The following is a 59,891-nucleotide window of genomic DNA, read 5'->3' on the forward strand; positions in this document are numbered from 1 at the left end:
TTGCCAGTTCCATTCGAGCTACTGTCCTTATTCAAGTTTTGGATTCCAGCCATACATGAAGTTGTGAGAACTGGAGGTGACTGAAGGATGGGAGGGTCTATGCTAGAGGGCTCCATGGGAGCTCATCCAAGGTGAGGAACCAAAAAAGGTGGGAGCAGAACCTTCAAAGAATGTTTGACCAGTGTCTGAGCAGCAGAGCCTCTTGTCTTTGTCTTAGCTCAAAGAAGAGCTATAGAAAACGAAGTTGCTTGTTCACCAGAGCCATAAAGCTGCTGGTACCTCCTGGGTAGCAGAGATCTCTTCTATCCCTTTGTACACCAATGGCTGGGCCATGCTCTGTGAGAAGATCTGAGTAACCAACAAGCTTGGCATGCTGCTCCTTTCCCCAAGCAAACCTTCCCAAACTTAAATACCATTGCACAACTCCCTTGTGATTCACTTTTCCCCTCCCCTTGGTGAGATCTGGAGGGCATGCATCTGTGGTGTGGTGTTGCAACCGTCATTGCTCAGCTGTTCCTGACAGCTAAAGGAGACAGCTGGCTCTCTCTATCCACCAAACTTGGTGATTACTCCTTGTGACATCAGACCAGTGTCCTCTGTTTGTCAGCAAAGAAGGCTGCTGGGAGGACAGGCTGGATTGATGGGCCAAGGTCAGTTGTATGACGTTCAACAAGGCCAAGTCACAACAACCCCATGCAATGCTCCAGTCTAGGGGTAGAGTGACTGGAAAGCTGCCTGGCAGAAAAGGACCTGGGAGTGCTGGTTGACAGCCAGCTGAAGAGAAGCCAGTGTATGGCCAGGAGGATAAGAAGGCCAACAGCATCCTGGCTTGGATCAGTACAGTATGGCTGCTAGGACCAGGGCAGTGATCATCCCTCTGTATTTGACACTGGTGAAGCTGCACCTTGAATACCAGGGTCAGTTTTGAGCCCCTCACTCCAAGAAGGACATTGAGGTGCTGGAGTGTGTCCAAAGAAGAGCAACAAAACTAACTGAAGGGTCTAGAGCACAAGTCTTGTGAGGAGTGGCTGAGGGACTGGGGTTCTTTAACCTGGAGAAAAGGAGGCTGAGGGGAGACCTTACTCTCTACAACTCCCTGTGGATGTTGGAGTGAGGTGGTTTTTGGTCTGTTCTCACTAGTGTTAAGTGATAGAACAAGAGAAAATAGCCTCAAGTTGTGCCAGGGCAAGTTTAGATTTGATATCAGGAGCAAGTTCTTCCCCAAAAGGGTGGTCAGGCATTGGAACAGTCTGCCCAGGGAAGTGGTGGAGTCACTGTTCCTGGAGGTGTTAAAAAAAATATAGAAACCTCAGGACATGGTTCAATAACCATGATGGTGTTAAGTCACAGAATCAGAAAATCAACCAGGTTGGAAGAGACCTCCAAGATCATCCAGTCCAACCTGCTACCCATCCCTATCCAACCAGCTAGACCATGGCACTAAGTGCCTCATGCAGTCTCTTCTTGAACACCTCCAGGATGGTGACTCCACCAACTCCCTGGGCAGCCCATCCCAATGGCAAATCACTCTCTCTGTGTAGAACATGGTCCCACTTCTCCAGCTTGTTCTAGCCCCTCTCAGAGGATGGCCCTCCTCAGGTGTGTCACCTGCACCACTCACTCCATGTCATCTGCAAACTTGCTGAGGGTGCACTAGATCCCTCTGTCTGTGCCTTCGTCTTGTTTAGGGTGGCATATATGAGACTCTGTATTGCTTCCTCTCCTAAAAGAGAAACTTCTTTGAAACTCACTAATAGACTGTCTGGGACAAAGGATTGTTGTAAACACTGGTGCAATCCTGGTTTACGTGCTGATAAACCTTCAGGGTGTGTCTGGAAGCCACAAGTCCTCAGTCCACATCTATGTCAGTGCCTCCACCATGGTGTCCCGCATGAACACTTGTCTTTTTCCTCCTTCCCTGCTCAGTTGTAGACAGGAAGCATTTCAGATGGTGCCCTTAAACTGATTTAGTACTACTAAAAATAATCCTTCATGGAATCAGTCAGGGTTGGAAGGGACCACAAGGATCAGCCAGTTCCAACCCCCCTGCCATGCCCAGGGACACCCTACCCTAGAGCAGGCTGCACACAGCCTCACACAGCCTGGCCTCAAACACCTCCAGCCATGGGGCCTCAACCACCTCCCTGGGCAACCCAGTCCAGCCTCTCACCACTCTCCTGCTCAACAACTTCCTCCTCACGTCCAGGCTGAATCTCCTCACCTCCAGCTTTGCTCCATTCCCCCTAGCCCTGTCACTCCCTGATAGCCTTAAAAGTCCCTCCCCAGCTTTTTTGTATGCCCCCTTCAGATGCTGGAAGGCCACAAGAAGGTCACCTGGGAGCTTCCCTGTGAAGCTGCAAGCTCCTGCCCTGCAGTCTGCTGCATCAGCTGCTGGAGGGAATCTGCTGCCAGAGGTGGAGGTTTCTGGAGAGTGAGGCTTGAATCCCACTGGCTCCGTGCAAGCAGCAGCTGGGGCAACGAAACACAAAGGCAAAACCCTTGCCTGTGTTAAGCGCTAAGCTGTACTTTGGGAGGGACACACCATTAAAGCCTTTGAGGCAACTCACTCTGCAAACAGTGGGAAGCCACTGATTGCAGAGCACTTAATTACGTGAGTAAATTGCAGTTGGCGCTGCGGGGTGGGTTGAGTTCGAACGTGTGTGAACGCTCTCTGGTTTGGAAAGAGCTGCTCCTCCCCACCTTGAAGCAATGGGTTTCTAGACGCCCCCTGTGATGGGGCGTTTCAAGGGGCTTCAGTGGCCACTCTCCACTTGGGCTTTAACAGGAGGGCTTGCTCTCCAGTCTGGTGCAAGCAGCAGCTAGGACTGAGCTCCCTGAGCAACCATGGAGTCGCTGGGAATGATCTGATACTGTTTTGACTCAGCGCCTGCCGAGCAGCTGCCTAGGTCCATTGCATACGCGCCAAGGGCAGCCGGTACCCGGGGGTCTTCCTTCCAGCCCATCAGCTTGAACGGGTTTTGCTTCCCGTCGCAGGCAGACGGCAGAAGGCTGCCGAGGATGCTCCCCTGCCCAGCGCCCGGGTCCCGCTGGTCGCAGGAGCTGCTGAGCTTGGGGCTCTGCTTCACCCTCGGTCTCCCAACAGCGGTGCCACGGCACTGCCTGCTCCGGGACCGGCTGTCAGCAGGCAGCCAGTCGCTGCGGCGTTCTGCTTGCTGCTCCTCGGCTTCCCCAGGGTGGGGTCCAGAACCCAGGCCCTACGTTAACGGCCTCGTGGCCGCAGCCTGGGCCATGAGCAGCGCGGTGAGGCTGCTGCGTCCCGGGCCAGGAGAGGCCGTCGGCTGCAGCAGAGTCTCCGTGGGGACTGGGACGCACAGCAGGGCTGAGGAGGCCCGGGAAGTGGGGCGAGCACCAGCCACGATCGCGGCGCGGGCGAGAACACACTGGGGTCACCCCGCAGGCGCTCCCGAACCCCGCCCGCCGCCAGGGGGCAGCCTCCTCACCACCGTGATGTCACGGCAGCGGGCGGTGGGATTGGCAGGCGGGCGCACCCAATGGGAGCCGAGGGAGGCGGGACTTCCGGCCGGCTGGCGCACGGACGGGCGGGCCACCGCCCACCCAGGCCTCGCCCCCTCGGCACTCGGGCGCGGGTGACGTCACCGCGCCGGCGCTCTGCGGTGGGTGCGCGCGCGGTGACGTCAGGGCGCGCGCGCCCCCGCCCCGAGGCCTGCGCGGTTCAGCGAGCGGCGCGCGCAGCCTGCTCGGCAGCTCCTGTGAGGCGCCGCCGCTGTCCCGGGCAGCCGAGCCGAGCCGGGCCGAGCCGAGCCGGGCCGAGGGGTTATGAGGCCGGGCGCCGCCGCCTGTCCCTGAGGAGCAGCGGGCCCGTGGCGGCGCGGGGAGCGTGCAAAGCACCGGGGCCGCCCCACCACAGGAAGCCATTTTGTGGGCCCCCTCCTCCTCCTCTTCCTTCTCTCCTCCTTCTCGTCCTCCTTCGCCGTCGCCCTCCCGAGCGGCGCTGCCAGTGTTAACGGCCGGGGTGGGCGGGCGGACCCGCGGCGGGGGCGCCCGGTGAACGAGGGCGGAGGGGGGGAGGCGAGCAGAGGGGGCCGGAGCGGGCGGCGGCGGCCGCCGCGCCTCCCTATGGCGAAGAAAACCTACGACCTGCTCTTCAAGCTGCTCCTCATCGGGGACTCGGGGGTCGGCAAGACCTGCGTGCTCTTCCGCTTCTCCGACGATGCCTTCAACACCACCTTCATCTCCACCATCGGTCAGTGCCTCCCCCGGTGTGTGTGTGTGTCCCCTTCCCCGCTCCCCCGGGGATCTGGGCCGGCGGGCACACCCTGGTCTGGGCCAGCTCAAGGGGGAACACCCATATTTGATGGGGTCCTGCAGGTTCCTCATGCCCTCGTGAGTTGCACCCCTGCTCTCTGCCTCGCAGCTTTCGGTCATGTTTTCTGGTGTCACCCCCCACGGTCGAGTGTCCCCAGGGCTCCCCTGTCCCCACCCTTTGGCCTCCTTGCTTTCGCTGTGGCCGTGAAACCCTGGCGAAGCCGGCCGCTCTGGTCACACCCCGCACCTCTGCTGCAGGAAGGAATGGTTTGCTTTCTCCCTGCAGTTGAGCGCAGCAGCTCTCTCGGTGACCCTGAGCGACCCTCTCATTTCCTACCTCGGGGCTTGCGTTGGCAGCTTCTCCACCCCCGCCCCAGCTAACAGCGAGAGCCCACCTGGCCCCTTCCATCAGTCGTTCAGCTCCCTTGCGCCTCTAAGGGAGGTGGGGTTGCCATCTCTGCACAGTGTCTTCCCCGCTATTGATGTATCTTAGCAGTAATGATTACGGTCGTGGGTGGGGTCTCTCGCCCAACAAAGCTGTCCTCCTCCCGCTTCTGAGTGAGCCGCCGGGCTTCTGGCAAAGCTGACTTTAGCCTATTGCTGGTGTGGAGCTCCTGGCTACGGTAGTTTCTTTGACGTCGTGAAGGAGAGATGTGTGTTTTCCTAGGCTTTTTTCTTTCCATTTAATCTGTGCCATAAGACAGGCTTCGTACCTAACCTCCTTTCTCCCTAGGTCTGTCAGAGTTTCAATTTTCTTCTCAAAACCATCTTGGTTTGCAGGTGAAGAGTCAGCAAGCTTCTAACCGTGGTAACTGGCCATTGAAGAGCATTCGTGCCTGTACTCTTTCTTACAGCACACACTGGTGTAATGTGCAGATAGATACCACACCTCTGGAAAAAATAAACCACCTTTCTTTCTTTTCTTTTCTTTTTTTGAGGGGTTTGAATAGCTCCTGGCTGTTTGTCCTTGACATAAATCCCTTAAATGATCAGCTGTTTGGTGAGGTTGGCAGAAAATTGAGTATTGGTGTGAACCTTAATTCTGGATGTAAGCACACCCCTGTGTACTGTCTCACCAGTGTCTAAACATCACCCTAGAACCTGCAGGGTTTAAAAATGTATGAAAAATTGGTTATTTAAAATATATGTATGTAAAAATAGCCTTCTAAGCAAGCCTTGGGTGATTGAAAGCCTGTTTGGGGGACATCAGGGTGTCAACATGCCATGCTTTTTGTTGCCTAAAAGCTGTTTGGGCTTCAACTCAGGATTTCCCTTGGCTGTTTTGGGGATATGTGTGTATGTGTGACAGTCACTTTATCTTGTCCCTCAGCGTTGCATACCTTGACTATTGAAGGCTGTATTTGTTTTGCTGCTCTGGCTGTAGTGTAATTCTGCGCTGCTTGGCACATCCTTGGATCACATGGTGGTTAGTGCTTTTTGACTTTGCTGGGAAGGTTTATTTCAATTCTCAGAGTTAAAAATAGTCTTAGTTAAGATGTCACTGGGTATATGGTGGCTCTTGCACCAGAGAGCTTATGCTTTTAGTCATCAGTGATTTTTAGTGATTAGTAATTAGTGTTAACTGCTGGTCTAATGTCAGGTTTTGAGTGCCCAAGCAGATAGCAGGTTTAGGATCAAGAGTGCATGTGTAGAGCTGGGAAGCATTTCTGAGCAGTGGGTATTTTGTTCTGGTGCATATAAACTCTTTGTAGTGGGTGTACACCAGAAAGCAGTATGGTAGCAATGAGCACCTCTTGGTGACTGGTTAGAGTCATAGAATTGTTTTGGTTGGGAGAGATCTTTGCATCAAGTCCAGCTGTTAACCCATCACTGCTAGGTTGCCTGGCATGTCCCTCAGCACCACATCTACATGGGTTTTCACTCCCTCAAGATAGGAGGACTCTACTTATTTTCTGGGCAGCCTAATACAGGGCTTGACAACCCTTTTGGGGAAGAAATTGTTCCTCGCATCCAACCTAAACCTCCTCCTGTGCAGCTTGAGGCTGTTTCCTCTCATCTTATCACTTGTTCTGCGTGGGAGAAGAGACTGACCCCCACTTTGTGCTGAACTCCTTTCAGACAGTTGCAGAGAGTGAGAAAGTCTCCTCTGAGCCTTCTTTTCTCCAAGCTCAACAACCTCAGTTCCCTCAGCAGCTCCTTACAAGACTTCTCTACTCTAGGCTCTTCACCAGCTTTGTTTCCCTTCTCTGGAAGTGCTCCAGACCCTCAATGTCTTTCTTGGAGTGAGTGGATTGGTTGCTGTACCAGACTATGCTGGACTTGCATCTCCATTGTGGAATGTAGCAGGTTTTGAGGTACAAACAGGTTTTTCATGTGGTGCTGAATCCTAGGGGCTTAACTGCCAAAAGATGGCTTAAATATTTTGCTTCCCTAGTTCTTCTGTAGCTGGTTGATGAGGAAGCATGGTGGAGAAAGTGTCCTGTGCAACTAGTGTCAGTTGAAAGGATACTCTGTGTTATCCCCTTCTAAAAAGCATTCCTTCCATGAAGAAAAGATCCCAAAGTGGGTTAAAATACCTGTTCACATAGAACTTCTTGGGTTCTGGGTGGTGGTTTATTGTAAGAATGCAGAGAATAACTATCTGAACACAACAGAAAACTTCTTTCCTATGAGGCTGCTCAGAGAGGCTGTGGAGTCTCCTTTGGAGAGCTTCCAAACTTGCCTGTGTGTAATTCTGGGCAGCCTGCTATGGGTGACCCTGCTTTAGCAAAGGGCTTGGACTGAATGATCCCAGAAAGTCTCTTCCAGCCCTTCCATTCTGTGATTCTTGGATTCCATGAAAGTGATTGAGTGATTTCTCAGAAGATTTGTTATCTCAAATTACCAAGAGCAGTTTAGGCTTTTTCAGATTTTCCCTCTCTGCAGCAGTGGTGACAGCAATGACAACCAAGAATGTAAGTGGGATCCTGAAAAGGTGCTTTCCCTGCTGCTACCTGCTGTGAGAAATCCTCCTAGCAGCAGCTGCACAACTTCAGTTTGTTCTGAAACTGAAAGAGGAGAGTTTTCAGGAAAGCCTCGGCAGGAGTCCTTGACCTGTAGCAACAAGGAAATACTATCTCCAAAGCTCTTGTGTACACAGTAGATGACATGGAAGGTGACTGGCTCCCTGGATGGCTCTCTCCTTGTATTTGTGCTTGGCAGCTTGTTAGCTCTGATTCATGTATTTGTGCTTACAGTGAGCTCCACCAAGGCCTTGAGATAGTCAAATACGTAGAATATGCAGTGGTACCGGTAGCTATGGGCAAAAACTGTCTCAGTCTTTATAGAAATAAGATGGATCCCACAGAATTATGGAATCGTGCATGGGAAGTGACCTTTAAAGGTCATCTGGTCAACCACCCTGCAGTTAGCAGTGACATCTTTAACTAGATCAGGTTGCTTAGAGCCCTGTCCAACCTCACCTGGAATGGTTCCAGGGATGGACATTTACCATCACTATGGGCAACCTGGGCAAGGGTCTCAGCACTCTGAATGTAAAGAGTTTCTTCTGTCTAGTCAGAATCTCTCCTCTTTTAGTCTTAAATCATCACCCCCCAACAGGCCCTGCTAAAAAGTTTGTCTGTCTTTCTTATTGGCCTCTTTTGGTACTGAAAGGCCACAACAAGGTCTCCCCAGACCTTCTCCAGGCTGGAAACCCCCAGTGCTCTCAGTCTGTCCTCGCAGCAGAGGGCTTCTAGCCCCTTGAATGTTTTTGTGGCTACAGAGATGTTGAGGGGAAAGTAGCATCTCAATGAGGAGAAGCTGAGAACTTAAGGGCTCTAGCCTGGAGAAAAGCAGACTGAGAGGGGATCTTCCCAGTGCTGATCAAGAGGATGGGGCCAGACTCTTTGTAGTGTTGATGAGTGACCCAGCAAAGGACAGTGGGCACAAACTGGAACCTAGGAGATTCCATCTAAAACTTCTTTCCTGTGAGGGTGCCAGAGTCTTGGACAAGGCTGCCTGGGCAGGTTGTGGAGTTTCCTCTGAAGTGATTCCAAACGGGCCTAGACATTGCAATTGTGAGCAGCCTGCTGTGGGTGACCCTGTTTTGTCAGGAGGGTTGGACTAGATGATGTCCAGAAGTCACTTTCAACCCCCACCATGATAGGATTCTGTATTTATTTAGTTCAGACTATCAAGTTGACAGCTTCAAGCATTGAAGAATGCTCTCTGCAAGCTATATGGATCTGTTTTGAGACAGCTTATTGACATCAGCAGTCAAAGCAAGCATTGGCCTTTGCTGCCTGAACTTCAGTGGCTAGGGAGGGCTCTCTTCTGGATGTCTGTCTGAAAATTTGAATTGAACTCAAGAGTCTAACAGCTGCTCTTTGACTAAGTACCATGCAAATTAAGCCGAGTAACAAAAATGTTTTCCCATGAAATCTGACCACTTCTAGTTAACTTCAGAGAGCAAAGCCTGTGTAAGTGCTGTGAGATTCCCTCTGAGTGCTCCTGGTGTGAGTGGAGCTCTGGTGGACTGTAATCCACTTGGTTGTGTTCTGTTTTCTGATCATTGCTCTCACTGTGACTCTACAAGTCCAAAGGGAGAGAGAATGATTGTTTGGGTGTGATAACCCCCTATTTTATTCTGAGCAGAGCATTGCTAAAGCTGTGCTAGGAGAGTGTAAAACTTGTGTTTTAAACGCAAAAGTTTGTGAAATTTGATGTCTGGCTAAGTTTTTTCCTCAGATTTGTTTGTTTTACTACTTTGGTCTTTATTAGAAGAGATTTTGAGTTGTTAAACACTTGCTTTATCTGAGGTTTCTTTAATGTGTTGGTCAGTGAGCTGGACATAAGGATTGAGGGCAGCCTTACTAAGTTTTCAGACAAGTAGACAAGTTGGGTGAAAATGTTGATCTGCTGGCATGTCAGGAGGTTCCACAGAGGGATCTGGACAGGCTAGATTGAGCTGGGGCCAATGGGTTAAGGTTCAATAAAATCAAGAGCCAAGTCCTGTCCTTGTATCACAACAATCTCCTGCAATACCCTATACTTGGGGAAGAGTGACTGGAAAGTGCCTGGTGGAAATGGACTTGGGAATGTTGGTCAAGAGCCTGCTGAAGATGAGGTGTTGTGTGCCCAGGTGGTCAAGAAGGCCAACAGTGTCCTGGCGTGGATCATAAGTAGTGCAGCTGTCAGGAGCAGGGTAGGGATCTCCTCTCTGTACTTGGCACTGGTGAGGCCACACCTGGAATCCTGGGCAATGAAGCTGTTGAGAGACCGAGTGCACAGGCCTTGTGAGGAGCAGCAGGAGGCTCAGGAGAGACCACCTTGCTCTCTGCAGCTCCCTGAAAGGAAATGGCAGTGAGTTTGGTGTTGGCTGGTCTCTTTGCCCAAGGAGCAAGGTACAGGGTAAGAGGATAGGATAAGAGGAAATAACTCAAGTTGTGCCAGGAAAAGTTTATGCTGGACACGAGGAACAATTTCTTCCCCAAAAGGATTGTCAATCCCTGTGACAGGTTGCCCAGGACAATGGAATCCTCATTCCTAGAGGTACTTAAAAGCTATGTAGGTGTGCTGCTGAGGAAGGGGGTTTAGTGGCAGACATGGCAGTGCTGCATTAATGGTTGGACTCGATCGTCTTAAATGTCATGGCCTAAACATTTCCATGCTTCTATTCTATGACTCTTTTGGAATAGATGCATTACAGTTATGTAGTGAATTTTATTTTTAAGTAAGTCCTCAGCAAAAATACTAAATGGAAGAAGCTCCTTGCATGTCAGTAAGATAGAGTTGTTCAGCTTAGGGAAGGGAAAGCTTCAGGGAGATCCTGTTGCAGCCTTTCAGTACTTAAATGGACCTATCAGAAAGCTGGGTACAAACTTTTTAGCAGTCTGTTGTGACAGGACCAAGGGTGGTGGTTTTAAACTAAATGAGTGGAAATTCAGACTAGGTAGAGAAAAGACATTGTTTCTGCTGAAGGTGCTGAGACCCTGGCCCAGGTTGTCCAGGGAGGTGGTAGATGGCCCATCTCTTGCAACATTCCAGGTCAGGTTGGACCAGTCCTGAGCAGCCTCTTCTAGTTGAAGATGTTCCTGGGCACTGCAGAGGGTTAGTCTATATGACCTCTAAATGTCCCTTTCCACACAAACCATTCTATAACAGCTGAGGTGTAAAACTTGCCATCATAGGAGGCTTTGGAGCAGAAAATATCAACAGGTTTAGAATGACAGGAGCAAATCAAGGCAGTTCTATTGGTGGCTGTTGGACACGAATATCTGGATGCAGTCTGGAGCTTGGGAATCACTCAGCTATTGGTTGCTGGGGGTTGAACCAGTATTTTCACTTGGACAGAGTGGTTCTCACCTCTGCTTGGACCCCCAGGTGAGGTTGGCAGTGTGATGCAGATTTAGTGTGATAGGGTATGATTGAGGGTGTTTGACTTTTGTTTATTAGGACCATAGATAATGAGCAGCAGTTTTGTTTGTGATGATGAGTGCGGATGAAGAGCTGAAGAACCAAGCTGGCTAGGAAGTTTTTCAACTAGCTATTTTTTTGGTTTAGCTGGCTCAGTTGCCTGATCTGGCTTCTCATGTTACCATATAAATCTGTACTGGCAGAGTGCACAGGGCATCTGAGGACACAGAAACACCAGACTAGGTGGCACCCATACCCAAAATGCACTTTTAGGGTTGCAGTTCCTTGCTAACAACACCCACCAGTGCCTAGTGTTCTCTCCTCCCTGCCCCCAATATGAAACACACTATAAACTTGGCTTGCTTCTTTTCCTGCTCTGCTGCTGTCACTGCCCTGGGGCAAAACCAGTTGGTGAAGGATGAGAATACTTCTGAACTCCTTACTCAGGCACATACCTGTGGGGTGGCAGCGCAGGGCATGTAGGCTTGCTGCTCCTTTTTCTGTCTGCCCTTGCAATGATGTTGCTATTTATGTTCAGCTGAAACTAATAGGCAGCTGTTACCTAAATGTGCTAGGTATGATGAGAAGATCTGGACGCGAAAGGTAAGGAGTGTGTGGAGCTTGGCTGCTCCAATTAAGCCAGTTCTGCCAGCAGTAGGTGGCAGATAAAGGGTGGATGAAGTCACTAGTATTTTGTAGGGTAAAATGTGTCAGATTCAGAGTACAAGCTTGTAGCTTCTTGTGAAAAGCTGCCCATATAATCTGTGGTTTGCTCTTGGATTTACAAGACCAGAGGAAATGCTTGTTGAGGTGGATAGAAAACTTGCTCAGTAACTATTAAGCTGGGATATAATTTTCATTTTAAGAAACCAAGGACTGTTTTTTTTAGTACCTTCTTGAATGATAAATGTGACTGAGGGGTGCAGAGGAGTAATTTCCTCATTACTTACTGATATGACAAGTGGTGTCCCTCAGGGGCCCATACTGGGACCAGTGCTGCTTAATATCTTCATTAGTGACATAAACAGTGGAATTGAGTGCACCCTCAGCAAGTTTGCAGGTGATAACCATGCTGAGTGTTGCAAATTGCATGCCTGAGGGGCAGGATCCATGAAGAGGGACCTGGACAAGCTTGGAGAAGTGGGACTGTGTGAACCTCCTGAGGTTCAACAAGGCCAAGTTCCAAGTCCTGCATCTTGGTCAGGGGAACCTCCAGCACCAATCCAGGTTGGGGGATGAAGGGATGGAGAGCAGCCCTGCAGAGGAGGACTTTGGAGTGTTGATGAGTGAAAAGCTGGACAGAAGACGGTGATATGGGCTCACAGCCCAGCAGCCAACTGTCTCCTGGGCTGCATCCAAACCAGTATGGCCAGCAGGTTGAGGAAGGGGATTCTGCCCCTCTGCTCTGTTCTGGTGAGCCCCCACCTGTGTCCAGCTCTTTTTTTTTGCTGTGCTCAGCAGGTGTTGCTGCCTGTAGTCTAGCGATTCTGTGGTGTGGGGTTTTGTCCTGGCAGGCCATGCTTGCTGTACCTGCTCTTGGTAGCCGATGGGAGCAGGATGTGGGCTGCTTCCACCAGCTGGTGGGAACAGTTTGCTCTTCTGCTCCTCCTTCCTGGAACTGTGGAAAGGCATCATGTTCTGGCTTGTCAGCCAGCAGTGGAAGAGCTTCTGCAAGGAGCCTTCCTCTTAGAGTTGAGAAATGTTCGAGAACCTCCCAGGTTGCCCAGGGAGGTTGTGGATGCTCCCTCCCTGGAGGTGTGCAAGGCCAAGTTGGATGAGGCCTTGAGCAACCTGTTCTAGTGGGAGGTGTCCTTGCCTATGGAGGAACTGAATGATATTTGAAGTCCCTTCCAATCTAAACCATTCTATAATTCTATGAAAGACATTGGATGGGAGCAGGGAATCTCCTGGAAGCAGCAAGTAGGTACCTGTTTTTCTATGTGACCACCTGATGACACAAGAAGGGATTCAGCCCACGTTGATTTTGTGCAACCCTTGTGGAAGGGTTACAAGGTTGTCAAATTCCCTGTGCTGTGGGAATTCCCTGTCTGGCCCTGGACACACAGGAGAGGGACCAGAGCTGCTGTTGCAAGTTCTCTTGTATTTCAGTATGACTTCAGTGCGTGTAGGTTTTTCTTCTCTGCGTGGGTTTAGCTGAAAGCCCTGTGTGGGTTTAATTCGAAGTCTCCACATGGTTTTATTCCTTCCTGTAGCTGAAACAACTTTGAGGCTTTTTCTCCTGCAGGGATTGTGGCTGTTTCATACTGTTTAACCTGGAGAGATACTTGTTTGTCTCACATCTCCAAAATCTGACCTAATGCTGTCTGAGAGGCCTACTTGCTTGATTGCTGTTGAGTATGGAATGCCTTCTCTGACATCTATACCTGTACAGCTTTTTCCTCAAGGATGCTTTCCAAACTGATGTTCTTTCATATTTGGAGTAGTTGTACAGATCCTAGACACACTGAACCAACTGATAGTTTGGGGAGAGTGGTGTAAATTGTCTCTTCCTGATAACATGCTTTATTTACTGGGAGTTCTTTGGTACCACGATCTCACGAGGCTGTGATCGACATCATCCTTGGAGGAAGACTATCTTGGCCCAAGGTCTGAGCTGCAGAACCCTTAAAAGATGTGTTTACAAAGATAGGTAGTACTGTCCTTTGATTTACAAGGCCATCAGAAGGGTCATCAAAGCTGCTCTTGTCGAGCTGTCTCATCTGTAGCTTGTGAGATCAACCTTTTGGGTCTCTTTCGTGGTAACATGCACATGGTCCTGAATGAAAAGTTATCTGTCTGAGGTGGTTGTGTCTTAATTCTGTCTCACTGGAATTTTAGTCTTCCAAAGGTGATTTTTGTGTTTCACTTCAGATGTTCAGTTATTAACTTCAGGCACAAAGGAATTAACCGATTGAAGTCTGATGTGCCAGTTGTCATCTCCTCAGCCCTGTTAACTGCAGGCGTGCTACCTGTACTTCCTCACCCCCTACACTTAGTGGAACGTGACTTCATGTGATTCCAGCACAGTGTGGGTTGGAAGGAACATTCAGGGTCACCCAGAGCAGGTTACCCAGGATCATGACCAGATGGATTTGGAATCTCTAGAGAAGGAGACTGCACAGCTTCATTGCAATCTCTTCTGGGTCTTCAGCACCCTTACAGGAAAGAAGTTTCTCCTCATGTTCAGATGGAACCTCCTGGGTTCCAATTTATACCCTCTGCTTCTTCTCCTGTCACTGGGTACCACTGAAAAGAGTCTGGCCCACTTATTTTGCCCCCTGGCCTTTAGCTATTGATCAGCATTGAAAAGATCTCCTCTCAGTCCTCTCCAGACTAAACAGCCTTCCCTCATCAGAGAGATGCCCCAATCCCCATAGTATCTGTTGAGCTCTCTCCAGTAGTTCCCTGTCACCTGCTGTAGGTGGCTTTGCTTTATCGGGGGGGTTGGGCTAGATGTTCTCCAGAGGTCCCTTCCAGCCCCCCCTCTGCTGGGATTCTGTGAAGAATAATTGTTCCTTGTGACACCATCTCTAAAATCACACACTGGTGAATTTGTCTGCCAGGGCTCTGCTACCTAGACTAGGAGCTTATTGAACATATTAGAATGTGAAAGATGTGATGGCAAATGATTAAATCAGCCCTCAAACTTGGAATTCACTGACAGCAGAGATTATTGCTGCATGGGATCAATACTGAAGTGCTGCTTCTTGCTAGAGCTTCATTTCCTTTTTTCTCCCCCTCCTTAGTACCTTCTGAATAAAAACCTTATTGTCTCTTTTTCCCTTGGTACGCATCATTGAAATAGTTTCTTTGTTCCTTTTGTTTTGTTTGTGGCAGCCTTGGTTTAGCTGCTGGAATAACAAAATAAGAAAGTTTCTCTTTTCTGAAGAAGTTTCTGCTTGTACAGAAACAGTTTCTCTTTTCTGAAGAAGTTTCTGCTTGTACAGAAACTGGATGGTCTCACAGACCTCAGCAGCAGTGTTGATCATGTCAAGCTTCCACTACAGGAAGCTTTAGTTTTGTTTTGGAACAGGGACTTTTTTCCCCCCCTTTTTTTTACTTTCACATCACTTCTGAAACTCCTTCCCTGGAAGGAGCAAGTCAAGAGAGACCCTCACTGTTGATGTGTTTGTTTTGTGTGGCCACACTGTGCAGTGTGGTGTATGGAGTACTGATTCTTCGACCTTGCTAGACAAAAGTCATATTAATGCTTATAAATGAGATAAGGACAGCTGGGGAGGAGGGGATAAGAAAGTTTCGTGACTGGTTCTGGCCTGAGAAATGGCTGTTGTTGTTATTTGACAGCTTGCAGTTGAACTTTTGTTCAGAGGAAAGTCAGTTCTTTGCAATCTGGACACCCACAAATCCATGGGCTCTGATGGGATGCATGAGGAGTGATAAGTGAGCTGGCTGATGGCATTGCTAAGCCACTCTTCATCTTGGAAAGGTCATGGAGAACAGGAGAGGTGCCTGACGGCTGGAGGAAGGCCAGTGACACTTGAGCCTTCCAAAAGGGCAAGGAGGAGGATCCATAAAATCACAAGCCAGTCAGCCTCCCCTCAGTCCTTGGAAAGGTGATCGAGCTGCTCATTTTGGAGGCCATCACTAAACGTGTGGAGTTAAAAGGATTATCAGGAGTAATCAGCATGGATTCAAGAAGGGGAAGTCATGCTTGCCCACTCTGATAGCCTTCTGTGATGGTGTCTCTGGCTGGGCAGATGAGAAAAGTGTGGTGTATATTGTCTACTTCAACTTCAGCATGGTTTTTCACACTGCATCCCACAATATCCTCCGAGGGAAAGTTAGGAATTGTGGGTTGGATAAGTGGGTAGTGAGGTGGGTTGAGAACTGGCTGAAGGACAGAGCTCAGAGCATTGAAATCAATGGCACAGAGTCTAGCTGGAGGCCTGGCCTGTAAGCTTGCGGCGTTCCCTAGGGGTCAGGACAGGGTCCAGCCTTGTTCAACATCTTCATCAGTGACCTGAATGAATGGGCAGGGTGAACTCTAAGCCAGTTTGATGATTACTCAACACTGGGAGGAGTGGCTGGCACCCTGTCAGGCTGTGCTGCCATTCAGTGAGACCTGGACAGGCTGCAGAGTTGGCTGGAGGGGGAAGTAAAGGCAGGTGTAGGGTACTGTCCCTGGGGAAGAATAACTCTCTGCACTTACACAGTTGACCTGCTGGAAAGGTGATCTGTATGACCCTGCTTTAGCAGTGGTTTTGGACTAGATGACCTCCAGAAGTCCCTTCCAACCTTCACTATGCTGAGCTGTGGTGATTGTGTGATTTGTCATTGTCTGGGATCTCAGCGTTGGTCTGCTTGGCGAGAATGTTGGCACCCAGAATTAGAATCATAGAATCAACCAGATTGGAAGAGACCTCCGAGATCATCCAGTCCAACCTATCACCCAGCCCTGTCCAGTCAACTAGACAATGGCACTAACTGCCTCATCCAGGCTTTGCTTGAACATGAATGGCAGCTCAGCTTTGTATTTGTCTGAATTGGTGTCCAGGCTAATATACTAGATTCTTAACTGTTGGAAACAGCTGGCCCTCTATGTCCAGAACTTAGTCCCAACATCCATTTCATTGGGAAATGGTCCTTGCCCTGGTTTTATCTCCTGAACTTTGCCCAGGCCCTGATATGGTGACTACTAGCTCTCACATCAAAACTACGAGATCAAAGCTGTGCCACAAAACACTTAGCCCACTAGCTAAGTTCTGGTCCCGGGAATTCCCCTTGCCAGCAGGTGACTCACTGGGGGATGTGGCAATAGCTTGCTGCTTAGCACTTCATGCCCTGAAGGGTTCACAGGCAGAACTTCAGCGGTTAGAGCTTGCCCAGAGTCCCCTACCCTGTTGCTTTGCCAGAAGAAGAAAAACATGGTGTTCCTTTATACTGCCTCAGCCATCTATGTCAGTTTATATCACCAGTGGTACATTTGTTAGTCACCCAGAATTGGCCTGAGTTGCTGAGGCATGAATGTGTGTGTGTGCTATTGTCATTCCCTTTGAACGCAGAGGACACGATGCCTCTCAAGGACAGGTTACTAGAAAACAGGTTTTGGATTAAGCTTTGTTTCATTAAGACCCTTCCCTATAGCTCTCTGGTCAAGCACCTCTAATTCGTGTCTTGAAGCTGATATATGATGGGTCCTCCCAAGGAGGAGCTGTTATCTTTGTTTTGCAGAGAGGTCTTTGCAAATAAACTTTGCTGTTAGCTTTTCCTTTCTAGGTCAGTGTTGAAATGTCTGCAGTAGGTGGAGTAAGGGAGCTGGAACTTGAGAAATATATAGAATTCTTGTTAAGTCACTGTCTGCATTCTATAATCCCAGCATGGTGGGGCTTGAAAGGGACCTCTGTAGATCATCTAGTCCAACCCCCCTGCTAAAGCAGAATAACCCAGAGTGGGTTACCCAGGATTGAAAAAGGTCTAAGTGGGTTTGGAATCTCATTAGAGAAGGAGACTTCACAGCCTCCCTGGGTAGCCTCTTTCAGGGTTCTGGCACCCTCAGAGTAAAGCATTTTGTCGTCACGCTCAGATGGAACCTCCTAGCTTCCAATTTGTGCCCACTGGCCCTTCTGTCACTGGGCACCACTGAAAAGAATCTGTTCCCAACCTCTTTAGCTATTGGGCAGCATTTGGAAGATGCAGTCTCAGGCTGCTCTTCTCCAGGCTGAGCGTTGCCTGGTGTCTCAGCCTCTCCTCATCAGAGAGATGTCCCAGTCCATTCAACATCTTTGTGCCCTCTGTAGGACTCTCTCCAGTAGTTCATAGTCTCTCTTGAACTGGGGAGCCGCAGAACCAGACCCAGTATTCCAGATATGGCCTCCCTAAGGCAAAGTAGAAGAGGAGGAGAAACTCCCTCCATCTGCTGGCCACACTCTTTTGAATACATCCCAGGAGATGGTTGGTCTTTTTGGCTACAATGACTCATTGCTGCCTTCTGGGGAACTTGTCCACCAGTGCTCCTGTGTCCTTAGTGGAGCTGCTTTCCAGCCTGTCAATCCCTAACCTTTACTGGTACAGGGAATTACTTCTCCCTTGGGTTAGGATTCTGCCTTTGGCCTTTGTTGAACTTCATGAGGTTCCCCTCTGCCCACCTCTGCAGCCTGTCTAGGTGTCATTGTTGCTGGGGTTTTTGGGCTTGGTTTTATTAGCTGATTTAATTCCAGGTATGGAGTTTTAGTCAATATTACCAAACACCTGAACAATGCCCCTTTGAGGAGTAGCAGCTTCACAGAGTTTTTGAGGTATTGATGGTCTTTGTTTCCTTATGACCTTCTGTTTTTGAGACCTAAATTTCTGGTAGCTATGCTGACTTTTACAGTGATTTACTCCAGGATTATCTGCTGTTACCTTGTGATTATAATATAGATCTCTGAAGAAAACTCATTGGTGAGGTTGCAGGTGAGGTATGCAGTGAGAGAACACTTTTGGGGTGCTGGAAGACTTTAGTCTTGACCTAGATTTAATATGCCTCCTTGAGAGAAGTTGATGCACAAAGGAAGCCTCTGTGTATATGACTTGTCTGCTGCTTAGAAAGGAAATGGGAACACTTCAAAAAGAATTTCAAGTAAGGAAAGTGCCTTTCACTCTGTTAGTTCTGAATCTTGTCCTTCTGAACATTGTTGTTCATCTGTGTTGATCTGCTTGAGTGTAGAGAGGCTATACAGAGGGATCTGGCTAGGCTGGCTGGCTGGGTTGAGGCCAGCGGGCTGAGGTTCAACAAGACCAAGTGCTGAGTCCTGCACTTGCATTGTAATCACCCCCTGCAGCACCTCTGGACTTGGGAAAGAGTGGCTGGAAACTGCCTAATGGAAAAGGACCCACAGATGCTGGTTGACGATGAGCCAGTGTGTGTCTGGGTGGCCAAGAAGGCTAACAGCATCCTGGATTGGATCAACAGTAGCGTGGCCAGCAGGGCCACTGTGGTCAGTACTGCTGAGGCCATGTGTTGAATCCTGGTTTCTCACTCTAAGAAGAACATTGAGGTGCTGGAGTGTGTCCAGGGAAGGGCAACAAAGCTGGTTGAAGGGTATAGGGTACAAGTCTTATGAGGAGTGGCTGAGGGACTGGGGTTGTTCAGTTTGGAGAAAAGGAGGCTGAGGGAAGAAATTCACTCTCTACAACTCCCTGAAAGGAGGTTGAAGTGCAAGTTTAGGGGTTGGTCTCTTCTCCCAAGGAACAAATGATAGGACAGGGGGAAACAGTCTCAAATTGCACTATGGGAGGTTTAGGTTGGGAATGAGAAACCATTTCTTCATGGAAAGGGTGGTTAAGTCCTGGAACAGGCTGCTCAGGGTAGTATTAGGTGGAGTCTCTCTTCCTGGAGGTATTTAAAAGCTATGTAGATGGGTACTGAGTGACTTAGTTTAATGGCAGGTTGGTGATTGAACCATTTTAAAGGTCCTTTCCAGCCTAAAAGATGCTATGATTCAGTGATTCTCTGAACAGTTTGATGGCTGAGGGTGGAGTTTGAGGCAGGCTTTTTGGAAAGCCCAGGTGACATGAGGATCTCCTTTCTGCAAATGGTGTGGATGAATGAATTCACATGGTGTGGCCTTTCCCAGATAAGAGGTCAGGCTCGATAACAATGACCTTCTGTTGTTTGGGGGAGATTAAGCCAGATATTTTGGGGGGGGGTATAAGGCAGAGTACTGGGTTTGCCACCAAAATGAATATTCATCTGAGTCCCCCACTATGAGTGAGTCAGAGTTGATTTGCATAAGTCAAATATCCCCACAATGCTGAGTCTGATTTGTTGGTGATGTGTGACAGCATTTGAAAGCACAACAAATGCTGGCTTCTGGAGTGGAAGAATGTAGGTCACACTGAGAAGCTGCCATCTCGCAGGATTGTCATCTGCTTTGTTAAGATGAGATTAATTGGTAAGAGACGATCTGGCAGCAGTGATGCTGCTCATGTCCCATGTTCTCCCTTATGTTACTAGCTCGGGAACTGAGCTATATTGATGAGGTATTAATGGAATGTGGCCTGGAAAAGCAGATTCATAAAGATACTCTAAAATCATGCTGAAAAAAATGAAGATCAAGGGGCTGGTAGGACTGGATCAGTCTATGGAGAGGGAAATAGAGATCATAGAATCATTAAACTGTCAAGATTGGAAGAGACCTTTGAGGTCATCATGTCCAGCTTCTCTCTTAGAGCTTGCAGTCCTATGACTACTGCTAAAATAGTGCCACTAAACCATGTCCCTGAGCATCACACCCACATGTCTTTTAAATGCTTTTGGGGATGGCAACTCCTCCACTTCCCTGAGGAGCCTGTTCCCTTTCTGTGACTGAACCTCCCTTGGCACAAATTGAGGCTATTTCCACTGGTCCTGTAACTTGTTCCATGGGAGAAGAGCCCAATCACTACCTTGCTCCAATTTCCTTTGAGGTGGTTGTAGCGGGTGACAAGGCCTCCTCTTCTGAAGACTAAACAACCCCAGTCCCCATAGCTGTTCCTCAGAAGACCTGTGTTCAAGGCCTTTCACCACCTTGTTTGGTCTTCTTTTGAAACACTACAGTGCATTGATATCCTTCTTGTAGTGAGGAGCCCAAAACTGAACCTAGCATTCAAGGTGTGGCCTCACCAGTGCCAAGTAGAGGGGAAACAGTCACATCCCTAGACCTGCTGGCCACACTTACTGATGCAAGCTAGGATACTGTTGGCTGCCTTGGCCACCTGAGCACGCTGCTGGCTCATATTCAGATGGCCATCAATCAACAGCCCCAGGTCCTCCTCCACTGAGCAGCTCTCCAGCTACCCATTTCCAACCCTGTAACCTTGCATGGGCTTGTTAGGGCCCAAGTGTAGCACTTGACCTTGTTGAATCTCATACTGAAGCCACAGCCTATCTCTCCAGTCTGTCCAGATGTCTCTGGAGAGCCTCTTTGCCCTCCAACAGATCAACATGGCTACCCAACTTGATGTCATCTTGTAAACTTAGGGGATGCACTTAATCCCCTCATCCAAATCACTGATAAAAATGTTAAACAGAACTGACCCCAGTGCTGAGCCGTGGGGTGCACTGCTTGTGACTGGCTGCCAGCTGGATTTTGTTCCATGCATCACAGCATTCTAGGCCTGGCCATCCAGCCAGTTTTTCACCCAGCAAAGCCCTGAGCAGACAGTTTGTCTAGGAGGATACACTGGGAAACTCTGTCAAAAGCCTTATTAAAGTCAAGGTAGATAACATCAACAGCCTTTACCTCATCCACCAGGCAGGTCACCTTGTTGTAGAAGGAGATCAGGAAGGACTTGCCCTTCATAAACTCATGTTGTCTGGGCCAAATCTTCTTCCCGTCCCTTGCATGATGTCACTCAAGATGATCTGCTCTATGACTTTGCCTGGTAACTGAGGTCAGGCTGACAAGCCTGTAATTTCCTAAATCCTCCTTCCAGCCTTTCTTGTAAGTGGGTGTCACATATGCCAACCTCCAGTCCACTGGCACCTCACCAATTAGCCAGGACTGCAGAAAAATGATGGAGAATGGCTTGGCAAACCACCCTTGGGTGGATCCCATCTGGTCCTAGAGATTTACATGTGTCTAAATGGTGTAGCAAGTCACAAAATGTTTCTTCTTGGAGCCCAGGAGGCCTCGTGCCCTTGACCTTCCCCTTCCCTGTCTACCAGCTTGGGACCTGTGTACCCAGATAAGTCTACTCTTGCTACTAAAGACTTGAGACAAGAACCCTAGAGTGAAGTTACTGGGCTGGGAGCTGCCCCTGACACAGCAATGTGCCATGTAGCGTAGCCATGGAGGCCAGTGGTCTCCTGGCATGTATTCAGATGAGTGGCCCAGTAAGTCAAGGGATGTTCTCCTCTGTCTCCTCTGCCCTAGTGAGACTACATCTGGAGTCCTGGGTCAATTTCTGGGCTCCTTAGTTCAAGAGAGACAGGAAACTGTTGGAGATAGTCCAGCAAGTTCTGTGAAGATGCTGAGGGAACTTGGAGCATCTCTGAGGAGGAAAGGCTGATTCAAAATTTACCCTAGTGATAGTTCATGAGGGTACTACAATGAAATGTGGGGTGGGCTATGTAAATGGCATGGGGTTTAGTGAATAGCTAATTTGGAGAGCACTTGGAAGGTCCTTCAGGAAAGGAGAGGCCTCAATCTGTTGATTAGAGGGTGCATGGAGTGGTTTGGGTTGGAAGGGACTTTAAAGATCATCTTGTTCCAGCTCCCCTGCCATGGGCAGGGACACCTTCCACTAGACCAGGTTGTGCAAGGCCTCATCCAGCCTGGTTTTGAGCACCTGCAGAGAGGTGATCTCCCTGGGCAGCCTGTTCCACCACCCTTCCTGTAAATCATTTCTTTCTAATATCCAGCCTAAATCTGCCCTCCTCAAATTTCAATCCATCTTCTCTCATCCTATTACTAACAAGGCCTTGTAAAAAGTCCCTCCCCAGCTTTCTTGTAGACCCCTTTCCTGTACTGGAAGGTTGCTGTAAGGTTCTTCTGGAGCTGCCTTTTCTGCAGGCTAAACAGCCTCAACATTTCTCAGCCTCGGGAAGGTGCTCCAACTCTCTGATCCATTTGTGATCCATCCCCCTTGTGGCTGTCCTTTGGACCCACTCCAGCGATTTGATGTCCTCCTTATGATTCACCTTAGTGCCTGAAAAGAGGATTGGAAATAAGTCTCATCATTTTCAGGTGGTGGAATTCAAGCAATTAGAATCAACCAGGTTGGAAGAGACCTCCAAGATCATCCACTCGAACTTATCACCTATCCAGTCAACCAGACCATGGCACTAAGTGCCTCAGCCAGGCTTGGCTTCAACACCTCCAGGGAAGGCAACTCCACCACCTCCCTGGGCAGCCCATTCCAATGCCAATCACTCTCTCTGACAACAACTTCCTCCTGATATCCAGCCTAGACCTCCCCCAGCACAACTTGAGACTGTCCCCTTCTTCTCTTGCTGCTTGCCTGGCAGAGGAGCCCCCCCCCCCACCTGGCTACAGCCTCCCTGCAGGGAGCTGCAGACAGCAATGAGCTCTGCCCTGAGCCTCCTCTTCTGCAGGCTGCACACCCCCAGCTGCCTCAGCCTCTCCTCACAGGGCTGTGCTCCAGGCCCCTCACCAGCTTCCTTGCCCTTCTCTGGACACCTTCCAGCACCTCAACATCTCTCTTGAATTGAGGAGCCCAGAACTGGACACAGCACTCAAGATGTGGCCTGAGCAGTGCTGAGTCCAGGGGCAGAAGAACCTCCCTTGTCCTGCTGGCCACACTGTTCCTAATCCAGGCCAGGATGCCATTGGCTCTCCTGCCCACCTGAGCACACTGCTGGCTCCTGTTCAGCTACTATCCACCAGTACCCCCAGGTCCATTTCTGCCTGGCTGCTCTCAGCCACTCTGTCCCCAGCCTGTAGTGCTGCTTGGGATTGTTGTGGCCAAAGTGCAGAACCCTGCACTTGGCCTTATTAAGTCTCATCCCATTGGCCTCTGCCCACCCATCCAGCCTGGCAGGATCCCTCTGCAGGGCTCTCCTACCCTCCAACAGCTCCACACCTGCTCCTATCTTGGTGTCATCTGCAAACTCATTGATGCTGGATTCAATCTCCTGGTCCAGATCATCGGTAAAGATACTGAACAGGATCACTTGTTTCTGTTACTGTTGTCCTCCCATGCCTACCTCTATCAAAAATGGAGTTTCAAGCAGAACTCTTACCTTTTTGGATGTGTTCTTGTGGAACTTTCTCAGGCTGCTAGAATGAAAAGCAAATTTCTTAACTTTTCAAATAAAGTTACTCTTTTCAGAGGCAACTTCTGGTCCTCCAGAAATGCTGAATTGTCATGACGTGAAACCTAGAAGAGCAGGAAGAGTGAGTTCTTGTGGCTGCTCTAGTTTTGCACAGTCTGTGCTAGGAGAAAGTTATTGCAGAGAAGATGAAACACTTGAATACATTGAATTTTGGTTTTACTATCACATATATCCGTAGTTGGTTTGTATCTCAAGTACTTTGTTACACTCTTGGTCGTGGAATGTCAAGAAAGATTAAATTAAAGGTTTATAAGAGGAGACAACAAAGAGGCCATTTCACTGTCACCACCTCTGTGATTCCTGATAGTCTCCAGGTTATTCCTGGAGGGCAGCTGATTCACAGAGAATCCTGGTGTGATTCATGGTGAAAGGAACCCCTGGAGATCATCTGGTCCAATTCCCTTGCTTAAGCAGAGTCACCCAGAGAAAGTTGCCCAGAATCACAATGTCCAGGTGCTTTTGCAGTCTCTCCAGAGAAAGAGAATCTACAACATGTCTGAGTTGCCTGGTTCAGGGATCTGGCACCCTCACAGTAAAAGAGCGTCTCCAGGTAGTGGTGGCACTGGGAGCCCTGCACTTCCTCCTTCATTGCTCCAGCTGCTGAGTCTCTTGTTTGCCTGTTCTGGCACAGGACTTCTCTGTATGAACAAGTTAGAGAGGTGCTCCCTAGCCTCCAGTCAAGTAGGAGTCTTGAGTCTTTGAAGACTGTAAGGAAATGCTTTTAGGTATTGTTGTATAATGAATGATTGTAGTTGTTTCTAGTGGGAGTTTTGATATTTATCTTGGGTCTGGCCAGGGTGGTAGTAACCATCAGTTAATGGGACTCTAACATGGTCTAATGTGACTAATGTGCTGTCTGTCATCTGTACAGTACACAGATTACACCAGTACAGGTTACAGGTTGATTTACTCTAAAATAGCATTGTGGAGAAGGACCTGGGAGTGCTGGTGGACAAGAAGTTGCCCCTGAGACATAAATGTGTACCTGTGGCCAAGAAGGCTGAGAAACCTGGGCCTGTTTAACTTGGGGAAGAACAGCCTGAGAAGGGGATCTTCTCAATCCTGACTAGTAAAGTTTGAGGTCAGGAGGGTGGGGCCAGACTCTCCTCAGTGGTGCCCAGCAGCAGTACAAGGGGCAATGGGCACAACCTGGAACCCAGGAGGTTCCATCTGAACACAAGGAGAGACTTCTTTTCTGTCAGAGTGCCTTCTGCCCCCTACCATGCTGAGATCCTGGGATCTGTGAACAGTCAGTCCCTTACAGTATTTTTAACTTCTGTTTTTGCAGCGGTTTGTGTTGAGTCACCTTGCACTAATAGCAGCAAACGGATTGCTGTCTCCTTGTGTTCAGCTGGTGACAGACCCCCTTTAGTCTCCTCTGTTCTCTTATCTGGCTGTGTTGTTCTGATGAGCACTGCTGAGCTGAAAGTATTGTAAAGGAACTCCGCAACCTTCTTGCTGTGCTGGGATGCATAGGACCTAAAATTGCCATGAGGGCAGAACAATAATGCAGTCACTAAACTGATGATTGCTGCCTGAGGTTGTTTTCTTCTCTATTTGTCATTCTTCTCCAATCTTTTTCCATCTACTAACCAGAACAGGCAGGTTCAGAAACTTCATGTTAGATTTGAAAAAAAAATCTAATTGTTATTTTTTTATTGATCAAGGGACCTTTAAAGGTCCTCTAGTCCAATCCTCCTGCAGTAAGCAGAGGCATCTTCAGCTAGAGCTGGTTGCTTAGGGTCTCATCCAACGTGACCTGGAGTGGTTCCAGAGAATGGGGCTTCTACCATCTCTCTGGGTAATCTGGGCTAGTGTCTTGCCACCTTTAGCCTAAGCAATTTCTTCCTTCTATCCAGTCTGAATCTGGATTTTTTTACAAGCCCTTTTACATACTGAAAGGTGGCAATGAGGTCTCCCTGGAGCCTTCTCTAGGCTGAACAGCCCTTACTGTGTTTGTGCTCACAGCCCTTGGATTGTTGTCAGAGTAGGCTATAAAAGGTCCATGTCGCTTCTATGTTGACTCCAGAGATGGACCCTGCACTGCAGATGAAATCTGACCAGAGTGGAGCAGAGGACCAGAATCCCTTCCTATGACCTGGTTCCCACATAGTGGCCAAGTAGTCCAGATTTTTTTGTCTCCATCTCTCTGGTAATCCTATTCAGACTTGCTTCACTGAGTAGAAGCTTGAGACATCTTTGTTTTGGTGACTCCTTTTATCATTTTATTGCAGTTTTCTTCTGAGAGGAAAAAAGACTTTACAAAGAATTAACAGCCACAGAGTACCACTTAATAGAGATGTTCATGCAAGTTGTAAGCCAACAGCAGTAGGGGAGGGTAATGTGGGTTCTAACCCCTTTTAGAGACCAAAGGAAAAGTTTTCCCTCCCCTGTAGCTGAATGACATACTTTTTTTCCAAAGGAAGCAAGTCTGTGTTTCAGAAGTAATTGTCATGGCTGCAGAGGCTTGTTCCAGCTAGCCTAAAGATTCATCCTGTTCTTTACAGCGTCAGCTGAATTTTGCTCTCTGATAAAACTTATACTTTCACTCAAGGTTTGCCAAAGGATGAGTCTGTAAATAGTTTGAGTTTCTCTTCCAGAACAGTCTAAAGTGGTGATTAGCTTGCAGACTTAGAAAGTATTCCTAAATACTCCTCCAAAGAAGTTGTGTATCTCACAAGGGACACTTTGTGGTAGAAGCTTTTTCTCTCTTGTGGGCTGATGAGAGGAGACATCCTGGGGAGCTGTAGAGAGGCTGCTGCCACTGGCCTGGCAGCTCTGTAAGAGCTTCAGTCTGTGTATAGGGGAGAGGCCCTGCTGCAGGCCTGTGAAAAAACAATCCTTTGATTTCCTTCCCAGGAGTTGAGAGTATTACCAAGTAATTAATGTATGAATTTGTAAGCTGTAAATGAACTGTTTTTAAGAAGTCACTGCAGCTTCTAAGCAAGATTTGGCTTTAAGTTCTGCAAAGAAAAAGGTTTGAATTTTTAGGTTTTGCTGCATTCTTTTAATCATTTAATTGTGAACTGGATTGGGTGGGAAGGGACCTTTAAAGGGCATCTAGTGCAACCCCTCTGCAGTGAGCAGAGACATCTGCAACTAGAGCAGGTTCCTCAGAGCCTTGTCCATCCTGGCCTGAAGTGGTTCAAGGGATGGGGCATCTATCACCTCTCTGGGCAACCTGGGCCAGTATCTCACCACCCTCAGGGTAAATAATTTCTTCCTTCTATCTAATCTGAATCCTCTGAGTCTACTCCCAACAGTTCCGTGTCTCGCCTGTGCTGAGAACCTCGCATCTAGACACAGCACTGCAAGTGGGGTCTCAGCAGAGAGGAGCAGAGCAGCAGAATCCCTGCTGTCTGAATTGATTGGGAATTGCTCTGACCCAGGTGCAGGACCTTGCACCTGGCCTTGTTGAACCTCAGGAGGTTCACGGGATCCTCTTCTCTAGCTTCCCCTGCATGCATTCTGTCCGTCATCAGCACCACTCAGCTTGATGTCATCTGCAAACTTGCAGATGGTGCACTTGATCCCACTGTGTCATTGATAAAGGCATTAAGCAGCACTGGAAACCCAAAAAAAAAGAGGACAAAAGCCCTGTGTGGTTCAGGAGTTTGTTTTGGAAGTCATCTCCATTAGGATGCTGAGCTTAAGAAAGACTTAAAATGTGTTAAATCTGTCTTGAGAATCATGGGATCTCAGGATGGAATAGTTCTGTGTGTAAAACAAAAATCCCATTAAAAACAAACAAACAAAAAACCCCAACCCCCCCAAAAAAAAAGTTAGTTCTACAAAAGTCTGCCTCAGAGTTTATTTTGTTGGTTTAAAAGCTTCCAGGCTTCATTATTGTGGGTTTTTTTCCCCCTGTTGTTGATAAGTTTTATTTTTTGTTGGTTTTCTTTCATTTTAATAAACAATTTTCAGGTTGTTTTAAGGGTCCCTGCTGGCAACTCTAAACATTGCTGAAGAACAGAGATTTTCTCTGTGCTTCTGTGTTGGTGGTGTGCTATCAACTGATGTCTGTGCTGTATATCATGATGCCACGTTCCTTCTGACTTGTGAATTTGGAAGCTGCTAATCCAGATAGAAACAAGGGGTAGTTTTCCTTCTACCTGGTCATTCACTCTCTTCATTTTGTTAATTGTAATTTCTAAAGAGGCCATGAAGACAAGGTAGGTTTGTATCCTTTCAGGGAGATGAAAGCACTTGTGAGAGCTCCCTGCTTTAGTTGCGTGCAGAGCATGTTCAGGTGAACCTTCAAAACCTCAGAGTGCTGTACCTGAGGGTGGAGGACTCGCCTTCTTCAGGCACATTCCCTTCATCAAGGCTGTACCTTCGTTAGGACCTCATCTTTACTGAGGGCCCTGTTTTCTGTGGGACCTCACCTCCAGGGACATTTTGGTGCCTGGGGCAGGTGCAGAGAAGGGCCATGAGGCTGGGGAGAGGTCGGGAAAACATCACCTATGAGGGAGCGGCTGGGGGAACTGGGGTCATTTAGTCTGGAGAAGAGGAGGCTGAGAGGGGACCTTATTGCCCTCTACAACTACCTAAAAGGAGGTTGCAGTGAGGCTGGAGCTGTTCTCTTCTCCAGAATTACTAATGACAGGACAAGAGGAAATGGCCTCAAGTTGTGTCAGGGGAGGGTTATCTTGGATGTTGGGAGGAAGCTCTTTCATGGGTGGGTGGTCAGGCACTGGAGAAGTCTGCCCAGGGAGGTGGTGGAGTTGCCATCCCTGGAGGTGCTTAAGAGGAGAGTGGATGTGGTGCTTGAGGCTATGATCTGGTGATGAAGGATGCTAGGATGAAGGTTGGACTGGCTGATCCTGGTGGTCCTTTCCAACCATAGCGATTCATAGTGATGTTGTGCCAAGGGATTTGGTTTAGTCAAGGACTTGTCAGTGTGAAACTGTTGATTGGACTCAATGATCTTGAAGGTCTCTTCCAATCTAAGAAATTCTGTGATTTGCTGACCAGTGAGATGTCTGCAGGTAAAAGGGGCCATCAGATAACTCCTGTGCTCCTCAGAAAACCTGAATGTGATCTGAGTTCTCCCATGTTAATTTGGTTGTTGAAAGCTACAGTTTAAGTTAGTTGCAGCACAGGAGGTTCCACCTCAACACAAGGGGGAACTTCTTTATTGTAAGGGTCACAGAGCACTGGAAGAGGCTCTGCAGAGAGGTTGCGGAGTCTCATTCCCTGGAGACTTTCAAGGCCTGTGTGGATGCATTCCTCTGTGATTTGTGCTAGATTGTGTGGTCCTGCTCTGGCAGGGGGTTTGGACTCAATGATCTCCTTGGGTCCCTTCCAACCCCTAAACTCCTGTGATCCTGTGAACTACGCTGCTAAGAGTAATACTTGCTGTTGCCTGAGCCTGTAGCACAGAGATGACAGCTTGAAGACACAAGACTTAAGGATGAATTTTTTCACCTTTGCTTTCCTGAGCTGAAACTGCATGGTGCTGTTAAGGGACGCTTGCAAAGCAGCTAAACCAGAAAATGCCCTCATTTACATGCTGCTTAGGGGCTTTGATTGCTGGTGATGTGATGTGCAGGTTGACCGTGGGGCTCCCAGCACTGCGACGCTACCCCTCTCTTGCCCTACATTCGGCTTCCTACCGCTCTCTGTCCTACCCGAGCTCAATGGTGCCTTTGTTTGGAAAGAATGCAAACAGAATTTGTGCTATCTGAAAAGGGCCAGCTCATCATTTGTAGCTCTGAAATGGACTGGAAAATAACTTTTTCTCCCTGCCTCTTACGCTGGCGGCGTTTTGTCCTTCACTTTTTAAGAATTGTAGAAGAATAGAATCGTTCAGGCTGGAAAAGACCTGTAAAGATCAACTAGTCCTGCTGTTAACCCTGCACTGCCAGGTCACCAATGAGCCATCTCCCTCAGCATCACACCTACATGGCTTTTAAGCTGCTGCATGGATGGGGATTCCACCACTGCCCTTGGTAGCCTGTTCCAGGGCTTGACAACCCTTTTCATGAAAAAATCATTCCTCGTGTCTACAAACTGAGGCAGTTTCCTCTCTTTCTTTCACTTGCTGCTTGGAGAAGAGGCTAACCTCCTCCTGGCTGCAGCCTCCTTTCATGGAGTTGTAGAGAGCGAGAATCATAGAATCAACCAGGTTGGAAGAGACCTCCAAGATCATCCACTCCAACCTAGCACCCAGCCCTGGCCAAGCAACCAGACCATGGCACTAAGTGCCTCAGCCAGGCTTGGCTTCAACACCTCCAGGCACAGTGACTCCACCACCTCCCTGGGCAGCCCATTCCAATGCTAATCACTCTCTCTGACAACAACTTCCTAACAACATCCAGCCTAGACCTCCTCTGCCACAACTTGACACTGTTCCTGATCCAGGCCAGGATGCCATTTGCTCTCCTGGCCACCTTGGCACACTGCTGGCCCTTGTTCACCTACTGTCTACCAGTACTCCCAGGTCCCTTTCTTCCTGGCTTCTCTCCAGCCACTCTGTCTCCAGCCTGTAGTGCTGCTTGGGGTTGTTGGAGAAGGTCTCTCCTCAGACTCCTTTTCTTCAGTCTAAACCATAGGTCCCTCAGCTGCTTCTCTCAATATTGGTGTTCTAGACACTTCACCATCTTCATTGCTATTCTTTGGACAGTCTCCAGCACCTCAAAGTCTTCTTGGAGCATGGGTCCCGAAACTGAACCCAATATTTGTGGTGTGGTCTCACCAGTGCCCAGTACTAGGGGATGACCCTCTTCCTGCTGGCCACATTATTTCTCATCCAAGTCAGGATGGGGTTGGCCTTCTTGCCCACCTGGGCACACTGCTGGCTTATCTTCATCTGCCTGTCTACCAACACTCACAGTTCCTTTTGCTGCAGGCAGTTTCCAGCTACTCTCTCCCAAGCCCATAGCATTGCAGGGGATTGCTGTGACCTAAGTGTAGGACCTGGCACTTGGTTTTGTTGAACCAGTAATGTTTTGTGGTTTTACATCTGAAGAGTGATCTTTACAAAAGCTTGGCAAAGACCTGAGAAGGTGTAAAAGACACTTTGGATGCGCTGATTCTGGATTTCAGACGTGCTGTTCTGCTGACACAAGTCCTGGGACTTTGTTAATGTCTTGAGTCCCAGAGCTATGGGAATGCAAAACCATTGAGCAAATATTTTGTGTCCCCCAAGACACTTAGGTGTTTAAACATCCACACATACAGCCAGGGTGTTTTGGCAGGACTCTTCCCCAAGGGTGCCAGACTCCTAGGAGTGCCTGACACATTGTCAGGCTGTGCTGCTGTTCAGCAAGATTTGGGCAGACTGGAGAGTTGGCTGGAGGGAAACCTCGTGAAGATCAACAAGGCCAGGTGTAGGGTCCTGCTTCTGGAGTGGAATAACCCTCTGCACCAAGACAGGTTAGGGGTTGACTTGCTGGAAAGGAACTTAATGGAGAAGGACCTGGGAGTGCTGCTTGTGGACAAAAGGTTGCCAAAGAGGCAGCTACGTCCCTCTGTGGCTGTGAAGGACATTCACTTGAGTGTGGACAGCAGGTCAAGGTCCTCTGACCTAGGGAGGTCACCTCTGGGTCCAGTTCTAATCTTTCCAGTTCAAGAGAAACAAGGAACTGCTGTAGAGAGTCCAGCAGAGGCTGTGAAGATGCTGAGGGGACAGGAGCATCCCTTTTGAAAAGAAAAGCCTGAGAGATCTGTTACTCTTTATCCTGGAGAAGACTAAAAGGAGATCTTAACGCTGATCAACAGCTAAAGGGTGGGGGGTCAAGAGGTTGGAGCCAGGCACCTTGTAGTAGTGTCCAGCAACAGGACAAGGGCCTGTAGGCACAAAACTGGAACTCCAGAGAGTTCATCAGAAGATGAAGAGAAACTTTTTTCCTGTGAGGTTTGTTGGAAGAGCCTGCCCAGAGAAGTGGAAAGACTCCAGACCTGCCCAGATGTTGTGACTGTGAACAACCTGCTGTGGATGACTTTGCTGCAGTGGGGGGACTTGGACTGCATGATCTCCTGAAGCCCTCTCTGACCTTAACTCTTCTATGATTCTGTGACTCATTGGCAATAACTTCTGCACATTCAGAGATGGAAGTGCTTCACTTCCCTGGCCTGATGGCACAAGTCTGACCTTCCAGCTTCTGAAACTCCTCTTGGGGTGTATGTTTCTGGGTGACAAGGCGGAAGTGTCTTTAAGTGTTTGCATAAGGGTAGATCTTGTTTGCACATTCCATGCAATCAACCAATGATACTTCTTAAACCTCAGAGACCAGTAACCTAAAGAAACCATACATAGCTTCTTTTTATTTTGAAGTCAAGAGTTCAGTTTTGAGTCAGACTAGGCCTGTACCTTATAAGCAGCAAATAGAAGCCCTGAAATTGGAAGGAAACCCACAAGTGAGTCAGAAACCTGAGATGATCTGCATACAGGGAGACTTCATCACTGAACTGTGTGAGCTATGCTGAAGAATAACAAACATTCCTACTTTTTGTTTGGAAGTACAGAGGTCTGTGAAATGTTTCATAGGCTGGCAGTGTACTTTCAGGATTTTCTGTGAATTCCAGTTTGCCTCGTTGAAAGTAATTAATACCTTATCAACACTTAATGAGGGAGTCATTTCATGCTCATTTTTAATTCATTAGCTCTGTTGTTACCCTCTTGTGATGGCAGTATCTCTTCTGCATGCTATTGAGTTGTTATACCCTTTTTACCCTCTGAAGATCCTTCCTGAACTGCATGTTACTGTAACTCCCCGTGCTTAAAATCTCTTCTTCAAAGCCTTTGTGGCCTCTGCCAGTGTGGTGTTGATGGTGACTTCAGGAGAGGCAGGGAACTACTGGAGGGAGCCCAGCAGGGGCTACAAAGATGCTGAAGGGATTGGAACATCCCCAGGGAGGAAAGGCTGAGAGACCTCAGGTTGTTTAGCTTGAAGAAGAGCAGCTTGAGAGGGGATCTTCTCGATGCTGATCAGTAGCTGAAGAGTGAGGTCAGGAGGATGGGGCCTTTTCAGTGGTGCCCAGCAGCAGGACAAGGGACAATGGGCACAAACTGGAACCCCAGGCGATTCCATCTGAAGATGAGGAGAAACTTCTTTCTTGTGGAGGTGCCAGAGCCCTGAAAGAGGCTGCCCAATAAGGTTGTGGAGTCTCTTTTTCTGGAGAGATCCCAAACCTGTCTGCACATTGAAATCCTGGGTAACCTGCTCTGAGTGACCCTGCTTTGTCAATAGGGGCTGGACTAGATGATCCCTTCCAACCTTCTGTGGTGGTTTGAGTGTTACCTGCCCCCCCTGGAAATCACCCAGACTAGACTCAGACAGCTCTGGAAATTTGAATGAAGCTTATGTTTACAGCTTAGCACAAAATAGTTGACTGGCTAGGGCTGGGAGATAGGTTAGACTGGATGATCTTGGAGGTCTCTTCCAACCTGGTTGGTTCTATACTTACAGCATATACAGTTATATACAAGGTAAAAGGTAATATAGAAACATAACAGCCCTCTCAGAAACCTGAGTCCCCAGGAGGGGCTCCCAACCACCCATCCACCTTCTCCCACCCCTGTGCTTTACCCCAGATGTTGCCTTGTGCCCCAAGGAAGAATGGAGGGTCGGCCATGGGGGTTAGGAAACAAGTAGTTTAATCAGAGAGATGGCACCTGAGGTTCAAGAGAGAAATGCCCAGAGCTCAGGCAGTGCCCCAATTGCAAATACCTTATCTATGTTTATACTCGGGTTCTTAGGCATCTCAGCAAACCTATGAGTGAAGTAGACATCACCATTGGTTTTTCTTTCACAGCCTGTGATCTAATTCTTCTCACCATAACATTCTGGCTAGCTTCAAACTAGCACACCTTCACCACATTGGGAGTTTGGGATTCTTTGGAGACACCGAGAAGTGAGTGGGCATTATAGCAATGCAGAAGTGCAGTTTTTCTATTCTGTTAAAAAACACTTTGAAAGTTTTTGGAGTCAGGTAGCTGTTGCTATTTATAGCAACCTTTCTGTTATGAAGGCTGAAGTGGTCTTATTTTGTAATTGAAATGGAAGTTCAGTATAACATGGGATTACAGTTTTATTTTATTCCCAAATCTTAGTTAGCTAAATCCCTCTCAGTGCAGAGAAGAGTTAATTTCCTGGCTGAGTTAACAGTTTGCTTTTTCTTAATGCATAAAAGGTGGCTGTCAAACATCCTGCTTGAGCTGGGCAGAGCCTAAAAGCAAGTGTCACTCTGTAAAATACTTTATTTATCTTTGGGTAAACACTGTGTTCGTTTGTTTGGTAGTGCTGCTGTGGAGCATAACGTCAGAGATTGGTTAAAGGCTTCAAAATAGGGAGAGGTGGATTTGGGACAAGCCATGCACATGTAATATTAGCTACACTGATTCATAAATATAGCTTCACATAGAGTCATCAAATTCATTTGGTTGGAAGAGACCTTTCAGACAGTGGAGTCCATCTGTTAACCCAGCATTGCCAAGTTCACCGTCGAAACATGTCCCTCAGCACCACATCTATGTGGCTTTTGAGTCCCTCTAGCAACAGGGACTCCATTGTTTTACCTCAGCAGCCTGTAAACAAGAGTGATGAAGAAATGCTTGGAGGTGCTGCTGGAGGAGAAGCTCAACAGGAGCCAGCAGTGTGCACTCGCAGCCCAGAAAGCCAAGCAGAGCCTGGGCTGCAGCAGCAGAAGTGTGGCCAGCAGGGCCAGGGAGGTGATTCTCCCCCTCTGCTCTGCTCTGCTCTGCTGAGACCCCACCTGGAGTACTGCATCCAGTGCTGGAGCCTGTGGGACAAGAGGGATGTGGAGATGCTGGAGCATGTCCAGAGCAGGGCCAGGAGGATGCTGAGAGGGCTGCAGCAGCTCTGCTGTGAGCACAGACTGAAAGAGTTGGGGCTGTGCAGGCTGCAGAAGAGGAGGCTCCCAGGTGACCTTCTTGTGGCCTTCCAGGATCTGAATGGGGCTCCAAAAAATGTGTGGAGGGACTTTTGAGGCTGTCAGGGAGTGCCAGGACTTGAGGGGAATGGAGCAAAGCTGGAGGTGGGGAGCTTGAGAGTGGAGGTGAGGAGGAAGTTGTTGAGCATGAGAGTGGTGAGAGACTGGAATGGGTTGCCCAGGGAGGTGGTTGAGGCCCCATGGCTGGAGGTGTTTGAGGCCAGGCTGTGTGAGGCTGTGTGCAGCCTGCTCTAGGGTAGGGTGTCCCTGGGCATGGCAGGGGGGTTGGAACTAGATGATCCTTGTGGTCCCTTCCAACCCTGACTGATTCTATGATTCTATTCTAACTGGAATAAAATGGGGCACTGAACTGAAATGGAAGTGGAAGGTCCCAAGCTGGCATCCTAGAGTTAGTTGTAACCTCAGCGTTTACTGCTTTAAATCCTTAAAATAAGGAGTTTTGCTCTTTTGCACTCCATTTCAGGATTACAGAATGCTTGGTAACCTTAGGGGGCTCCATAAGGAGCCGTGTTTGGGATTCATTTGTCTTCTTGGCTGCGTATGTGGTACATAAAATCAGTGGTCTAGGTTGGAAAGGACCTCTGAAAGGTCATCTAGTTCAACGCTCCCTGCAGTCAGCAGGGATATCTTCAGCTAGATCAGGTTGCCCAGAGCCCTGTTGACCCTCACCTTGAATATCTCCAGGAATGAGACTTCAACCACCTCCCCGGTCAACCTGTTCCAATGTTTTACCACTCTCATAGTAAAGAATCTGTTCCTAATATCCAGTCTAAATCTGCTCATATGTGGTTTGAAACCATTGCCCTTTGGTCTGTCACTTCAGGCCTTTGTAAACAGTCTCTCTCCATCCATCTTGTAGCCTCTCTTTAGGTGCTGGAAAGCTGCTATTAGGTCTCACCATCCTTCTTGTGGGCCCCCTTCAGGTGCTGGAAAGGTGCTATTAGGTCTCCTAAGAGATTTCTCTTCTCCAGGCTGAACAACCCCAGCTCCCTCAGCCTGTCATGGTAACAAAGGTGCTCCAATACTCCACCTCATGGTACATATCTGTCTAACAAGTGCTGTCCCTGTTCCTGCCCCAGTATGAAATAGGCCCCCTTCAGGTGCTGGAAAGGTGCTTTTAGTTCTCCCCAGAGATTCCTCTTCTCCAGGCTGAACAACCCCAGCTCCCTCAGCCTGTCATTGTAGCAGAGGTGCTGCAATACTCCAACTCCAACACATCTGTCTACCAAATGCTATCCCTGTTCGTGCCCCCATATGACATGGGTCTGAGTGGAGAGGGAATCTCCTATCCCATTTAAAATCATGGAGCTTTTCCTATAGAGAGTCCAAAATGGTGATTTTTTTTTTAATGTGAAAGCATTTCACTAATTTTACAGGGTTAAGCTGGCTTGTACAGCATATCAAATGTTAAAGAGTTGGACTTGGTGGAGTTTAAAGCAGACTTCCCATGCAGGTTGACCTGGCAGTGCTGGGTTAACACTTAGAATCAATACTCTTAAAGGTCTCTTCCCTCCAACTGTGATCCTGTTGTATGGCTTCTTACGTAATAGTGTGTTTCATAAATTTGATTTGATCTTATGTGGTATAAAATGACCTTCTAGATTTAGGAGGCAAGTTTGTGATTGCAGCTGCTGCCTTTATAAAGGCTAAATATAACCAGCTTTTTAGAAAGCATGAAAAATTCTCTGTGGTGTTGCCTCAGAGCTGAACTGAAAGAATTCTAATGTCTATTTTCTGACAGAGGAGCTTTAGAAGGTACCTCGTGTGCCTGCTCCTCTGTTGTAACCTGTGCTAACGATTCTTCTTGGCAGCTTAGGGAAGAGCAGGTTGAAACAGGTCCTCAAACCTCTCCTGCTATGGAGGACTTGGTGGGGAAGGTCCTCATGCTGGCTTGGCTTGCAAGAGACTGCTATAAGGTCTTCCCAGGGCTGGAAGGTGTCCAGAGAAGGGTGACAAAGCTGGTGAGGGGCCTGGAACACAGCCCTGTGAGGAGAGGCTGAGATGGGAGTGTTTAGCCTGGAGAAGAGGAGACTCAGGGCTGACCTCATTGCTGTCTACAACTACCTGAAGGGAGGCTGTAGCCAGGTGGGGTTGGTCTCTTCTGCCAGGCAAGCAGCAAGAGAATAAGGGGACAGAGTGTCAAGTTGTGTCAGGAGAGGTTTAGGCTGGATGTTGTTAGGAAGTTATTGTCAGTGAGAGTGATTGGCATTGGAATGGGCTGCCCAGGGAGGTGGTGGAGTCTCTGTGCCTGGAGGTGTTGAAGCCAAGCCTGGCTGAGGCACTTAGTGCCATGGTCTGGTTGACTGGCTAGGGCTGGGTGCTAGGTTGGAGTGGATGATCTTGGAGGTCCTCTTCCAACCTGCTTGATTCTCTGATAGTATTATTTTCTTCAGGCTGAGCATCCCCAAATTTTGCATCTTGTCCTCACAGTAGAGAAGTTCCATCTCTCTGATCATCCTCATGGCCTTCTCTAGACAGTTCCATTTTGTGCTGCTGATACCCATCCCTTGGTTTTGTTCTGTCTTTTGTAAGTGGTAGACTTCAAATAGGACAACTTACTGTAGAAGAATTAATAGTAAAATTATTAAATACTGGTTGCAGCATTGATTTTTGGCTACTGATGTGTCTTCATAGTTTCTTCTTTCTTAAACTTTCTCAGGGCACCTTTCCATCATAGAATGGTCGAATCACAGCAGGGTTTCAAAGTCATTTAGTTGAACATTCCTGCAGTCAGCAGGGACATCTTTGACAAGAGCAGGTTGCTCAGAGCCCACTCAACCTGACTTTGACTGTTGCAAGTGTTTGGACATCTACCACCTCTCTGGGTGTCTTGATCTAGTCCATTCTAACAACCTCCCAGACAGGGAATCAAACTCAGGCCATCAAACTCAGGCCTCCTTGCAGGTGCCTGACATCTGCAGATTCAGCTGGCTGAACCCATGACACTGGGTAATATCTACCCAACCCTTACAAATCCTGTACTGAAGTAACTTCCTTGTGACATCTTTTCAGCTTTGACACAAACTAATGTGTGAATTATTTTGAATTAACTTGGTTTAGGATTAAAAACCTTTCTCATACTCTGTGTTTATTCTGAGATGGTGGTGATGCTTTTCTGCCAAGCCTGCCTTTTCATTGTGCTACTACATCAGAGGCTGGCACAGAGGTGAACCTGAATGAAGAGAAGTGGTGGTTCAGTGCCAGCTTATGGTGATAAATTGTCTCTTATTGCTGGTTGAAGGCTTTGTGTTGCTTAAATCCTTTTGCTTACATTATTGAAGCTTGAGGTTGATTGTCCATAAAACGTGTGATTAGCTCAAGGGACAATTTAGGGCTTTTGCTGTTTGTTTACTTGACACTGGTGAAGCTGTTTCTCAAATTCTGTGCTCAGTTTTGGGCAACTCTTTTCAAGAAGAACCTTGAGGGGCTGGATAGTGTCCAAAAAGGGGCAACAAAAGCTAGAGGACATGTCCTATGATAAATGGCTGAGGGAACTGGGGTTGGTTAGCCTGGAGAAAAGGGAGGCTGAGGAGAGATCTTGCTCTCTGCAACTCCCTGAGAGGAGATTGGGGTGAGGTGAGGGTTGATCTCTTTTTCCAAGCAACACATAATAGGATGAGAAGAAATGACCTCAAATTGTGCCAGAGGAGGTTTATGTTGAACATCAGGAACAATTTCTTCCTGGAAAAGATTGTCAAGGTCTGCAACAGACTGCCAGAGAAGTGGCAGAGTCCCCATCCCTGGAGAGGTTTAAAAGCTGTGTTGCTGAGGGAGATGGCTTAGTGGTGACCTGGCAGTGCCGAGCTAATGGTTGGATGTGATCTTAAAGGTCGTCTTCAGCATGAATGGTTCTGTGATTCAAGCAGAGATGACAAACAGTCTGGAGTCTTGTCACAGATTGTGCTGCAGACTCTCACACTGACCCTTTTGAGATACATCAACCAGGTAGCAAGCGTTGAGATTGCTGCAGTTAGTGTTCCTGTTACGGATAGATTACTGCATGATACTCATGGAAGAATCTTGAAGGGGGCAAAAAAGAAGGGTTTTGATTTAGTTGGGGCATTTGATGAGGAAGGCATTATAAAATATATAGTTAATTTTGGAGAGCCCTGTCCACAGCTATATACTAATTAGTTAAATTTGGATTCTAATTTGATCAGGAAAATCTTCCCAAGAATGCTTCTGGGCAATTCAGTCATTTAGGAGAATCAGAAAATTTGGGAAAGTTTAGCCACAAAATGGCTTTGCCTCACAGATAGGCAGCCTGGAGCCCTAGGGAACGTCTGTGCTGCTCACTGCCATGGAGTAGGAATTTCAACATAGTCCCTGGCTCCTTTTTGGCAGTGTTGGAACTGCTTGGCCCTAGAGAGGCTTCCAGATCTTCCCAGGGTGCTGGGAAAGAGGCAAAGGATGTCTGACCTGATCCTGGTTCCTCTTGGCACAGAGGTTTGCAGGGGTGCAGGCAGCATCTCTTACAGATGTGCAGAGACTTCTTGCCATGGCATGAGGCACTTAAATGCCTTCTCCTGGGAAACTTGGGGCACTTGAATTTCCAGGTAGTTCAAGCCCAAAAGACCAGGGCTAAGCTGGTCTGAAGCACGAGGCAGAGTAGAACACATTGCCCAAGAGCAGCAAGGCAGAGGCAGCCAGGCAGGAGAACAGCTGCTTGCAACTTGGTTTCTATGACTTGCCCCAGTGCAGAGGCTCCTTTGGCCACAGAGTTTCACCAAGCAAACTGGCATCTGCACAACTGACCATGTTAGGTGAGCCCAGGGCTTGCTCACCCTTATTTGGGCAAGACACCAACAAGTACCTAAACACCTGTGGGTACCTGTTTATCACTTTGGGAGGGGACATAATGGCCTAAGCCTTTGTTTTCCTCCTGCCCTTGCTTTCCCCCTCAGCAGAAGGGTGGGATAAGCCAGGACATCTAATAGGCCTATTAACCTTCCAAGACAGTTTTGGAGGAGGTTTCTGAAGTGGTGGTGTTACAAGGGATAGATCTAAGAGTTCAAAAAGAAAAAGAAAAATTCCCCACAATACTTCACATTTTTCAGGCTGAGCAAAATATTGTTGTTTAATATATTGGGGAATAGAATCTTACTAAATAAAACAATCAAAACCAAGCATAATAACCCAGCCAACCAAAAATAATCCAACCAAACCCCAACAAGACAAATGATGGAATGGTTTAAGATGTTTAAAGCTTTGTCTTTTTGGAAGCTCCTCAGAAAAAGCTTTTACAAACCTGATCATCTTAACCATGTTATCTTGGTTGGAAAATACTTTTGAGATCAAGTCCAACTGTTAGCTTAGCACTGCCAGGTCACCACTAAACCATGGAACCATGCACTTATTTTAGTTGGAAAAGACCTCCAAGATCGAGTCCAAGCACTGACCTAACACCACCATGGCCATTACACCATGTCCCAAAGTGCTGTATCCACATGTTTTTTGGACACCTCCAGGGACAGTGACTCTGCTGCCTCCCAGGGCAGCCTGTTCCCATGCTTGACCACTCTTTATGTCATGAAATGTTTCCTAATATCCAACTTAAGCCTCCCCTGGCACAATTTCAGGCTGTTTCCTCTTCTATCATCAGATACCAGAGAAAAGAGACTGACCTTTGCTTCAATACAGCCTCCTTTCAGGTGTCCTTCAGCACCATGTCTACGTGGCTTTTCATGTAGACTCCATCACTGCCCTGGGTAGCCTTTTCCAGGATTTGACAACCCTTTTGAGACAGATATTATTCCTCATGTCCAACCTAAACCTAACCTGGCACAACTTGAGGCTCTTTCCTCTTGTCCTAGTGGCTACTCCTTGGTAGAAAAGACTGGACTTCTGAAAGAAGGTTGTAGTGAGCTGGTGTCACAGCAAGACTCAACTTCATAAAAAGGAGAACCACACAGAAACATTCTTTGTGGCTCCTATTGGCTTTGGTCATTGTGCTTCTCTTCCATTCCAGCTTGCTTGAATGTCCTTGGGTTTACCTGATGATTGCTAAAAGATGATGCCTGCTGTTGTATCTGCAGCAGTTCAGAGCTATGTGGGTAAATAAATACTAATGACTTATTTCTCTGTTTACTTTAGGGATAGACTTCAAGATTAAAACTGTTGAACTACAAGGAAAGAAGATCAAGTTACAGATATGGTGAGTAACATACCCAAGAAGCTGCAGGTGGGAATTAGTTTTACAGAAAGCAGACGAAGCCAACACATTCTAATACAACTCTGCTCCTTTCCCACACAGCAGGAATAGCTGCCTGCCTCTCTTCCTGGATATGGAAAATGAGCAGGTGTGGCAGGATCTCAGTCGTGCTGTGTGACCTCTGAAATATATATAGAGGAGTAAAGCAAGAATACAAAGGTCAGGCTGAGCTAAACCTTGCCAGAGGTGATAAGCAACTTGATACTTCATAGCTATTAAAAAGTGAGGTTGCTGTTCAGTAAGGATCAAGCTAAAGCCATTTCATGTTGCTCCAAATGTAAGTGTGCTTGTTGCAAAACACTGTTAAAATGGGGAGGGGGAGGCTGGGACTAAAGGAAGTGGAGGAGTGTGGGAATGGGTAGTAAGTGAGACTGTGTTCACTGAGTTCCAGAATATCTCCAGGGAAGAATCCACAGTCTCTCTGGGCAGCCTCTTTCAGGGCTCTGTCACTCTCACAGGAAGGAAGTTTCTCTCCTCATCTTCTGATGGAATCTCCTGGGTTCCAGTTTGTGCCTGTTGATGGGCACTGCTGAAAAGAGTTGGGCCCCATCTTTTTTACTCTGGTGGTTTAGCTATTGGTCAGCACTGAGAAGATCCCCTTTGTCTTCTCCTAGCTAAAGGGCCCCAGGTCATAGAATCAACCAGGTTGGAAGAGACCTCCAAGCTCATCCAGTCCAACCTATCCCCCAGCCCTATCCAGTCAACCAGCCCATGGCACTAAGTGCCTCATCCAGTCTTTTCTTGAACACCTCCAGGGACGGTGCCTCCACCACCTCCCTGGGCAGCCCATTCCAATGGTAAATCACTCTCTCTAGCAACAACTTCCTCCTAACGTGCAGGTCTCTCAGCTTGTTCTCCTCACAGAGATGCTGCAGTCCCCTCACCATCTTGTTTCATGCGCCCCAAGATACCATCAGCCTTCTTGACCACCAGCGCACATTTCTGGCTCCTAGGGAACTTGTCCATCAGCAGCACGTTCCACATCCTCCTCCACAGAGCTGCTTTCCATCAGGTCAATTCCCTAACCTGTCCTGGTGCATGCTTGTTTTGGGCTGTTAATTTACAGAAGTGTCATCACTGCCTCCAGAAATCTTTGAGCTCCACGGAAGTGGAAGCTGGAGAACATCTGGCTTGACCGGGAGTGGTTTCTTTTGTGCTTGTGAGAACTCAAGACGCAGGTCTAGATTTTTCATCTTGGTAATTTTTCATACATTGTGTCCAGTTCTGGGCTCCTCCATTCAAGAGAGACGTTGAGATACTGGAAGGTGTCCAGGGAAGGGCAACGAAGCTGGGGAGGGTCCTGGAGCAGAGCCCTGTGAGGAGAGGCTGAGGGAGCTGGGGGTGTGCAGCCTGCAGAAGAGGAGGCTCAGGGCTGACCTCATTGCTGTCTGCAACTGCCTGAAGGGAGGCTGTAGCCAGGTGGGGTTGGGCTCTTCTGCCAGGCAAGCAGCAAGAGAAGAAGGGGACAGAGTGTCAAGTTGTGGCAGGGGAGATCTAAGCTGGATGTTAGGAGGAAGTTGTTGTCAGAGAGAGTGATTGGCATTGGAATGGGCTGCCCAGGAAGGTGGTGGAGTTGCTGTGCCTGGAGGTGTTGAAGCCAAGCCTGGCTGAGGCACTTAGTGCCATGGTCTGGTTGCTTGGCCAGGGCTGGGTGCTAGGTTGGACTGCATGAGCTTGGAGGTCTCTTCCAACCTGGATGATTCGTTGATTCTATGAATCAAAAGCTGTAAGTGTGATCTGAAAAATACCAAGTGGTAGCCAGCATGGAAGAGAAGGAAGACCCTTGAAGCTGAAGGAGGGTGGAAATCTAAGAGCCAGAAATGCACCAGCAGTAGTGGGAGAATAGGTGAATGTCTACATTGTTGTAATGGAAATGAAATAAATGGGAATGTGGAGGGAAAAATACTGGGATCCACCATGTATTTCAGACTAGAACTTGATACATGAAGGGATGTTCTCCTCCAGCTGAGTAACTTACCTTAGGAGCTCTCTTTCTGTTGATTGAAAGAATATTCTGTGGGAGTTGGTTGCTCTGTCCATTTTCTAGTCTCTCTGTTCATGAACTCTGCAGTCTGGAGAGACAATAGGACTGTGAAAAGTGAGATTCTGGGAGCAGTGGTGAGCCTTTTCAAGGGGTCCAGCAGCTCTCCTACAACCTTTGTTTTTGTAGTATACAACTCCTAACTGGGTAGAAGACCATCCAGCAACATTTTTCTTTGGGTGCATCTTTACTGGGAACGCTTGCTTTAAAACACATAATTGAAAGAATTTTAAGACAGTAATAAACTTTCTGGGATGATTTTGTTAGGAATTACCTAGCAAATTGTTGCAGACCTTTTTTTTTGAGCTCTGTGGGCTGAAGGGATCTTCACAGATCATCAGATATAATCTCTTCTTGTTACATCCACATAAATCTTTCATGAACAAATCACAGGACACTTTATGGTTTCTTTAGTCTCTGCTAGGTCAACTGGAAAGCTGTCCTAGAAATTCCTTTCTCTGTTGGTTAAACCTCTAATGTGATATAGCTTATGCATATTTTAATGTTGACATGAGAATAATTTAAATAGATTTTTCACTTTCCATGTGCTTCACCTTACCCCTGGTCCCACAGGACAACCTTCTTTTGTCTTCATTTTGCAAACAAAGTCCTCTCAGTTTCCTCCTCCAGCAGGGCTTCATTTTCCTTGGCTATTCTATGATTCTATTTTAGCTTGGAGAGCTAAATGGCTTCCACAGATCTCTTTTGCATCAAAGTTTTTAATGCACACCCATAGCCTTGGAGTGCCTGAACAGAACACTGAATGCCAGAGCAGTAAAGACAACTTGCGGTCTCCATCATATTGTGCCATTTGCTCAAGGTGGTTTCATCAGTCATAGGCAGTTTGAGAACCATAACTCATTTCCTCTGTTTGCTTCAGTCAGTTCTCTAATCTCACATCCATTAAGAGTTATCTCTGAATAATGAATGGGGAATCCATTAAGAATAGGAAAGGGCAAGTAGAGCACTTAGTAAAAAAAAAAAAAACCCACCCAAACAAAAAACCCACAACTGAAAAACACCTGGCAACACTGCAGGCTGTTTGAGTTTTCCCTCCCCAGCTTCTCATCCATTATCTTGGCTTCAGTTGCCAGAAAAAAAACTCTAGGGAAGTTAACACAGCAAGTTAGTCGTGTAGGTGTACAAGAAGTGAAGAGCAGTCCCACAATTGCAGCATGCTGGGAGTTGGAAGGGACCTTTGGGGATCATCTGACTCCTCTGCTAAAGCAGAGTCATCCACAAGAGATTGCCCAGGATCACATTGTCCAAGCAAGCTTGGAATCTGTGCAGAGAAGGAGATGCCACAAGTACTTTGGGCAGCCTGGTCTGGGGCTTCAGCATCCTCACAGGAAGGATTATTTTCCTCATGTTCAGATGGAGCTTGTTGTGTTCCAGTTTGTGCCCATTGCCCCTTGTCCTGTTGCTGAGAACTGCTGAAGAGAGTCTGGCCCCATGCTCTTGACGTTTAGCTATTGTTCAGCACGGAGAAGGTGTCTGTATCCGGGGTAAACAGCCCCAGGTCTCTCAGCCTTTCCTCCTCAGAGTGATGCTGCAGTCCACTTAGCATCTTCGTAGCCTCCATCAGACTCTCAGTAGTTCCTTGTCACTCTTGAACTGGGAAGCAAAGAACTGGACCCTATACTGCAGATATGGCCCCTGGGTCAGAGTTAGAGGGGGAGGAGAACCTCCCTTGAGCAGTAGGGAGCCAGATAACTGAGGTATGAGACATGGCACTAAAAGTCTCTGCTTTTGGGAGCAAGTTTTACATAGTCAATAAAAATGCAAGGCTGAACATTTCTACTGTGTCTTGATCCTGACTTCTTTTTTATTGTGGTAAATAACCAGAAGATCTACTGCAGCTTATCACTTTAGTGTTCAACAAATAGCTTCATCTTCTGCCACCTCAGTTGTGTAAGACCAGTTAAGCAGTCTGCTGCATTTTGTCTCCATGTAATTGATTATGAAATGTGTTTTTTGGTAAGAAAAAGTTCTCCTTTAAAGTAAAATCCAAAAGAGGAACTTCAAACTCTAAATTTCTCTACTCTGTTGAGCCCTGGGTTACTGAAGCTTGCCCTCTTTGTTCTCTTGAGTGTTCAGCTGCATCTGGGAGGCAGTGGGCCTTCCTTGAAGCACCTGCTGGTAGACATTGCAGTGTGTCCTGCCACCAGGTACACTTAATGGATAGGTCATGCTGGTTTCCTCAGAGCTTGCCTCTGATCTGTTCTCTTCTCTGTTTTCTGCAGGGACACAGCTGGGCAGGAACGGTTTCACACCATCACCACCTCCTATTACAGAGGTGCCATGGGGATCATGCTAGTATATGACATCACCAATGCCAAGAGCTTTGAAAACATCAGCAAGTGGCTCAGAAACATAGATGAGGTGAGTAACGCTTGTAAGATCCCAAAACTGAGCTGTTCATTGTGACTTGCAGAGCATATAATGAGTCTCACAGCACCTGGCTTCTGGATTGTTGTTTCTACCCTAGCAGAAGGTGTGAGTTAACAGAGGTTTGGGTGCAGTTCTGCTGTTCTTCCATGCTCCCTCCTTCAACTCTTCCTTCAGCAGCAGCACAAAAGATCACAGTACTACACAGAATGTAGTGGTGGCTTAAAATGTCACGTTCATAAATGACCAAACTTTGTTTCTGTGCCAGAGAGCACCTAGAGGAAAGGAGCATACCTTGTAGGAGCTGGGAGTTGCAGTTTCCAGGAGGAGCTGCCACCACAAGGTGGTGTGGGGAAGAGCACCACTGAGCCATGACCTGTGGTAGAATGTCACTTCCTCTGCTAAGTCCTCAACGATCAGAGAATCACAGAATCGTTTGGCTTGGAAGGGACTTTTCAGGGTCATCTGGTCCAAGCTCCTTGCTTTCAGCAGGGACATCTTCAACTGGAGCAAATTGCTCAGAGCTCCATCCAGCCTTACCTGGAATGATTCCAGGAATGGGCAGTCTGGGTCCAGTGTCTCCCTACCCTCAGTGCAGAAATAAGTATTTCTTGTGCCCTGTCTGAATCTCTCCTCTTTTAGTTTCAAATTGTTACCCCTTGTCCTGTCACAACAGGCCCTGCTAATAAATCTGTCCCCAGCTTTCTTTTAGGCTCCTTTAAATATTGAAAGGCCATAAGAAGATCTCCCCACAGCTTTCTCTTCTCCAGACTGGGTAAACCCAACTCTGTCAGCCTGTCCTCACAGCAGAGGGGTTCTAGCACTTGAATTGTTGTGCCCTCTGGCCCTGCTCCCTCACATCTATGTCTCCTGTGCTGAGGACCCCAGATCTGTACCCAGTACTGCAGATGGAGTCTCACTAGAGCAGAGAAGAGGGGCAGAATCACCTCTGTTGACTCTGGAGCACCTCCTCTATGAAGACAGACTGAATGAGTTGGGGCTGTTCAGTCTGGAGAAGATAAGGCTCTAAGGTTCTTGTGGCCTTCCAGTATCTGAAGGGGCCTACAGAAAAGCTGGGGAAGGACTTCTGAGGCTCTCAGGGAGTGACAGGACTAGGGGGAATGGAACAAAGCTGGAGGTGAAGAGGAATTTGTCGAGCATGAGAGTAGTGAGAGGCTGGACTGGGTTGCCCAGGGAGGTGGTTGAGGCCCCATGGCTGGAGGTGTTTAAGGCCAGGCTGGCTGAGGCTGTGTGCAGCCTGCTCTAGGGTAGAGTATCCTTGGGCATGGCAGGGGGGTTGGAACTGGCTGCTCCTTGTGGTCCCTTCCAATCCTGACTGATTCTATGACTTGCACCCCCCACTGCTGGTTATGTATCCCAGAAGACAATTTGTTTCTGGGCTCTAAATCGTGTTGCCAAACCCTGTCCAGCTTTTCATCCCCAAATCCTTTTCTGCAGAGCTGCTCTCTATCCCTTTGTTCCCCAGCCTGTGTTCATGATTGCCTCAGCCTCTAAACTGATGTCATGAAGAATTTGTGAGTTTAGCATGGCAAAGTGCTGTTGAATGCTGCAGAGATGGCATTCCTTGTTAGAGGAATGCCAGACAAGGAAGCTGGTAACGTTTCAAGCAAGTTCAAGTGAAGCAGAAGAAACTGATGGGGAAATATTCATTGCCTGAGTTCCCAGGAGTTCGTTCTCTGGAAGTTCAGAGATGTTAAGAGAGCAACACAGCTCTTGGGTCTTGCTTTTGTTATGCTGTTCCTAAATGGAAAAATGTTTGGATTCTGTTTTCCTAGAAAGCTTGAAAATGGCCCTGTAGAGCTGAGCATCAGCAGATTTGTGCTGCCAAGCATTGCTTGTTGGAGCATTGAGGCTTCTGGAAGATTCTTACAGAGCAAAAATGAGATATTTGGACTAATTTCCTAGCCTGGGATATAGAAACATAGAATCAACCAGGTTGGAAAAGACCTGCAAGCTCATCCAGTCCAACCTAGCACCCAGCCCTATCCAGTCAACTAGACCATGGCACTAAGTGCCTCATCCAGTCTTTGCTTCCCTGGGCAGCCCATTCCAATGCCAATCACTCTTTCTGTGAAGAACTTCCTCCAACATCCAGCCCAGACCTCCCCTGGCACAACTTGAGACTCTGTCCCCTTGTTCTATTGCTGCTTGCCTGGCAGAAGAGCCCAACCCCACCTGGCTACAGCCTCCCTTCAGGTAGTTGTAGACAGCAATGAGGTCAGCCCTGAGCCTCTTCTGCAGGCTGCTCACCCCCAGCTCCCTCAGCCTCTCCTCACAGGGCTGTGCTCCAGGCTCCTCACCAGGATTTGGGAGATTACAGTGTTGATGGCAAAGTACAGCGGTTGGTGGGTACAGAAAAGGGGTGGGAGAGGAAACAAAGGAAGAGAGTTGGTGACAAGTTGAATGTAAATCTGCTTCTGCAGGTGCTTTGTTTGAAAACTTCAGTAGTATCCAGGAAGTTGAGTAATAGGTCTCACTTATGCCATGGTGTCTGGGAAGTGATTGCTTTTTGCTGACCTCATTGTGCTAAATCTGTGTCATGCAAACCTCAGCAGCTGATTTCAAGTGCATTGTAAAGGCTGTGTGGTAGATGCAGTTTCAGAAGGGATGTCTGATGCTTTAGGAAGCGTTTTTTGTTGCAGAAGAAGCTCACTATCAGAGAATGCTTGCAGAAATAAGGGGTGGAATCATCCTCTGAGATTTCAGATGCAGTGTTTGGGCTTCTTGCTAAAATGCATGGCAAGTGCTACCCATTCATGTACAGGATTATTGCTGGTGCTGGTTGTGAATGAAGCAACTCAGTGGTTTGGGCTTATAAGAAGTTAATTATGCCAAAGATACTCCCTCAAGGAGGAGAATTTTTGCTGAGCAAGCTGCTGTTTTGAAGTGCTGCTCTGTGCAAGGAGCCTCTTCTGCAGGATACAGAATCCCAGCATGTTGAGGATTGGAAGGGGCTTCTGGAGATCATCTATTCCAACCTCCTTGCTATAAGGGAGTCACCCACAGCAGGTTGTCCAGAATCATAATGTCTAGGGGGGGTGGAATCTCCAGAGAAGGACACTCCACAGCCTCTCTGTGCTGCCTCATCCAGTGCTCCAGCATCTTCACAGCAAAGAAGCTTCTCAGCTCCAGATGGAGAATCTCCTGAGTTGCAGTTTGTGCCCATTGTCCCTTGTTCTGTTGCTGGGAACCACTGAAAAGAGTCTGGACCCATCCCTTTGCCCCCTGCCCTTTAGCCATTGAGGAGCTTTGAGAAGATCTCCTCTCAATCTGCTGTATTTCAGGCTAAACAGCCCCAGGTCTCTCAGCCTTCATCACAGACATGCTCCAGCACCTTTGTAGCCTCTGCTGGACTCTCTTCAGTCTGTCTTGAACTGGGGAGTGCAGAACTGGATTTACTACTCTAGAGGTGGCTTGCCCAGGGCAGAGCAGAGTGGAATGACAACCTTCTTCAACCTGCTGGCCACACTCTTCTGCACCCAGCTGCACTCAGTGTAACACACTTAAGCCTTGATTTGGAAGCAGCCAGGAACCCTGGAAATTTGCACTTTTACCCTTGCTAAATGCTTAATAATTTAAAGCTCACACATTCTGCAAAGGTTACTGTGCTATGCACTTATGCTTTGGACTGCTCAGCCTTATCTAGTTGGAGGTGTCACAAAATGACCTTTGAGGATCCCTTCCCACCCAATGCAATCTGTAACTTAGTCAGATTGCTCAGGTGCAAGGTTTTGTGTGTTGGGGCTGCTGTGTGAGTAGGAAAAACCATCATCTTCAGAGTCTTGCTCTACTTGATACCTTTAACTTTGCTATCTGCTCACTCTTCCTCCTTGTGACCTAAAGGGAAGAGAACCTTGAGGTGGTTCTCCTGAGGCATGTGGAAGGAGATTGTTTCTGCAAGCTGGAGGACCTCCTTCCTCTCAAGTTCTGTTAGTAATGCTCTCATAAAGTTGCAGTAAAATTCTTAGAGTGGAAGTAAGCTCAAATTAGACTTTCCAAGAAGCTTCTCAAGGCAGCTTTTAGAGCACTTCAGTTACCCACTTAAGTGATGCTTTGTGCTGTGGCTGCTAGAACCTTTCTGCTGGTTCAGTGGATATCTTTGGCATGTTCTTCCCGTGCTGTGATGGATATTGGCCAGAGTATTTTTGGTCATCCAGCATTCCTTGAGCATTGGTATTGATTTTGCCCCAAGGATGATTCCCTGTGTGTATGCTCCTGATTTTTTTTCAATCATGAGCTTTATCATGATGCTCACTTGAGTTTTCCCTCTGTGATGTCTTGGTCTGTGTGTGCTTGGTGTGCACTCTGCCTTCCATCTTGCTGTGTGAGCTTCTCAAGGTCTGTTTGAAGCCCTTGTTGCTGAAGCACAAAGCTGACATGCTCTTACTCTGACGATTGTGATATCAGAAGAGCAGCACAATGTGAGAGCGCTGTGATTTCCCTTGGTAAATCCTCTAAAAATCACTGTAGGCAAAAGGGGTTGTCTTACTGACTTCCAGGTTAGCAGGCTTTGTGGTCTTGAAAGTTCTGAGGAGACTGGAGCATGTCCCTGATGAGGAAAGGCAGAGAGACCTAGGGCTGTTTAGCCTGGAGAAGAACACACTTGGGGGCTTGGTCTCTTCTGCCAGGCAACCAGCAATAGAACAAGGGGACAGAGTCTCAAGTTGTGCTGGAGGAGGTCTAGGCTGGATGTAGGAGGAAGTTGTTGGCAGAGAGAGTGATTGGCATTGGAATGGGCTGCCCAGGATGGTGGTGGAGTTACCATTCCTGGAGGTGTTGAAGCAAAGCCTGGCTGAGGTGCTCAGTGTTATGGTCTGTATGATTGGGCAGGGCTGGGTGCTAGGTTGGACTGGATGATCTTGGAGATCTCTTCCAACCTGGTTGATTCTATGATTCTCAATGCTGATCAATAGCTAAAGGATGAGGGGCAGGAGGAATGAGGCCAGACTCTTTTCAATGGTGCCCAGTGGCAGGATAAGGGGCAGTGGGCCCAAACCAGAACCCAGAAGGTTCCATCAAATGAGGAGAAATGTCTTTCCTATGAGAGTGCCAGAGCCCTGGAAAAGGCTGCCCAGAGAGGGAGGTTGTGGAGTGTTCTATGGAGAGATTCTAAATCTGCCTGGACCTCTTGATCCTGGACAACCTGCTGTGGGTGATCCCAGAAGGATTGGACTGAATGATGTCCAGAAGTCAGTTCTGCCCCCTCACTATACTGCAGTTATGGGATTCTGTGAAATCATAGTTGCAAAGACTTGGAAGGTCTAAAGTAAGACCATGCAAGGCACCCTTTAAACACTAACTAAAAGTATTGATGTCATTAGAGGTACTCCAGTGCATGAATGATCATTGGCAGCTGTGGACATGATGGTAACATCATTTCTGTAGTTAGTGTTCTTGTCCAGCACACACAAAACTTGACACTTCAGAGTGCTGGGCAGGAAGCTCATTCTTTTCCCACCTTGCCAATTGCCAACTAATGAAGGTTTGGTTGGGCAATGTCACTAACTGAAAATATCAGAGTTGCAGAGAAGCACTTTGATCCTTTCAGAAGGGAAGATGTTCAGGGAAGTGCAGGGCACCACAACACATAAACATCAGCCTGGACATCAAGTGAAGTTGGTGTTAACTGCTTGCTGGAGGACATGCATCAACCCTGATCTTGTCTCATTTCAGCATGCCAATGAAGATGTGGAGAGGATGCTGTTAGGAAACAAGTGTGACATGGAAGATAAAAGAGTTGTCCCTAAAGCAAGAGGTGAACAGGTAAGTGTTGGACAAAAGCTTGCTTATCTGTACCAAGAGTTCCCACCATCTCCAACTGCTTGAGGTGCCGCAATGAAGTGTGTTGGAGAATGATCAAGGTAACAGGATTTGGTGATGGTTTGTAAGCTGAGGGAATGCTGTGAAAGGAATGAGTTCAGCTGCAGTTGCTGCTCTCTTGGGTAGCAGTTTTCAGGGATCCTGTGTTAAGTTGACAGAGGATACCAAGTTGGATGCTAGTCTTGGTCTGCTGGGGGATCAGAGGCTCCACAGAGGGATCTAGTCATGCTGGTTCAGTGGGCCAAGACCAGTGGAATGAGGTTCCACAAGGCCGGGGGCTGAGTCCTGCACTTGGGTCACAACAACCCCCTGCAACACTTCAGGCTTGGGGAAGCATATCTGGAAACTGCCTGGCAGAAAAGGACCTTGGGATGTTGGTTGACAGGCAGCTGAAGATGAGCCAGTGTGTGCCCATGTGGCCAAGAAAAGCCAACAGCATCCTGGCTTGGATCAGCAGTAGTGTGGCCAGCAGGAACAGAGAGATGGCTTCCCCTCTGTACTGGACACTGAAGAGACCACACCACAAATTTGAGGTTCAGTTTTGAGCCACTCACTCCAAAAAGGACACTAAGGTGCTGGAGTGTGCCCAGAGAAGGATCTAGAGCACAAGTCTTGTGAGGAGTGGTAGAGAGACCTGAGGTTGTTCAGGATGGATAAAAGGAAGCTGGGGGGAGACCTGCCTCCTCTCTGCAGCTCTTTGAAAGGAGTGACATTGGGGTTGATATCTTTGCAAGGAGCAGGTGAATAGGGCAAGAGGAAGCAGCCTCACATTGCACCAGGGAGGTTTAGGCTGGAACAGTTTCTTCCCCAGCAGGGTTGCCAAGCCTTCAAACAGACCACCTGGAGAGACTGCAAAGCCATATTGATGTGGTGCTAAGGGACATGGGATGGATAAAAGGAAGCTGAGGGGAGACCTTCCTGCTCTCTGCAGCTCTTTGAAAGGAGTGACATTGGGGTTGATATCTTTGCAAGGAGCAGGTGAATAGGGCAAGAGGAAGCAGCCTCACATTGCACCTAGGAGGTTTAGGCTGGAACAGTTTCTTCCCCAGCAGGGTTGCCAAGCCTTCAAACAGACCACCTGGAGAGACTGCAAAGCCATATTGATGTGGTGCTAAGGGACATGATTTAAGCAGTGACCTGGCAGTGCTGAATTAATGCCAGGGCTCTGTGATTGTAAAGGTCTTTTCCAACCTAACCAGTTCTATGATTCTAGGTTTCCTACCATGTGACAGGCTCACGGTGCCTGTCATCTTGTGTTCAGACATCAGCTTGTGATCTAATACGCTTTAATTGCTCATTCTGAATCCTTAACATTCCAGATCTTCTTTCATGACACTGCCTAGCCTGGGCACTTCTGATCCCCGCTGTGGCTGAAGGGACGGTACAGCTTGTAAGCACTGCTCACCCTGCAAGTTCCAGCAGCAGCAGAGCCTGAGGCAGTCTCTGGTGACACTAACCTCCTTCTCCCTCTCTTTTTGGTTTAGATTGCTAGGGAGCATGGAATTAGGTTTTTCGAGACTAGTGCAAAAGCAAATATAAACATCGAGAAGGCATTCCTCACGTTAGCAGAAGACATTCTTCGAAAGGTAGGTGCTTGCAGCCTTCCTGTCAACAAACCCAGCCCCAAATCTCACCTCCTCTTGCTTGTCATGTTTGCTTCTGGCCCTGCAGCTTTTGCCTTCGGCGTGCAATAAGCCAAGCGAGTCCTGTGGTGCATCTAAAGCTTTGGAGCTTCTAAAGCTCCTCTGATGTTTTTACTGTTGGAGGGGTGTTGTGTGGGGGGAGCAGTGGACATCAAAGAGCCAAGCAACAGAAAGTCATAAAATCACAGAATCCCAACGTGGTGAGGGTTGGAAAGGACCTCTGGAGATCATCTAGTCCAACCCCCCTGCTAAAGTACTTAGTATCCAGGGCTCAGTACTGGGACCTGTTCTGTTTAATGTCATTATCGATGGTCTGGATGAAGGGATCCAGGGCACCCTCAGTCAGTTTGCAGACAACCCAATTCCCACCAAGCTGGCTTGGGAATATTGATCCATTGGGAGTCTTGAAGTCTTCCCAGCCTAAGTGATTCTCTTTCATAAAGCAGTGTCACCCAGAGCATGTTGCCCAGGAAACGTGTGGTGGTTTGGTCCTTAAACTCATGGTTGTGTTGTACATGTGCTTGGAGTGAAAGCATTTCAGTAGGCCTGTCAGAGAATTGTCTTCTCCCTCCCACCATCTTCATCCATACTAAGCTTCCAGTAGCTGTCACTGTTTGATTGCAGGGTTGACCTGAGCTGATTTCAATTAGCTGATGGACTCCCATAGCTAAGAGCTTGGTTGACCCAGTAGCCCCTGTGCTGGCACATTCCTGCTTAAGATCCTGCCTTTCCAGCACTGAAACTCCTATGGAAGTTGAGAGGCTTGAGTTAACCTTACACCGTCCAGAGAGACATGGACAAGCTGGAGAAACAGGTCTCTATGAACCTCTTGATGGTCAACAAGGCTAAACATAAGGTCCTGGCCCCACTTTGTGGCAACTCTTGGAATCCATCAGGGCTGAGTGATGAAGGGATGGAGGTCACCCGTGTGGAGAAGGACTTAGAGGTGCTGGTGGATGAAAAGCTGGACAGGAGCAGGCAGTGTGCATTCGCAGCCCGGAAGCCAACTGTCTTCTGGGCTGCATCCAAAGCAGCATGGCCAGCAGATTGAGGGAGGAGATTCTTCCCCTCTGCTCCCCTCTGCTCCCCTCTGCTCCCCTCTGCTCCCCTCTGCTGAGACCACACCTGCAGTCAGCTCTGGGGTCCTCAACACAGGAGAGACATGGACCTGTTGGTGTAGGTCCAGAGAAGGCCACAGAAAGGACCCAAAGCCTGGAACACATGTGCTGTGAGGTCAGGCTGAAAGAGTTGGTGTTGTTCAGCCTGGGGAGAAGGCACTGGGGAAACTTTGTGGTGGCTTTTCAGTACTTAGAGGCTGATAAGAAAGCTGGGGACAAAGTTTTTAGCAGGATCTGTTGTGACAGGACAAGGGGTGATGGTTGTAAACTAAAAGAAGAGAGGTTTAAATTAAATGAAAGAAGTTCACCACTATGAGGGTGGTGAGACACTGGCCTAGTTTGCCCAGAGAGGTGGTATATCCCTGGAACCAGGGTGGCTCATCCCTGTAACCATTCCAAGTGATGTTGGACTGAGTTCTGAGCAACCTGTTGTAGTTGCAGATGTTTCTGCCTACCACAGAGAGGTTGGACTAGATGACCTTTGAAGACTCTGATTCTATGATAGGTGGTTTTCTGTGCTCCTGAGCCTGCCTCCATCAATGTCCTTCGCTGCTCACACTGCTAATGTGAACCCATTTAACAGGGTAAGAGACTCAGTGCAGAATCAATGCTGAGTGGTTTCACAACCCTTTGCAGTACACGTCTCAGCAGCAACCAGTTCTGTGTTGTAGTTCTGAGTCATTCCTGCATTCCTTTTTGACAAGTTGTGTCAAAATGTGATGTGAGAAACAGGGTGAAAATCCCTGGCCTTTGGTGAACAAAAGGTCAGCCTCCCAACAGCCCTTTAGACCTTGTCCTTGGGCCTCTATGTGTTTGTCTGAAGAGCTGGGAGGTGGAGGGGAGGGTGTTGCTTTTGCAAGGCTGCGACAAGGAGAGTAAGAGAAGGAATTTGGGCCAAAACATGAATGTTTAGGTTAGCTTTCTAAACAGCTGAAAGTAGCTGTTTGCATCTGATCCAAGCCACTCGCCTTTGATTTCTTGCTTTGGTCTAACCAAGTTTACACCCTGTGACGCAGAGGAGCCTGTTTTATCCCCTGCCTCGGAAGCTGGTGTCCTGGTTTAACTTGGAAGGCTTTTGAACAGCCCTTCTTTATCCATAAATGACTCTGTGGTTCTTCGAGGTCATTAGTTCACATAATTTCCCTTCAGTTTGTGCGTGTTGTATGCTGTGATTTACTTGCTCTGCCAAAGCCCCAGCCAGTTCTTAAAGCAGGGTCTAGAAATAGTTGTAGTTTACATTGGAGTGGTCCAAGTTCAAAAGCTGGTTCTTTTTTCCCAGCTTTCCAGTTGTTAGTTACTTGAAACAACTGCTTTTACTGCAGTGGGGAGGAGGATTCTCTACCCAAAAGGGAGGCTGAGGGGAGACCTTGCTTTCTACAGCTCCCTAAAAGGAGGTTGGAGCAAAATGGGGTTGGTCTCCTCCAAGGAATGAGCAACAAGATGAGAGGAAATGGCCTCACATTGTGCCAGGAGAGGTTTAGCTTGGACATAAGCAACAATTTCTTCACTGAAGGAACATGTGGCCCCAGGCAGTGGTGGAGTCACCATCTCTGGGGGTAGACATGGTTTAGTGGTGACCTGGCAGTGCTGGGTTAGTGGTTGGACTTTGTGATCTTGGAGATCTTTTCCAACATTAGAAGGTGGACATGAGCAGACAGTGTGCACTTGCAGCCTAGTAGGCCAGTCACATCCTAGGCTGCATCCAAAGATGCATGGCCAGCAGATGAAGAGAGGAGATTCTGCCACTTTGCTCTGGTGAGACCTTACTTGGAGTAGTACAGTGTCCACCTCTGGAGCCCTGAATACAGGAAGGACATGGACACGATGGAGTTGATCCAGTGGAGTGCCACAAAAACAGTCAGGGAATTGAAGCACCTCTGCTGTGAAGACAGGCTGAGGGAGCTGGGATTGCTCCACCTAGAGAAGAGGAGACTCAGGGGATACCTAATAGAGACCTTCCAGTACCTGAAGGGGATCTACAAGAAGGATGGAGAGAGACTGTTCACAAAGACCTGTGGTGATAAGGCCAAGGAGCAGTGGCTTCAAACGAGACAAGAACAGATTTAGACTGGATGCTAGGAACAGGTTCTTTACTATGAGGGTGGTGGAACACTGGAACAGATTGCCCAGGGAGGTAGTTGGGTCCCATCCCTGGAGATATTCAAAGTGAAACTCAACGGGGCTCTGGGCAGCTCAGTCTAGTTGAGGATGTCCTTGCTGACTGCAGGGAGGGTTGAACTTGATGACCTTTGGGGGTCACTTCCAAACCCAGCCCATTCTATGACTCTGTGATTAATGACTCAGGATTTCAGGTAGTGACAGGACTGAGGGGAATGGAGCAAAGCTGGAGGTGGAGAGATTGAGAGTGGAGGTGAGGAGGAAGTTGTTGAGCATGAGAGTGGTGAGAGGCTGGAGTGGGTTGCCCAGGGAGGTGGTTGAGGCCCCATTGCTGGAGGTGTTTGATGCCAGTCTGGCTGAGGCTGTGTGCAGCCTGCTCTAGGGTAGGGTGTCTCTGCCTATGGTGAGGGGGATGAAACTAGATGATCCTTGTGGTCCCTTCCAACCCTGACTGATTCTGTGATCTCCACAGAGCTCTTTGCCATAGTTTAATGCTAATACTCTTTGATGATGCCTTTGAGGTCTTCAAGAAAAGACTGGATGAGGCACTCGGTGCCATGGTCTAGTTGGCTGGATAGGGCTGGGTGCTAGGTTGGAGTGGGTGATCTTGGAGGTCTCTTCCAACCAGGTTGATTCTATGATTCTTTGTAAGCCTCTTTCTCTTCAGCTCCAAATGTTTTGAGATCTCTCCAGCCTCCTCTAACTGTCTTTACTTGTTTCATTGCAGACCCCTGTAAAAGAGCCCAACAGTGAAAATGTAGATATCAGCAGCGGAGGCGGGGTGACGGGCTGGAAGAGCAAGTGTTGCTGAACCTTCTCCTCTCTCACCAATCGCCATCCACCGCCCCCTTTTTTTTCTTGCTGCTAAAAGAAACCACTCTGCCCGTTTTTAACCTTAAACCCAATGTTTTTTGTTCCTCATCTTAACAAGCTCCTGCCTCCTTTTCTGGGTTTCCGTTTAGGACCGCTTGCGTACTCTCTTTAATTTTGCCTCAACAACATGTATAGGAAAATCATCTCCATGACTTCATCTATATATATATATATTTTTTGTTTTTTAATGTACCTGCTCAAACTTACCACTACATTTTGGTTGTATTATAGTCCCGTTCCTCCCGACATTACAAAACACCCCACGTAGAAGCAATCATATTTCAACTCTGCAAATTGTATAAGAATAAAAGTTAGAATTAACAATTTCTTTTGTACCACAGTGGAATTTTCTCTCCATGGATTAAAAAGCCCTGCTTGAGTCACCATCTTCTCTTAGACCAGCCAGGAAAACACTCATTTGTTGTTCTGTTTTTTTCGCCTTCGAGCCTGTGAATGGGAGTTTATTTTGTCCCGTGCCTTACGTGGAAAGGAACTTTTTGGTTTTCATTTAATTTTTTTTTTCCCCCCCTTTTGGTTGTTTTGGAGTTGTTGGGTGTGTGGTGTTTTCTTTGTTTCCTTCTGGCTGGAGGCATGTGCAGGAGACATCCCATCCACCCCTGGCTATTTCAAACCACCCAACGCCCTTCTCTCGCGATTCGCTTTCTTGTACCCGTTGGTGTCGCGCATCGAGGAACAAAGGGTGGTGGAAAACAAACAAAACACAAAACCCCAACCAACCTCCTCCATTTAATCTGCTGTGTCTCCTTTTTGGTGATGGAGCCCTTCAGAACCCTCTTTTTTTTTGTGGTTGTTTGAATTTTTTTTCCTTCCCTCACTCGCAGCTCTTTCCCTTTTTCGCCTGCATGCTGCTGCTTTTCTTTGCCTTTCTCTCCGCCGTGGGTGTGATGTGTTCGTTCGAAGGATGGCAACGCGGTACGTCTGCCAAAGCAACAACAGCAACAACAACAACAACAAAAAGAACTTTTTATAACACCAAGCACTGATTTAGCTTTCAAAGCTAAAAAAAAAATATATATATATATAATGTGGAAGATACTAATTTCCCTCTAGCCGATGTCAGTTCACTAGTTATATCCTCCCTCTCTCTTTCTCTCTCTCTCTCTCTCCTCCTGCATAGCCATCGGGTTTATGACATGGAAGAGTTCTTTGCATGCACTAGTTTTCTATGGAGGGTGATGTGGTTGTCTACTTTGTGTGTGAATATAACCATGCAGTGCTCAAACTGACAGCAGTTAATGTGGAATTCGCAGCTCTCTCTTACCATTAGCTGCTCCGAGGTGGTCGGTAGCCCAGCGAAAGGTTGAGTGAAACAGGATTTAAGGAGAAAAACAAACAACAAACCAAAACCAAACCCGACCAACAAGTTGGCAGTTTAATTTATTACCACCTTCTGGATGCTCTCCATTCTTAGTGCTAAAAGCTGAGTCACTGGTACTTGGGGTCAGTCCTGCTCTTGCTCCTGCGCTGTGGGATCGTAGTGAGTGATCCCAGCTGGGCTGCTGAGCTCCGCTGGGATTAACTTGCTTTGTCAGCTGTGTCACGGCCAGGCTCTGGTGTCCTTGACAGCATGGGCTGGCCCCAGTGGCCCTCACAACATGACTATAGTGTGCCTACTGGTGTGGCCCCGTTGTCCTTGACAGCTTGGCCCTGGTACCCCTGATGGCTCTGTTTCTGGAAGGCCAGGGTTTGAGGACTGACTCTGACCACGCTGCCTGCTCCTTCTGAACCGGGTGCTGGATCTGCCAGAGCATTTCTCCCTTCTCTTGCCTTGCATTTCAAGTCCCGTGTAGGAGAGTTGCTCCAGCCAAGGACAAAACGATGTTTTAAATAGACGCTTCTTCCTCCTCACGCCTCCAATTCTCCTTTGAAGCTGGACGAGCCTGTGCCTCGCTCTTGTCCTCTTGGCTTTTGAACTGTCTCGGGTGAATCATTGAAGTAGTCGATAACGCTGATTGAATTTTAATGAAATGACGGTGTTTTAGCGTTGAGCAAACGGCTTCCCCCGTGTAGTAACCCGAGCGAGGTGTCTCCCTGCCCCTCTGTATTTTGGCAGTTTGTCTCCCCTGTGTGTTTTATCCCTTCCCAGTCGAGTGGCCCTTGGGGGTTGGGACCGGCGGATTAAATCGGCCCTGTCGCGTTGCTCCCGTCTCCGCCGGTCGGTGTGTAAATAGAGTCTGGCTGCCTTTGGCTAAACCTGCACTTTCTAACCTCATCAAAAAGGGAAAAAGAGAAAAAAAAAGAAAAAAGGAGAAGATTAACATCAAGGTGTTGGTTTTGGTTTTTTTTTTTTTGTATAATCCTTGTTTTAAACGTGAGCTTTTTATTTGCTTCCAGAGTCTCAGCTCCCTCTGTAAACTCCCTCGGGATCCTTTGTAGACGCTGTGTTCATTGCGAGCCAACAGGCAGAGGACAGGCCACTCACTGGTCCTAATCCTGCCCTTTCGTATTCTCCTTGCCCACTTAATAAACTGAACTATTTCTTAGATGGTCTATTTCTGTTCCTATAAAAACCATCACTTTGAACCGTGTGGCTTGGCTTGGGTTTGTGTTGTGGAGTGCAAAGCCTGGCCGAGGAGGAGCGAACAACGCAAATCAACGATAAATAACTCCTCCCCCCACCCCTCACTTGATTTCTGCTGATACTTAAACTTTCTACTAGCTAGCAAACTAACTTGTGAGACCTCTACTTGGAGTGACACCCCCTGCCCCAGCCCTGCCTGTGGCATAAAGCCCAAAGCCAACCTAGAAAAGGGTATGCAAGCAGCTTGCCCTGCGCCGCTCACCCCAGCGCTGGTGCTGCCACCACGGGGAGGCACTGGTGGAGGAGAACTCAGCCCTACCTTTTTGTTACTGGGGGGGGGGGGAAAAAAAGGGGGAGCTTGATTAAATTGATCACGATAAACTAAACCCCGAGCTTGAGTTTATCCTCCCAGTGTGTTAACTACTTTCTAGCCAGTGCTCTGGAGAGCTACTGAGACAGAGTGGGTGGGGGGGGGGTCAAAGCTTCCTGCTCTCAGACTTGGATGGTAGCAAAACAGCATCAACTTGAGACCTAAGGATTAATTCCCATGCCTACTGGTTTCTTTTTTTTTGGGTTTTTTTTTTTTACTTACTCTTTTAATATTTTTGCTACTCCACTCTGGCTTTTTATTTAAAACTGCATTCTTTTTGTACCACTTACTGTATCAAATTGTATAAAAGATCACTGTCCCATTCTTGGTCATAACCAAGAGCAAATAAAAGCTTTTATAAACTTGCACTGGTTAATTCCTGGGCCCTGGTAAAATTCCCTCTCGCC

At 47.9% G+C, this 59,891-nt stretch overlaps 1 protein-coding gene across 1 annotated transcript; it reads left to right on the forward strand.

Annotated features, from left to right (window-relative positions):
- Window positions 1–4,033: 4,033 nt before the first annotated feature.
- RAB10 (RAB10, member RAS oncogene family) lies at window positions 4,034–59,076 on the forward strand. The gene is made up of 6 exons (XM_064146547.1): window positions 4,034–4,225; window positions 40,433–40,493; window positions 44,835–44,973; window positions 50,674–50,763; window positions 52,305–52,406; window positions 56,427–59,076. The coding sequence occupies exons 1-6, from the start codon at window positions 4,099–4,101 to the stop codon at window positions 56,508–56,510; spliced, it is 603 nt and encodes a 200-aa protein (XP_064002617.1). The 5' UTR covers window positions 4,034–4,098; the 3' UTR covers window positions 56,511–59,076.
- Window positions 59,077–59,891: the final 815 nt, after the last annotated feature.

The sequence above is a fragment of the Pogoniulus pusillus genome, chromosome 7 (assembly GCF_015220805.1).
Source record: "Pogoniulus pusillus isolate bPogPus1 chromosome 7, bPogPus1.pri, whole genome shotgun sequence".
NCBI classification, from domain to species: domain Eukaryota; kingdom Metazoa; phylum Chordata; class Aves; order Piciformes; family Lybiidae; genus Pogoniulus; species Pogoniulus pusillus.

What these genes read in the sequence shown, in the direction of transcription:
- RAB10 (XM_064146547.1), top strand. Translation starts at nt 4,099, where the DNA reads ATGGCGAAGAAAACCTACGACCTGCTCTTCAAGCTGCTCCTCATCGGG. An exon ending in AAGATCAAGTTACAGATATG is followed by an intron (nt 40,494 to 44,834) that starts GTGAGTAACATA and finishes TGTTTTCTGCAG; the next exon opens with GGACACAGCTGGGCAGGAAC. An exon ending in CAGAAGACATTCTTCGAAAG is followed by an intron (nt 52,407 to 56,426) that starts GTAGGTGCTTGC and finishes GTTTCATTGCAG; the next exon opens with ACCCCTGTAAAAGAGCCCAA.